The 72,089-nt window shown below is 33.7% G+C and overlaps 3 protein-coding genes across 3 annotated transcripts; all 3 read right to left on the minus strand.

Moving 5' to 3' along the window:
• Nucleotides 1-18,337: 18,337 nt before the first annotated feature.
• Nucleotides 18,338-29,007, minus strand: LOC114728486 (terpene synthase 10-like). The gene is made up of 6 exons (XM_028915403.1): nucleotides 28,941-29,007; nucleotides 19,868-20,246; nucleotides 19,424-19,642; nucleotides 19,195-19,333; nucleotides 18,851-19,096; nucleotides 18,338-18,750 (listed from the first exon to the last, which is right to left on the minus strand). Exons 2-6 carry the CDS (start codon nucleotides 20,143-20,145, stop codon nucleotides 18,460-18,462), a joined length of 1,173 nt encoding a protein of 390 aa, XP_028771236.1. The 5' UTR covers nucleotides 20,146-20,246; nucleotides 28,941-29,007; the 3' UTR covers nucleotides 18,338-18,459.
• On the minus strand, nucleotides 27,012-29,569 carry LOC114728499 (terpene synthase 10-like). Its single transcript, XM_028915416.1, has 7 exons — nucleotides 29,342-29,569; nucleotides 28,941-29,202; nucleotides 28,467-28,845; nucleotides 28,066-28,284; nucleotides 27,743-27,881; nucleotides 27,402-27,647; nucleotides 27,012-27,302 (listed from the first exon to the last, which is right to left on the minus strand). Exons 1-7 carry the CDS (start codon nucleotides 29,567-29,569, stop codon nucleotides 27,012-27,014), a joined length of 1,764 nt encoding a protein of 587 aa, XP_028771249.1.
• A 12,437-nt stretch (nucleotides 29,570-42,006) lies between these two features.
• LOC114728500 (uncharacterized) lies at nucleotides 42,007-43,062 on the minus strand. Its single transcript, XM_028915417.1, has one exon. It carries the CDS (start codon nucleotides 43,060-43,062, stop codon nucleotides 42,007-42,009), a length of 1,056 nt encoding a protein of 351 aa, XP_028771250.1.
• Nucleotides 43,063-72,089: the final 29,027 nt, after the last annotated feature.

Below are 72,089 nucleotides of genomic sequence, written 5' to 3' on the forward strand. Positions count from 1 at the left end.
AGGATAAGCCATATGGAAGGGTCCAAACTATTCCAAAAAAAATTATAAGAGACCCAAGAAACATGGTTGGAAATGCATGACTTAGCCCCATCGTCCAAAGTTCCAATAGTGCCATTTAAAAGGAAGCAAGATATTCTATATGTGGTATAGCCCATCACTATAACGTCTGCAAGGCACAAAAACTCGTTAGGGCTACATGGAAAATTCTGGTGCAACAAAAATTCCAATACCCCTTGCACTTTATGAAAAAACCAAATTAAGAGACCAGCTAATCAGAATGCGAGGGTGAGCAGCACCGTGGACAAAACTAAAAGGCACAGTAGTAGTCATTAATAAACTGAAATAAATCCCATTGGATCCTGTGGCTTCAATTGCAATAATGCTGTGTGTATTTTGATCAGACAGAGTCTTAACAACATTTGTTGCCAACTTATAACCTTCAATCAAGTCAGAAGCATGGTTACCACTATGGCCTTCAAAGTATCTTAGTGGTAACAAAAACACATACCAAAATAAATTTTAGCCACTGATGATCAACAAAATTGGGCCAAGCGGCCTTCATAAGCTGAAATTGTTGCCACCTTGACATGAGCAATAGATGGAGAAATTGGGCGGTCACGTCAATGCAAATAAACATCGAAAACCCATTAACCCTGAAGCTTGGACAAGTGTAGAAGCCACTGCAAAACACACATGGTTCTAAGATGTCCTCTTTTCATTATGTCCCAAGCAAGGATAAGCCATATGGAAGGGTCCAAACTATTCCAAAAAAAATTATAAGAGACCCAAGAAACATGGTTGGAAATGCATGACTTAGCCCCATCGTCCAAAGTTTCAATAGTGCCATTTAAAAGGAAGCAAGATATTCTATATGTGGTATAGCCCATCACTATAACGTCTGCAAGGCACAAAAACTCGTTAGGGCTACATGGAAAATTCTGGTGCAACAAAAATTCCAATACCCCTTGCACTTTATGAAAAACCAAATTAAGAGACCAGCTAATCAGAATGCGAGGGTGAGCAGCACCGTGGACAAAACTAAAAGGCACAGTAGTAGTCATTAATAAACTGAAATAAATCCCATTGGATCCTGTGGCTTCAATTGCAATAATGCTGTGTGTATTTTGATCAGACAGAGTCTTAACAACATTTGTTGCCAACTTATAACCTTCAATCAAGTCAGAAGCATGGTTACCACTATGGCCTTCAAAGTATCTTAGTGGTAACAAAAACACATACCAAAATAAAAATGCCAATGCCAAAGCATATCCTAATGAGGGAATGTACAAGATCAGGTAAGCTAGTTGGTTTGAAGTAGTAAATTTTATCTGCAAATGATCCCTTGAAAACTTTTTTAAGCTTTCCTCTAAGTTGTTGCTACAGGGCACCACCTCCAATTTTAAACACAGAAGAAAAACTTGATTTAATCGCTTGAGGATCCCTGGGTTCCTATCATGATCCTTCTTTGTCACTAGAATTGGCTTCAAACCCAATTTGAGATCTAGTTCTCCAAGTCTGATCTGGTTCTGATCCTCTTAATATCCTCTGCATCAAATACTTGGTGATCACTAAAATCATCTTGATCAACATAAATAGCTCCTATCTTTTCAACCTGCTTCCCAAAAGAATCTGCATAACAAATAGCAGAAACACCTAATACAGGAGCTCTATGTGGAACCCTCCAAGGTACTGTAGATTTAAAGGTTCTCACGTTAATTATGTAAGATGGGTCCATTCTTGTGCAGAACATAGAAGCGAACTGTTTAACCTTTTGAACAATTGACTTGAAATTCTCAAGACTATCTTCCCCCACTAAGTCAGTATGATGTCCAATAGCAACTTTGCTTGCTGCAGTATAGGCTGAGGTTCCCTGAATGATCCAAGTGGCATTAGTTGAAGGTTACCCAAAAGTACTTTTGAAACAAGTGGCAGAATAATCAATCGAAAAGCCTCATCAAGATAAACCAAATAGCCCATTTGTCTAGCATCTCTCGAATGAAACATCAATGTAATAAGCAAAACATCAATAACTCTTTGCATATCGTACTCAACAAAAATCAAAGATGAAGATAAATGAACAATGACAAGAACCCTGGAAAGAATGGAAGGGAAGATCACTAGCGAATTGGGCACAAGCATCTCTTATAATCCATTCCATATTCTACTTCCCAGCCGTGTCTTCATTAAAGAGGTTTGAGGTGCAAAGCAATAAAGCAAATGGATGAGAGACTCATCTGTCACTGAAAAGTAGGTGCCAAAACGGAAACAAAAAGGTACCCACAAAGTAACTAGTTGGTAACCCACCACTGACGCATAGTAACATATACCAAGATCGTAAACCCACATGAGTGTCAAGCCATTGATCAAAGCAGCCTACGAAAAGGTCTCGGTGAACATGGGAACCGAAAGAGCGACCTCCATCAATGGATTGTTCTCTTGCCTTCCAACTATTTCTAGATTGGGAAAGCTGATCGTACTACCAGGGTAGCTGAAGAAGACGGATTCAAGAAACTGGGATTTAACTAAAGTTACTTGGGCTCTGTTTGTTGAGGGCCCTCTCTCTAGCTTATCAATCGGGATCTTCATGGACGGTGCTGCATCAATCTTGGATTGAGCACACATCAGTTCCTTCTCTGCAAAGGTCAATGATAGCAGGGTCGGTAACGATCGGCAATGAAGCTTCTTCAATGATGGGTTTGTCTATCTCATCATCACTCTGTTCTTGCAGAAACTTGATGTCTAACTGCGAAAAGGAGTGGTGCATTGATTGTAGGGGAACTGTAGAGCTCGAACACTGAGAAGGGTGAGGCACATAAACTAATCCCATACGTTTCATCATCTGAGCAATGGTAGATTCAATCCAATCAAGACCACAAGATTCATATTGATTCCTTGCAGCAATTAGAGCCTTAAATCGGTCTAGACAGGATGCATCGTGATGATGTTCAGGTTGCTCCATAGAAGCCATAAATCTTCTTTTCTCATCAGACTCGAGGATTGCCTTAAATTTAGAATTTAGCAATTCCATTTTTGTAATAACACGATCCATACTTGCATTCATAGTATAAGCACATTTTCCCATTGTAGTGCCCCATTTCTTGATCGCAACTTCAAACTTGTCCAGTTCATCCAAGTCATCGGTCATTGCAAGGAGAGCCTCTCTCAATGAAAGCACCATTGTAATGGTCAAGACTGAAAAAACAAATAAGAATGACGAAATATATGATTCAATAGATTAAGTTCACTCACCTATATAGAAATTATACGCTCAGTACAATGGAATATGCAAATGTCAGTGAATTACAGAATTACAGAAAGGTAGCAGACAAAGAATCTTCAGGGGAAGAGAGAGAGACCATAATCATTTCCACACCCTCCATAACAAACTTTGTCCTTATTATACTCGGCTTGACCCTCCAAATCCCGTAGCAACCACGTTTTCTGACTCCTCTAGCTATGCATGTATATGAGATTTGGGCCCCATGTTAGGTCATTTCCTGGGCCCACTTTTTTTGGGATCATGACAGACAGCTCATCATTTAACACCATTTCTCTTCTCTATCTCCGTTAACGAGCCACCAGTGTAGTCATTTACCCGATTTGCCGCTAAAGAGGGAGCTGTAATCAATTAATTCCATTCACAGGTCACGACAAAGCAAATTAAAGGGTAGTGCTTAACTTCTTTTTAATCCAAGATGGTACTTCACTTTTCGCTATTAACAAATTGAAAGGGGATGACTGAAATAAATCTTTTGTTTGCTCTTTTTTATCAACCAAAAAAACATATCTAATGCAGTATGAGCTTTCATTTTTATGAACAAAACTCTATTACACGGGCCAATTCAGACGATCTGCATCCCTTATAGGCCCCTTTCCTCGTCAGACAATCTCCATTCCACATTCCATGGATGACGGTTCAGATACGATATCTAGCTACGAACCCATTTGTTGGTAAGGAGCTATCCCCATCTGCATTCACGAGCGGCGATCGTGAAGGGACAATCAGTTTGTTTGGTAAGGCGTTTTGGAGGGAGAAAAGTAGCTTATAGGTGTGATAAATCAGTTTGTAAATTTAGGAGCTATTTGTCACAGCTTTTGACTAATCTAATTTATGGTTCAAAAGCCACCTTTTTAAACACGATTGCAAAAGCATTTCAAACTTACTTATGACTTATGCAAAAATAGTTTCTTGGAATTAAAAAACATTTTTGTACTTATATTTATGTTGTTCTTATACTTAGCTCCGTATATATTGTGTATTTCCCGATCAGTTTTTAGTTTTTTATTTTTAATATTCTTTTAAGTGAAAATAATTCTTTACTTTTCTCTAAATATTCTTTGGCGGTCAGGGAAAGTGATGCACGATCTGAGCTGGGAGTTCTTTAGAATTTATCCATTTTGGATAGTCACAGGAGATCAGTGGTGTGGGTTTGTGACTAACGGAGATGGAGAAGAGAAACAATGTTAAGTGACGAGTTGTTTGATGAATCCAGGGGGCACATGTTAATTAGTGAACTTGATGGAAGGATAGGATGCACCGGATATAAGTTTTGTCCTTTGAAAATAAGTTATATTTTTTCACATATTTATTGCCTTTAATTAATTTTCCTTGAGCGAAATTTTTACAATGCTAGCAGTAAAATACAATTTAAGATATGAGTGAAAATTTTAAACTTGCAAGAAATGAAATTTAATGCCAACAGGAATCATATTCATCAAGAAATTTGATGCCAACATGAGATCCTATTCTTTTCTATCTCGCAAGAAAAACTTTAAAAGGAAACAAAAAATGGTGGAGTTTTCAAAAGACAGAGAATATAAAAAAGAGAATGTTCTAAAGAAAAACATAATTACTAAAAGTTCTAATAACAACCCAAACAACTTATAATAATAAGTTTCAGAATAGAAAATGATAATTTTTGGGACTTATTTTGTAATTATTTTTCTTTCTTAGGATGTCATTATAATTCTCCCAATATAAAATTAGAACGTCATTATAATTTTCTCAATGGATGAGGACAGACGATTGTAAAGAACAGAAATGAAAGAAGAGGCGTGAACGAGGCAGCAAGTGAGTGTGTAATGAATGGGCTCAACATAAATTGGGCTGACTGTGAACCTAAGACTAATGGACCACAAGATGCAGTAATTGGGCTTATGAGGAGTGGAATGAGGTATTTAGATGGAGGGAAATGGGGGCTTACGGCAGTGAAGATTATTGTGGTGATTCCTCTCTATCGTTCTTCTCTCTTCTCTCTGGCCATTGTCATTGTGACTATGGAGTTTCTTCTGTTCTTATTCCTTTCATGGAGCCGTTGTAGCTTGTCATTTTATCTGTAATGCTTCTGGTTCTTCTTCATCTCTTAGTTTCGTAATTGCAAGATATATATGAGTATTGTAGCCTCTGATCTATCTTGCAATTATTTCTGTTAGCCTTTTATTATAAAGAGTGATCATAACAGAGTGCTTACGTATGTCTGTTAGCAAGTCTCATTAGAAGGACATGAGGCATCCAATTACTATTTTGAGTACCTCAAGAATAGAAACATCTTAAAGGAGGATACGAAGCTTATCAGGGATTTTTGAGAATGATTTTTCTTCTCTGTTTTTACTCTTTAATTTCTTCCTATTGTTTACCATGATTGGAAATTTTAGAACGATATTATTTATAAGCTTTATCATGTGTTTCTAGATTACCTAGTTAGAGTTGGGGATACAGCCCAACTATGAAGCTACTTCAATTTTAAGTAACTTTTTATGAATTTTGATTTATGAATATGTTTTAATTTTTTTTAATTAAATCTATTTCTCTTGCTCTACATATTAATTTGTTTTATTGGTCACCGTTAAATCAAGTTTATGGGTGATTTTAGTGAACTGAGAGATGACGAGCGAACCTAAAATTAGAAAATAATTAGACACAAATTTTTACGTGGGATATTGTTTGAGAGATTTATGGTAGTTCAAAACTATTGTTTCAAGGTTTAATTAGTCTTTTGGGTGTCATGAGAATGAATTTAACTCTAAATGAAGACAAGTTAGTAATTTGGGAGAATATTAGTACACTCTGGCAATAGCTATTGCTATAATTATTTAAAAATGAACTCAAAAGGTAGAAATTAGTTACATATAGGATGAATCTAAAACCCCAACAGTTAAAAGACAATTGTGCTCTTTCAAATTAAATCGTGATCCATATAGGATGAATCTAAAACCCCAACAGTTAAAAGACAATTGTGCTCTTTCAAATTAAATCGTGATCCATATAGGATGAATCTAAAACCCCGACAGTTAAAAGACAATTGTGCTCTTTCAAATTCAATCGAGATTTCCATTTTTAAATTTTATGTATTTTCCATATATTCTCATCAAATGCTTTATTTTATCTCATTTTCTCAAATTATTAATTATATGGATTGTTAAAAACCGTAACCTTCTTATGGGAATTATCCGAGGTTGAACACTCAAATTGATCACGCTAACCCCATATATACAGGAATAATTAAGTTTTTAGCGTCATTGTTGTGGAGGTTATGGATTTACTAATTGTTTAATTTTAATTTAATTTTGATGTATACTTTTTTCTTCATTGTTATTTTATTTTAATACTTGCAATTAAGAATTTTCAGTTATGAATAATTGAAATAACGAAAATTCAATTGATTTGACTGGCTTCTAATATGCCTTGGGGGTCAATGCAAAGTAATTAACCAAGGATTGTAACAAGCCAAAACCTCAGTTGTTTTCGCTTGTCTTGAGTAGCCTTTTATTAGACCTTAGAGGGATCTATATGCCATGAAATGCAGTATGCACAAGGCATAAAATGAGTTTGGCTTTCATAAAATAATGCAATATTAATGAATGATAAAAATCTTAACTACTGTATTTTGGTCTTCTTCAAAAAAATTGATGGATGGAATGAATAACAAATGATAGGAAATCTCTCGACAATAGGAATACTTTGCAAACAAAATTCCAATTGCTATGGGGATTAATGCAATCAGATTGGGTTCAATGCAAATATTTCCTTTTAGCTCGTTCAAATAAATGGAATTGCACCATACAGACATGCTATATAACTCAGGATTGATAGATTCAAGCTTAAATATATGCTAATACATATCTCAAAGTCAACTCTGACCATAAATTCACCCAACCCGTAGATATGCATATTGGAGAATTAATAATATAGAATTCAATGTATAAAGCATATAAAGGTACTTAATTACAAAATCCAATTCAAAATCACGAACTTAGTTCAACTAAAATGGAGTCTACCAAAATGTGTACTTAATCTCAACAACATATAAATAGAAACATTAAATACATATTGGAGGCTAAACCATATAAAGGAACTAAGAAAACTTCCCAGTAAGCCTTAAATTTGAACCAAGCTTCTCAATCATCAAGAATTGGACCCTTCACACCCCCATGAAGCTGGAAGTAGGCACTCTTTGGTGCAACCCACAAGCTCCCATGAAGGATGAAGGTTGGAATAAGTGGAATGAAAGAATAGATGAACAAAATGGAAAATGGAGCTGTGGAAGTGATGGAAATTGATGGAGTGGAGAGAAATTGATGGAGTGGAGAGACGGAATTTTCTTTGAGAGGCTAGGTTCTGAGTATTTGCGGTTGAGAAGTTGGGTTTGGTGAGAAAAATAATGGGGTAGAGTCTGATTCTAGCTCAAAATGAACAGAATTTTCACACTGCAAAATCAATATGATATAGCATCAACTGCCCTGGAGATTAATCAATAATAATTAATCACCTATTTTGACAATTTTGTCCTTAATGAGCACTAGACTCATGCAAGCACACTATAACCAAAATAACTCACAAATAAATGCAATAGAACCCGTAAAACATGATATAACCCACAAACATAATATGATTTAGTATAGTAAAATAGAGATACATCAGCAATTCACTTGTAAACTTTGTAAATAGTAGTTATAAATATGCCATACTTGAGTTGCAAACCCCAACAGAACCATTATGAATGTTTTGTGCTGGCAAAAAAATTGTGAACATTTTGTAAGCGGGTCGAGAATTTGTCACTGAGTCTACTCTGATTTAATTACCCCTTGCAGGTTGATTGTTCTAAGCAAGTTTGAACCAAATTGTGAGTGATTATACTTTGGTTCAGTTGCTGATTCAGGAGAAATTTCATGAATACTTGATGATAAGGATAGGATTCATAAGATTGTAGGGTATTTGGGAGATTATAAATGTCAAGTATTTTGTAGTAAAATTATAATAATTTGACACCATTAAATCCATGTCAGCATTTTTATATTGGTTTGTCCTCGGTAACAGAGTTTTATTTAGTTTGATAGTGTTTCCATTGCATCAAGATGAGACTCAAGTCTTGGCTGGTTTTTATAGTGCTGACTGTCTTTTGGGCCTACTGATAAATTTGCATATTTTATTTGTTTCGGATGTGTGGGGCTTAGTGTTTGGTTTTCGGCCTCTGGGCTCTTGATTTGGACTTGATATCCAATACCAGTTGGTTTTACATGCATTGTTTTATCATTTTAGGGACTATGGCTACATATGACCAAAATCTTAAGGGCTAAATTTTCTATTTGGCAAAAAGATATACTTAATTTTTCCGAAACAATTATATGTTTTTTGACTTACTATTTTACTATATACTTAATGTGAAAAATTGTCATGTCAGTCTCCAAGATTACCTTTCACATATGTTATTCACTTAATTTTATTGAGTATGTGTGTGCATGTATATGTATATATGTATATACACACATATATATCAATATTTTAAAAATCAGGCCTATAGGTAAAGAGGATAGCAGTTCATGGTTCTCATGATGATCCGCAGTCAAATCGATGACATCATAATTTAATAAAAATAATTATATACGTTATATATGTAAGAAATAAATTTAAGCAAAAATCCCACAAAAAGAAGCTTGGAATTACTAAATTTGAAATAAAAAAATTCCTACGAAATGTGTTGTTATTTGCAAGTCAAGTGTTGTCAAAACCTATTAAAGTTTTGTTACCAAACTTTAAGTTAAGATTTAATAATTTCAAACTTTTTTTTATGGGATTCTCCCTAAATTTAATTATCACTACAATAATATATCAGTATATGAAGTTTTTAATATAATAACATCATATGGCTACCAATTAACTGAATCCAATCTGGATTCTTTAATCATTTGATATGTATGTGTTTATAAACTATATAAATTTTTAATTTTTTTAAAGAAAATTTTTTTTCTAGCCCATTTAACTCTAACTAATGTGGACAAATCAAATCACCCCCCCCCCCAAAACGACCTTGAACCGGATAGCTCACGCTTAAATCAAACCCTAGATGAGTGTCTTTCGATTCCCTTTACTATAAATTAATTATCAGTTCATCATACTCTTCATTTTACTCCACCTACCCCACAAAAAGAGACTCCATGGGTTCTTCCCCCTTGCTTTATCTCCCCATCATTCTCACCTACATTGCTTTCTACATCTTCGTCGCTGTAACCTCGCCGAAGTTAGAATCTTGTCATTCATACAAATTTCCTAATACTGCAAAATTTTCGGCCTGTACTGACTTGCCTGTCCTTGACTGGTCTTCTATCCACTGGAATTATAATTCTTCTTCAAACTCCATTGATATGGCTTTCATGAAGGATAACGTTAAACACAATCGCTGGATTGCCTGGGCTATTAATCCTACTTCCACAGGTAGGGTGGGCTCTAAGCTTTCGTGGCTTTTAAGAAATCTGATGGGACTATGGCCGCTTATACGTCTCCCATAACCACATATGGTACGAGGTTGGAGAAAGGAAACCTTAGCTTTGATGTCCATGCAGTTTCTGCAAGTTTTGAGTAGGGTACGATGATCATTTATGCCAAGTTTCAGCTTCCTGGGAATTCCACTGTAGTGAATCATGTTTGGCAAGAAGGCTTTGTTTTTCAAGACACTCTCCAACCTCATCCTACGTCTGGAGATAGTCTCAAATCTTTTGGTCAACTTGATTTTCTCAAAGCTTCCTATTGTTCTGCGAAAGATCCCCGCAAGATTCTACTCCGAAGAGTAAGTTTATTCACTTCGTTTTATCTTCTCTGTCTCCACACACACACATACACGCACGCATATTTAATAAAAGATACTAGAGATTTGTTTTCTTAAATATAATAACAGTAAGTATTGAATAACCACTTTTTATATAAATAAATATAATAAAAATAGAGTAATATTTTAAATTTTTTTTAATTATGTGAAGTTATTTATCTAATAAATTTTTCAAATACATATACAAAAATAAGAGATAACTTATTAAATATTTTTGAATAAAATTTATGAATGTTAATATAATTTTTTAATTATTTATTTGAATATTAAATACTTAAAGTTAAAAAATAAAAAAAGGAAGAGAGAGTAGACAATTAGGTTATGAGGGAAAATTAATACGTATATACTTTTCACATAATTAAAAATAAAAATATTAAGCATTTCATAATGCTTAAAGGAATATTCCTATTGAGCTATGATGTATATTTTGAAAATAGAAGAATGTGTCTGTAATTTTAGTAAAACAGAAGGATGTCAATGTATTGTATTCTAAAAGCTACTAACAAATGGTTCATTTGTATGCATGTATGTAAAATACTAAACGATTTCATTTAATTAGAATTAGAATTTTATAACAATAAGTTGGGATTTCTGATTATATTTATTTTATTTTTAGGTTAGTGGAATATTGAATGGTATAGCATGGGAATTCTGATGCCAGTAGGAATAATGATGGCCCGTTATTTGAGGACATTTGAAGCAACTTATAAATCAGCCTGGTTTCATTTGCACTGGGTGTGCCAGATTGTAGTTTATGTCATAGCAATAGCAGATTCTGGTGTGGCCTTCTATATGAGAACAAATCTCAATGATGAGCCCTTTGGTTTCTTTCTAGTCGGCATATGTACATTTCAAATCTTGCTTGCTTTCTTCCTCAGGCCTAAGGGAGAAGAAGAAGCAGGCCACAGCGATAAGAAAAGATTCTTCTGGAAATTTCTACATTATTCTTTTGGTTATTCAGGCCTGTTTGCTGCCATGTGTGGAGGAGGATTCCACATTCCAAAGAAGCCTTATGTTAGCTTCATAGTTTCCTTGGCTTGTGTGGCTGCCATAATAGAATTTCGAATGTATTGGATTTATACGAGGAGGCAAAATATTTTACAAACCAACTCTGCTCAGGTGCATCCAGCGATGAGTCCTCATGGCAACAACCGGATTCCTAATTAATTAATTAATTAATTAGATTATTATATTTGATTTTCTTTGTTTTTTTCCTGTAGTTGTTTTTAATTGTAGTTTGATTTTTTGACTTATAAAGAAACATACATTGATCTAATTAAATTTAGTATGTGAATTTTAATTTCCAAAATAATCCAATGATATCTATCACAATAGGTAAATCAAGGCATGTGGATTTTTTTTATATTTTATTTATAACATAGAAAAAAAATTTTATAATATGGTTAAAATCTTAAAACCTATTTGTTTTAATTTGATTGCACAAAAGTTTATCGAGCATGTAAGGTTGAGTATCTGTTAGTATTATTGTGTATTATTGTTCTGAGATAAAATGCAATTCATATTCTCACACCTCACTTCTATATTTATAGGAAAAATTACTATAAGGTCTCAAAGAAGGAATGTTTCCACTAAAAATTTATTAATAACTGAATAGCTTGTAATAATAAGTTTCAATAGAATGAATGACAAAAAAAAAAAATTACATATAAGTACACACGTTTTTCTTATAAACTACTTGTGTCCCACTTGTAATGGGTTCGAGCTTATCTGTTAAGGGTAGACCGGCGCACCTTTTTCACTCGTTGAATCTAAGCAAGTTCATACAAAATGGAAAAATGGAAAAGAAGAGGACCTTGCTCATTTATGCTTGATGGGTAATGACAAAATCAAATGATGAGGTATTTAATTTTGATTCCGATTCTGAGTTATCTTTTAATGGGTACCAAAGAGTGCCACTAACCCTCCTGGACTAAAATACAAGTGGGTACCAAAATGTCCATCTAGTGCTTGAAGAACGAACCGTTACTCATTTTAGGTCCACTTCTAAAATTAACCGAATTAATACAGTATAGTGCACAATCCGGGTCATATTCACTTTAGGGAGCCTCTAAAAAGAAATCCTAAGAACTAAGAATGCAAAAGATAAAGAATTGACTGGGAAAGAGATGGATTTTCTTTTTAACTAAATAATTGACAAAATTTAAAAGGATGCAAAATCAGTAAATAATTTTTGAATTTTTAGTCTATAAAATGGATATGAATGAAATAAACAGAGAGAATTAACAAGTGATAACAAAGGGAAGAGCAATCCTCTAGCACAATGATTAAAGTTATCATTACTTCAATTAATATGGGAGTTAGCTAAGTTCAAAAGGCTCTTAAGGCCACCCCTTAGACTCGGTTTAATTAGAATAATCAATACCAAGCCACCTTGCATATTAAATACTAACAGTTAAACTATTTCAGCACAACTAGCTAAAGAGAATCAAAGAAATATATTCAAACTCATAATTCACTAACCAAGCTACTTTGAATTACCACGAAACATTCTCAATAATCTCAATACATTAACTGCCACTGGAAAATGCAATTGGAATTAAAGATACTAACAGCCAAAGTGAGAATGCAATTCGAAGATTCAGAAGCAATATCCAAATTTCAACATAAAAAGTCATTACAGCATATCCAAACATTAATAAACTCTTACTAAGATCCAGGAATCATTAATACAATGAGAGGAATGAAAAAAGGAAAAGCTGAAACTCCCCTTTAAAGCTCCAAGTTCAAGCCATCACCACTGCTCTAAAGGATTGAAGGATTTAGCTGCTCCAAACCATCACCATAGCTCCACCAAAATTCCAATTCGGTTCAGCCATGGCAGAAAGCACAAAGGAAAATAAAAGAGACGATGATGATGATGAATGGATTCAGATTGATGGAGAAAAGTAGTTGGACGAATGGGAGTGAAGAAAACTGTCGAGCTTCCTCTAGTTCTAATTCTCCCGTGTCCGCCTCCCTCTGCTTGCTCGTGTCTGTCGCAATCTCTCTACCACCTGGAAGATTCAGCGAAGACGAAGATTGGTGGAGAATGGGGAGAATATTGGATTGTGATTGTGCCATCACTCCTCTGGTCCTCTGGTTCTGTCGCAACGTGGAGAGGAAGAAGATGCAGTGTTTTGGTGACTCCCCTCACGCCGTCCAGCTCTCTGTTTTCTGCCCCTGCTCGTCTCCCTCCCGTGTTCACTGAATGGGGATGATGAATAGTAGGTTTTGGGGAGGGAGCAAAACGTCTCTGTCTCTCTCTCTTTTTTTTTTAATTATTTTTTTATTATATATTTTTTTTTTCTTTCTTTTCTTTTCTTCATTATGTTTTTTAATTCTCCAAAAATCTGCAATCAAAAATTCAAAAATAAGGTGTATTAATAGTCTTTAAAAATCAATTAGTCATAATTAAACCAAAATATGACAATTTTGCCCCTATAAAATAATAATTCAAAATAAAACATATTAAATCAATTAACAATCAATTAATGCCAAAAGGACTAATTAAGTTAACAAAATCCATAGAAAAGATATCAAAATATATAAAAATAATTGAGTTCGTCAGTGCTTTAATTATGTAGGATGTTTCAAAAAATGGACAAATTGACCCAAGGAACAAGTGTTAGTACAAGGCACACACCCAAGAGAAGGGTGAATTGGAAGTGTACAAAAAGTACGGAATTTATATCACCAAAAAATGTGCAGAATTTAATATATATCAAACAGAATAATAAAAGAGAAGAGTTTAGAAAGTATATCACAAGGGTTGACCTGAATTTAGGAATAAGAGTTAAGAAGATAATGCACATAGTTTAGCGCAATCCATAGTGCCCTGCACCTAATTCATGGGAACCTCCTAAGATTTTCAAATCCATTAATCCCTCAAGTTTAATATGGATACTTGGGAACCTTTACAACTCTTTTATGTTTACATAGGTACTTGACAACTTTTTACAACTATTCATAGACCACTCCCCTTTACAACATGTAAGGTAACGTGACAATCAACCAGTTCCCTCAAGGACCTACTTCCTTCAATTACTCTCAAAAAATTAATGATCACTGCTAGTGAACTTCTCTCAGTGAAGTAATTTATCCAAAATAGTGAAATATATGATGAGAGAATAATAGAGCGTTAGGTGCTAGAATTTACGAATTTGAGTTTCGACACTTCTGTTTTCATCGTGAGTGGTTACTCCGTTGCAAATGTATTTCTATTTATAGATGAAATTTGGTGAGTAGTTGTTAAACACAATAAACTTGCTGATGAGGATTGTTTACTTTTGTAGAGCCGAGGTAGTGTACACCATCCACCGCAAACTTTAAGTGCATGGGTCGCAAGTAGTATAAAAGTATTATTCCCTCAGAGTTCAAAGTCAGCCAAGTTGAGAATCATAAGTGTGTTCTTGATTTGGTTAAGTAAAACCATTTTGAAAATGAAATTGTGTAAAGAAAATGCTTTGAAAACAAAGATTAAAAGCGAGCTTGGAAACTTGACTTCACAAATAAAGATCTGGAATTATTTATCATTATTGGACTTCATAAAACTTCATTAAAACTTTTCATTCAGTGTTTTAATGAAAAGTATGTTAGTCTAAGGTTTATAAAATGTTGATTAAGGAAAGCAAACCGTACGATCTTAATAAACTTTCACAATCTCTTGCTTTAGTTAAAAAGATGACAAAGTATGTTAGTCTAAGGTTCACAAAATGTTGATTAAGCTTTCTCAAGTCAAAAGCAAATCTTACGATCTTAATAAACTTTCACAATCTCTTACTTTAGTTAAAAAGATTACACTTTTAAAACCAAAACTTTTTGTGGAAATTGCTACGTCAATGGATATATCTCTATTATATCAATAACAAATGAAGAACGAACTGTTAGTGACCTTAGGTCCACTTCAAAAATAACCGAATTAGTACAATACGATACACAATTTGGGCCGTATTCACTTTAGGGAGCCTCTAAGAAGATCCTAAATAACTAAGTATTCAAAAGATAGAAAATTGACTTGGAAAGGGATTGATTTTCTTTTTAACTAACTAATTGGCAAAATTTAAAAGGATGCAAAATGGGTAAGTAATTTTTTGGATTTTTAGTTTATAAAATGGATATGGATGGAATAAACAAAGAGAATTAACAAATGATAACAAATGGAATAGTAATCCTCTAACACAATCATTTAGGCTATCATTACTTCAATTAATTTGGGAGTTAGCTAAATTCAAAAGACTTCAAGGGCCACCCTTTTAAACTTGTTTTAATTAGAATAATCAACACCAAGCCACCTTACATATTAATCACTCACAATTAAACTGTTTTAGCACAATTAGCTAAAAAAAATTAAAGAAAAGCAATTGACATTTTTAGTCCAATAATCAAGCCAACTTGAATTACCATTGAATATTCATAATAATTTCAAAACATAGTTTGACCAAGTACAATGTAAAAAAAAAATAAAGCTAATTACAGCATAATGTCAAATGCTAATTAAATATCCCAACAACTACAACCAATCTTAATACAAATATAAATCATCACAGCATATCCAAGCATTGTAAAATTCATCCTAAGACCTACGAATCACAAATACAATGAAAGAAGTAAAGATTGGAAGAGTTGAAACTATCCTTTGAAGCTCCCAGTTCAAGCCATAAACACTACTATAGAGGACTGAAGGATTTAGCTACACCTAACCATCACCACAGCTCCAACCAAGCTCCAATTCGGTTCAGACATGGAATAACGTTTAAGATGATAGTGAACAGTGGAGGATATTGAAAAAATATGGCGGATAGCAGCAAATTGCATCGAACTCTTCGCTGCCACCAGCAAGAAGATGACGATGATGATGGTCTTGAGCTGTGGCGAGTGCCGCGTAAGTGTGGGTGGTGTGCCTGCCTCTATCGTACGTCCTCTGGTCTCATTGGTTCTGTTGCGCCGAGAAGAAGGAGAAAATGAAGTCAATGGTGATGATGGATTTGAATGGAGATGGGAAATGATAGTTTGAACTGATGGGAGTGAAGGAATTGCCGAGAATAAGGGGTATGAAGAATGATCGAAGACTACTTCACTTCTCACACTGGACCCCTCTTTCTTTGTTTGGTTAGGGTAAATATGAGATAGGTTTAGGGTTAGCTAAAAGAGCGTTTGGGAACAAGTGTAGGCAACGTGGAAAGGAATTGAAATCTTTAAAGAATAGAAAATCCATGAAATTTAGGTTCTCTTAGAAACTCTTTTCCTCTCTAACACAAAGTGATTTAGCTTGCCCAAGTTCCTAATTGTCAGCTGAAAAATAATTCAACTAAATGTAAAATCATATAATTCCAAGGACACAAATATTTAGGAATTAAAAATCACATAATTATTATCAATTAACAGCAATTAAACACATAATTCCTAAAATGTCATAAGCACTCAATTAAGCCAAATAATCATGATTTAAGCCATAAAAATATCCTAAAACTCATAAAATGAATCATGAAAATACATATAAAGTAAGGATTTGTCAACAAACCACCCATTTAATAGGTAAACTTCCAATCTGGCATACTTTTACCCAAGTTCTATGATTTAATTAATTTTCTCAAGCTTAATCCAATCAAACAAAATAATTCAAAATTACCCAAAAAAAAAAAAGATTTTCAGCTATGACTTTTACCGGTAACTGCTAAAAGTATACTTTCAGCATCAACTTTTTAGAATCACCACTAAAGGTCAATTTTCAAAAGTGAGAGTTTTAGCGGCGACTCATAATGTCGCCGTTGAAAAGGACTTTTAACGGCTGCAGTTATTAGTGGCAACTCAACATGTCGCCACTGAATAAAGCACCTTTCAGTGTCAACATTTTTTCTTGCTGCTGTCTATTTTAACTTTTTATTATTATTTTAAGTTTTTTATTAAAAATATCATATTTAAACAATACTTTTTTTAATTAATATGATTTTTTATGACAAAATAAAGTATTTTTACATATCTTTGTGTTAGAGAGAGATAATGGCGGTGGCCAGCTTTGGCAATGGCAACGGCGGCCAGTTGCTACTTTCTGCCCTTCAAGCTTCTGCGATGATGATGGTTAACAATCCAGTGGCTTTAATCTTGTCTCCCGCCACCCTCATCTCCTTCCCTCGCACTTGATGCCCTCAATCTGGTGGCTCAACTTTCTAGATCTGCACAATCCAGGATTGAAAACTTGTTAAAGCCTTCGACTTTTTCGTTCAATGTCTTAAATCTTCCTGCTTTCAATTTGCATCTAACTACTTGCCGGCGAAGATGACCATCAAGTGTTTCACGAAGATTTGCATATTAAGAAGCGGATATTTTGTTCCGTTTTTGCATATTCAATTCAATAAATTCTACAGATTATGTGGTCTTAGAAGCCTTTTGCTTCTGATGCAAAAGGAAGGAATATAGAGGCGCCTTTCAACTTCTTCTTCCATTCGAATATTGGCATTTTTTGTTCCATCTTATTTTCAAATCTGGTTCTCAACTGACTGTGGTGGCTAACAGTGGAATGTGGCGGCATTAGTGGCTGGGGTTGAAGTTGGGGTGGGTTGTTGCACTGTTAGGTCCTTTAGATTGAAAAATATATCAAGGGCAGTATAGTTTTTAAGTACAAAAGGTACTCATTTTAATAAAAAATTATATCTCATTTCCCTGACATACCAAACACCCTTTTAAACCCCATTTACATATATATATATATATATATTTATATCCATACCATCTCCCTTTTCATTTCCATCAAAACTAATTCTAGCATGCCAAACGGGCCCTTAGGCTTCCTAAGGAACAAGAAGCAGGCTTCTGGAACAGAAGCTTCCTAATTAATTAAATTATCATATTTGTTTTTCTTCGTTTGATTATTTCGGTAGCTCTTTTTAATTATAGTTCTTGATCTTGTGGCTTATAAAAAATATACTTTTACCTAATTAAATTAGAATATGCGAACTTTAATTTTGAAAATAATCCAATGATATGTATGACAAGATAGGCATGTGGGTTTTTTTTAATATATTATTTAATATTTATAAGATAGCAAACCCTTTTTCAGAATCTATTTGTTTTTACTTGATTGCATAAAAGGTTATCTAGCATATAAGATTGAGTATTATTAATCTGAGATAAAATGCAATTCATATTCTCACGCCTCACCTCCATACACAGCAATTGCTATAATAATGGAGCAACTTGTAATGACAACTTCCAATGCAGTAAATGACAATAAAAAATAGAAATAGCATACTTATCTATGCTTTTTCTTATTTATATGTGTGCCCCACTTATAATGGTTTGGGTCTGTTTATCAAGGGTAGACCGGTGCACTTTTTTCACTCGGTGAATCAGAGCAAGTTCATACGATAATAGGCTGGAAAAGTAACGACATAATACTGTTCTTAGTCACAAGGTCTTGAATGCTATGGGCATCTCCATGCTGGTACATGCATAGTGACATTCTTCCAACGTTCAAAGCAACTTCAATGAAACTCTTGAAGTCTGGACAGTTGGTAGCTTCTTTATTCATCTTCTTCCATGTTTCATATATCAATGAGTTTATATGCCTTTGAGCATCAGCTTCAGAAGCCCCAGTTTCATTCATGTAGCACTCAACTGATTTAGCTATATCACCTGTTTCCTTTTCACGCTACAAAAACAGTAATACAATGTGATAAAACAATTAATATCATACTTCATGAAATTCTGAAATTGTTACTTAAATAATTGAAAGGAGATTTTCATGATACCTTAGATGTTCCAAGGTCATTGGTAAGGCGTAAAATGATTGATGAAGAATAAATAAGGTCATAATAGTCTTCTAAGCAGACTGAGTCTGAAAAGCTTGTGTTAGAAAGTACAACAAAAGCGTGAACAAGTATGACAGGTGCACCAATTGAAATCCAAGCATTTTCTAAGTACTCCTGCAGGCTTGGTTGATACCCATTACGTAACCATTTTGCCTCAACCAAGTATGATTTACAAAGATCAGCCCACTGAAAAAAAATAAGGAAAATATAGTTAACATTTGAAATAAGAAAATATAATCACTACGTACAATTAGTTAAGTTCAATGAATTGAATTAAAGCATACCACTTTCTTCAGGTGTGGAATGATGTTGCGTCCATTCCCTTTAAGGATGTCAAAAGCCACTTCATTAACAAAATTATAAAGTGCAAGGAAGCATATTTTCATGTACTCTGGAAGAGAATCGATGGCATTAATGTCCCATCTACAAAATGTTAATCAACATGTTAAGACAATTTCAAAGAGAGAAACTAAAGTATATATATGATAAAAAGATAATCATCAAAGTTCTAACCTGTCAATGACTCGTGTGAATATTTCTAATTCTTCTAATTCTCCATAGACATCATAAACATCATCGATTGTAGTTATCAGTGCATTAACTTTTGTTGCCACTGTTCTGTAATATTCAAACTGTGGTTCCTCAGCAAATGCCACTGTCCAAATGAAGTTCTCCACCATTCTATCTCTTGAAAAGCTCAATTTTTCTCCAAGTCCAATTCTTTTCCACCATCTTCACATTAAAAACCAGAGAAATTTCCTTAATAAATATTTTATTTTACAACAAAAATATACCACAACGAGAAGTATGTTGAGATGCAAAACAAAATACTTTAAATGAATTTTCCCTCTAGTATATTGAAAACCAAGGAAAAAAGAGTCGTAAGAAAACTAAAAAAATATTTAAAGATTCCGAGTTTGAAAAACCATGATTATTTTCATACATACGTATATATACCTTGATGTATGTTTCAAATCTTCATGGTATTTGGCTTGTAAAATGTTGAAATCCAGTTTTGCAAGCTTAAGCAAAGCACGGCTGATATTCTGTCTTCTTTCATAAACATCGATGAACCAACGAGCTTCCAATCTTGATATCCTCCAATGTAGAGGAAGCTCCAGGGCATGGTTAATCAAGAGCGATGTCTCATTTTCTTCCTTGTTTTGATGGACAAATTGTTTGAGATAAGTTGAGCTAAAATCTCTAGCTTCATCCAGTATCATTTCACCTTCCATTGAAAGAAATGAGGCTTCATACAATGAAAGGATCCCCTTGATGTCAACTGAAAGGCTAGAATGAAAGTTGCCCTTATCATCAAGAAATCCTTTAAACACATCTGCAGACAACCATGCAAATAAAACAATCTTCAATGGCACTAAAAAGACAAATATGTTCTTAATAAAACTTGGTAAAGTGAGGATCAAACAAGTACCTGATGACACATCATAGCCATGTTGTCTCAAGAGTCTGAATTCAAGAGCCGTGACATATAAATTGGTGTTCATGTTTAATTGGTCCTTGTTCTTGTAAATACTTTCTAAGATGTTGCTTATTTGAGGGCCAAAATGACGATCCACTCCAAGTCGTTGCAATATATCAATAAGCTCAAGCTGATCCATAGGATTTTCCAATTTCAAGAGCATTACTGTTACTTCTTCTTTCAGCCTATCACTTTCTTCTGTATATGATTTTTCCTATAAAAATTTCACATTTGCTCATTATTAACGAGTTAGAAAATTTATATTACCCATATACATATAATACCCATAAAACAAGGAAATAATATTACGAAGAGCCAAGTGAATATGAATATTATAAAATAAAATAAATCTTACCACAAAATCACTTGTTAATGACTGGATATAATCGTGGCTCCAAATTGAAGGTTGGTAGTAATTTGCCAATCGATGAGAAGCATTGTTTTGATCAGAAGTGATCATCGAAGAAGCTTTGCATTGGATTGAAGAAGGAACACTTATTGTTGAGAGTGATGGAACGATGTTGTTTTTGAAGAGAGTAGTGTTTGAAAGTATGGTGAATTGACGGAGAGCCATTAGGGTGGTTTGAGAGGGACCAAAAAGCTTATAACTCACTTAATTCTTCCTTCCTTTTGCTTTCTGCGATGTTCTGTGGTAGGGGGAGTCATTGCTCTCTATTTATATTAGGGATAAATAGTTTTTATATTTGCTACAGAAATCCTTTTAGACATGCCATAAATATGCGCACATTTATTCACTTTAACTACATACATCAACAAGTGGGTAAGTGGTAAGTATATGAAAGTGACTTATTTGGTTATTTAAGTGCAACGTTAATTAAAAGATGTATAACGTTAACAACGTTAGATTCTTTTAATATTAAATTTGGCTCGTAGTGATTGATTTGCAATACATAAAATATTAATTCCTCGTAACACCCGGATCATTATCACTACATTAAAAAATCTATAAAATTAAAATTTCTTCAGTGATTGAAAATATGCATAATAAGAAGTGCGTCTGGTGGCATATTTATTTTCATTTGATTTCATCAAAACTTTTTGCATACATCTGGAGTAAAAGAGTGTAAATGACATCTAAAGGTGTAATTTTTTGGTTTTTGAAGTTGTTATCAATGATGTTTAATGATGTTTGAAGTTGTGAAACAATAATTCTTTGATGCAAGACTTTCTATGCATTAATTTTCAACTTATATTTTTCTCCTCGTAATGAATACTGTGAATTTCATTTTTCAAAGGTTTAGTCCCTTCTAGAAATTTGTTAATAATTTCCCCTAATTTGTAACTTATTGGGCATTAATTTATAATTAATAATCTCTTTTTAAAATCTAATGACGCAAAATGATGATATTTCAATAAAAAAGTTTCTTGGTAAATCTTGTCTTGATCTGAAATCCTTATTAAAGTAATCCTTGTTTCAATGTGGGGTCTTATTAAAATGACATTTTCAATTTAGTCTTAAATGGAATCCATCCCCTCTTGAAAGTGTGACAAAAGCATACTCAAACAGTTCACCTGGAAAGTAGCTCCGCCTTATATCATATAGAAATCTAAACTAAACATAAATTACTCTCTCCAGTTTTTAATATAAAAATTAGTTTGATATTTAATTTGATTCTAAATATAAGGTTTTAATTTGCTTTATCTCTCATATCATCCATTTTTTCCCAAATTACTCCGTATAATAGTTACACATATTAAATACTTTACTAAATTATAGTTCTAACGAATTCACATGATTAATAAAGGTATTTTAGAGAAATCAACACCTATTTCTTATAAATAACTAATTTAACAAATTTTTTTATTCTATTTAAATTAGTCAATTATCTTTTATATTAAGGATTGGACATAGTATTTTGATATTTCCTACTGGATTGTTTTCCGACATATATCTAATGATTATCACTAGATAAATCAGCAAGTGGGGGTACGTGTGAAAGTGACTTATTGATTACTTAATTAAGCGCAACGTTAATGAAAAAAAATATGTATAACGTTAATAACGTTAGATTGTTTTTTATATTAAATTCTGCTCATAATGATAGATTTGCAATGCCCATAAACTTTTTGTTATAGTTAAGCTTTGATTATTTGCCTGTGTTATAGAAGTCAAAAAGTTTCTTATGCATGAAAACATTTAGGCTCCTAAAATTTTTCAGAGTAAAAAAATAGTAATTTTTATTAAATTATTCTACAAACATTGTCCTTCTTTGACCATCTATCATAACTTTTCATGTGATGATTATCCCATTCAGGTGATTAAGGGCATGCACAGTTCTGATTCAACTGTTTGTGTTCTTTTTAATTTATAAAGCACACGTTTATATGGCCACTATTTTTTTCTTAGTTTATTCTTTATGAAAAGGTGAAGTCATCAATTGCAAATTTGCAGCTGGGGGCAAAAAGGCAAGTGCAGTACTATTCATCCAACAGACACAGTTTGTTTCCTTGGTGATGCGTCGGTGCTGTTACTATATGGTCATCTTCACGGTTGCGAGTATTTTTCAAATTAATTTGGAACAGTTTAAATTTAATATTCTAATATATATATATGAAAGAAATGAAATTTAAAAATTATTTTTTAGATTTTGTATTTATTAAAATAAAAAGTCTTAATATACTCTTTCGTATAAGACCTAATTATTGAATTGACCTTAATACTAAATATAAGACCTATTTTTTATATTTATTAATTTTTTTACATTATTCTTATTGATACTCTCTCAACTATAATCAAATAAGAGAGAGAGGAACGATATTAAGGGAGATGATTATGCTGTTTTAGAAAAAACATATCATATTTATCGTAATTAATTAAATTACCTAATTTTTTAATCTTATCAAATTAGTTAAATAAGTTTTTTCTTAGACGAACTAGTTAAATGGTTTTATATTAAAGATCGTAATACATATGAATAAATTAAATAATATTAAAATCAAAGTCTAGTATTAATGGAATGGTATATGAATAAATTAAAGTAATATTAAAATCAAAGTCTAGTATTAATGGAATGGTCTATATTACTTATAAGCATATCCAACTCAGGATTTGCATACTCTTCATATTCAGTTGTGAAGATGAAATTGTTGGCATTGAATTTTTCTAAGTGTTGAAATTGTTGTTGTAAACAGTGTTAATGAAGTGGTGAAATTCTGTATTAGTGTTGTTAATAGTGGTGTAGTAAATGATTTATAGCAGGACCCTTTTACTCGAATTTTGTCAAGTGTTAACACTGTTAAAAAAAAATTGTTGTAAATAGCATTAAAGAAGTGGTGAAACTCGTTGTAAATGTTGTTAATGTCATCGAAGGTATAACGAATGCAACAAATCCATATAATTTATATATTTTCATATCATGTTTTGATCGGTTTGATGTACTTTTATAGCTTAAATAATTTATATTGTGGATGATTGAGTGTAAAGGCCATTTTGGTTTTAAAAAAAGGTGTTTAATTGTCAATATTGCCATGATGTATGGAATAAACTTTGAGAATTTCATTCTGTGTGGAGTATTGTGGAGAAAGATGCATTGGAAGCTCACATAAAAGAATGGCACTCAAGGATCAAAGGTTTGTAAAACACAGCCATGACCATTGGCAGTCAAAACGCTGCGTTTGGATGAAGGAAACAGATCAATCTTTAACAAAACGGCGTCGTTTCTATGGCTGGACGCGGATCTGAGTCGAGGAATGAAGATTGTGGAGAATAGCTGCTCTTCATCTTAATTTGCTCTCATGTGGACCTGACCTACCCGGACCCATATTCATCCGGCTCCCATCATCATCTCTCTTACTCAATTTTTCACTCCGGCTTGTTTCCTCCATGGCCGAACTTTTGTTGATGCTCAGCGCAATAGATATGGATCTGAAGGCGAGAAATGAATCGATCGCAAAGCAGTTAATAGTGTATCAAAATTGATCCCACAAAAAACTTAGTTAACTAGTGACTAGGCGGTAAAATTCCTCTTTTCATTCGAGTTGATCAAACACAATGAAATTTTGGCCTGACTGAAATAAAATTAAAATGAAATAAAGCAAAGATTTACCAAACTAGCTCAGCAAATGTCAAAAAGAACAACCTAGATTCACCGATGCCTTGCTTGCTTCTTCAACCTTGTTTTCATTTAGATTGTGTTTGGATTGACAGTAGAAAAAGTAACTTATTTTCATTCTCACTTTTATAAAAGTTAGATGGAATAATAGGGGCTTGTTTGGATTGGCGATAGGAAAAGTAACTTATTTTTAATTTGACTTTTGAAAAAGTTAGATTGGGTAAAAGTTAAATTGGGTAATGTGATTATATTTAGATTGACTTTTATAAATAAGTTACTTTGTAAAGGGAAGTTGTTTGAATTATGATTGAATAAGTAATCTTAGTTTGTAAAATTACCAAAATATGTATGACTTTTACTAAATAATAAAAAATAAAAAGATTATCAATTTACATAATATAATAATTTTAAATTATTTGTAATCTCTTGCTGATCTCATATATTTTTTTTATTTTTTATCATTTATTACGAGGACATATTTAAAAACAAAAATATATTTCTAACTTATTTATTATTTTTATCTAATTTTAACTACCTTTTCGTTATTCGCAAATTAGATATTTGAGACTTATAATAAGAACTAGAAGAAATAGTAAATTTCTGAACTTTCTCTTTCTCTGTGTTTCAAAAGCCATAGGTAATAAGTTACAAGCCACAAATAGCTAATTTCTATTTATAGCTTATTGTGGCTTTTTCACACAAAAGTCAGATTTGCTTACTGCCAATCCAAACGGCACAAAATCTTGAAACGCGCTTCTAGTTATGAAAAAGGAGCTTATACCCCGTGAATCGTTGAGCCAAACAGGCTTTGGGTAGAGTAGGTAATGTGATTTATGTCTAAATTGATTTTTATAAAAATTAGTTTGTAAAGTAGAAAAGTTATTTAGATTATCATTAGATAAGTAAGTTTAGTTTATAGAATGACCAAAATAAGCATAACTTTTATTAAAGAATAAAAATAATTAAAAATAAATTTACAAAATATAATAATTTTAAATTATTATAACTAGAAGGAGTTACATTTAATGAATAAAATATATTTAAATTAAAAATCATAGTAATGTGAAATTCTTTTAACCAAATAATATTACATAATTAATTGGATGATATACTCTACACAATTTATATAAATATAAAATAAAAAATAACATTAAAAATACTATAAATTTTTTGTTAAAAATTATTTTTATTTAAAAGAGTATTAAAAATAAATAACGAAAAATTGGTTAGGAAGTACATTGAATATGCAAAGAGAAGTATAAGGAGAACATAAATCTAAGGTAAAAATGTCTTTTGATTTTGAAAAGCAGCTTTTGCACAAGCAAAATATAGTATAAGCCATAAAAATTAGCTTGTAAATTAAAGTGACTTTTTTAGGCAAAATAACTCATACCCAAACATGATGCAAAACATAATAGGTGTGTTTGAATTAGTGGTGACAAAATTGACTTTTATTCCATCTGATTTTTACAAACGTAAGTTAAAATAAAAGTCAATTAGTGTCTAGATTGACTTTTATGAAAGTTAATTTGATAAACTGATATTTGTTTGGATCTAATTTGCCCTCTTTTACATTACTTTATCTTCTTTTAGGTCGTAGAGTTTGATTAGTGATTTTCGAGGTTAGTTATACCGATTGTATTTGGGAATTGAATGTGCAATTATTTGCATCTTGGGTGAGCTTCGTCTTTTAGGTGTGCAGACTACTGTTACTAACCAATCTAGAGGGTCTTCTGTGATGCCTTTGTAGCTTTGCATTTGACAGGCATATACTTAGGTACCTAAAAAGCATCTAGAAAATAATTAAAGAAAATGCTTAATCTAAAACAAATCAAGAGTTTCTAATTCAAACCACCAATTGCCTTGAGCCGGCAACGGTGCCAAGTTACCAAAAATTGACAGATACAGCAAGTGAATCGATCGCAAAATAGTTTTCTTAGGTTGTGTGGCTGCCATATTAGAATTTCGGCGGTTTTGGATTTACATGAAGACGAAGCATAATATTTTGCAAACCAACTCTACTCATGTGCATCCAGCGATGAGTCCTCAAGGCGACAACCAGATTCCTAATTAATTACATGATTGTATTTGTTTTTCTTCGTTTGTTTATTTCTGTAGCTCTTTTTAATTGTAGTTTTTGATTTTATGACTTACAAAAAATACACTTTTATCCGACCAAATTAGAATATGTGAACTTTAATTTTCAAAATAATCCAATGATATCTATCACAGGATAGGCATGTGGGTTTTCTGATATTTTATTTAATATTTATAAGATAGCAAACCCTGTTTCAGAATCTATTTGTTTTTATTTGACTGCATGTAAAAGGTTTATCAAGCATACAAGATTGAGTATCTGTTAGTCTATGGCTAGTCTCACAGTTTCCATCTACAACAATTACTATATATAACAATAGAGCAATTTGTAATGACAACTTCCAAATGCAATAAATGACAATAAAAATTAGAAATTCCATACTTACCCATGTTTGTTCTTATTTTTATTTGTGCCCCACTTGTAAGGGTAGGCCGGTGGATCAAAGCAAGTTCATAAAACAATAGGCTGGAAAAGTAACGACATAATACTATTCTTAGTCACAAGGTCTTGAATGCTATGGGCATCTCCATGCTGGTACATGCATAGTGACATCCTTCCAACGTTCAAAGCAACTTCAATGAAACTCTTGAAGTCTGGACAATTGGTAGCTTCTTTATTCATCTTCTTCCATGTTTCATACACCAATGAGTTTATATGCCTTTGAGCATCAGCTTCAGAAGCCCCGGTTTCCTTCATGTAGCACTCAACCGATTTAGCTATATCACCTGTGTCCTTTTCACGCTACAAAACAGTTATACAATGTGGTAAAAGAATTAATATCATACTTCATGAAATTCTGAAAGAGTTAATTAAATAATTGAAAGGAGACTTTCATGATACCTTAGATGTTCCAAGGTCATTGGTAAGGCGTAAAATGATTGATGAAGAATAAATAAGGTCATAATAGTCTTCTAAGCAAACTGAGTCTGAAGAGCTTGTGCTAGGAAGTACAACGAAAGCGTGCACAAGTATGACAGGTGCACCAATTGAAATCCAAGCATTTTCTAAGTACTCCTGCAGGCTTGGTTGATACCCATTACGTAACCATTTTGCCTCAACCAAGTATGATTTACAAAGATCAGCCCACTGAAAAAGAAGTAAGCAAAATATAATTAACATTTGAAATAAGAGAATATAATCGTTACGACTAGTGAAGTCTAATGAATTGAATCAAGGCATACCACTTTCCTCAGGTGTGGAATTATGTTGTGTCCATTCTCCTTAAGGATGTCAAAAGCCACTTCATTGATAAAATTATAAAGTGCAAGGAAGCATATTTTCATGTACTCTGGAAGAGAATCGATGGCATTGATATCCCATCTACAAAATATTGATGCACATGTTAAGACAATTACAATTTACAATGAGAGAAATTAATGTGTAAGTATCTAATAAAAAGGTACTAGCTCGGGTTTTAGATATATAAGATAGTTTGTAGTGCAATTTATACTGCAAATTAGCTCTTATATTTAGAACAGGAGGTAATAATAATCAAAGTGCTAACCTGTCAACAACTCGTGTGAATATTTCTAACTCTTCTAGGTCACCATAGACATCATAAACATCATCGATTGTAGTTATCAGTGCATTAACCTTTGTTGCAACTGTTCTATAATATTCAAAGTGTGGTTCCTCAGCAAATGCCACTGTCCACACGAAGTTTTCCACCATTCTGTCCCTTGAAAAGCTCAACTTTTCTCCAAGTCCAATCCTTTTCCACCATCTATACATTGAAAACTCATTAAAATTCCTTAATAAAGTTCTTCATTTACAATAACATAAGGAGAGATATGTTTGAGATGAAACAGAAATAAAAACCGAATTTCCCTCCAATATATCAAAAACCAAAGAATAAACCTTGATCTATGTTTGAAAAAGCATGATTATTTTCATACATATATATACCTTGATGTATTTTTCAAGTCTTCTTGGTATTTGGCTTCTAAAATGTTGAAATCCAATTTAGCAAGCTTAACCAAAGGAGGGTTCATTTTTTGCCTTCTTTCATAAACATCGCCGAACCATCGAGCTTCCAATCTTGATACCCTCCAATGTAGTGGAAGCTCTAGTGCATGGTTAACCAAGAGGGATGTCTCATTTTCTTCCTTGTTTTGATGGATAAACTCCTTGAGATAAGTTGAGCTTAAATTTCTAGCTTCATCAAGTATTATTTCACCTTCCATTGAAAGAAATGAGGCTTCATACAATGCAAGCATCCCCTTTATATCAACCGAAAGGCCAGAAGGGAAGTTGCCGTTATCATCTAGAAATCCTTTAAATACCTCTGGAGACACACATTCAAATAACACAATGTTTAATGGTATGTAAAAACAAGTATATTCTCAACACAACTTAGTAATTTGAGGATCAAACAAATACCTGATGACACATCATAGCCATGTTGTCTCAAGATTCTGAATTCAAGAGCCGTGACATATAAATTGTTGTTCCTTTTTAATGTGTCCTTTCTTTTGTAAACACTTTCTATGATGTTGCTTATTTCAAGGCCAAAATGATGATCCACTCCAAGTCTTTGCAAGATATCAATAAGCTCAAGTTGATCCATAGGATTTTCCAACTTCAAGAGCATTATTCTTACTTCTTCTTTCAGCCGATCAGTTTCTTCCGCATGTGATTTTTCCTGTAAAAAGTTCATATTTCTCATTGTTAACGAGTTATAAAATTTGCAAGACCTGTGTATGTAATAATACCCATAAAACAAGGAAATAATATTATGAAGAGCCATAAAAAATAATTGAGTATTATAAAATAAATCTTACCCCAAAAGCACTTTTTAACGACTGGATATAATCGTGGCTCCAAATTGAAGGTTGGTAGTAATTTGCAGATCGACGAGAAGTACTGTTCTGATCAGAAGTGATAATGGAAGAAGCCTTGCACTGGATTGAACAAGGAACACAAGGGCTCTTTACTGTTGATAGTGATGGAACGATCTTGTTTTTTAAGAGAGGAGTAGTGTTTGAGAAGGTGAATTGACGGAGAGCCATTGGCTTGGTTTGAGAAAAAGCAAAAAGCTTACAACTCACTTTACTACTTCCTTCTTTTTTGCTTCTTTTGATGTTCTGTGGTTATTGAAAGCCATTGCTCCCTATTTATATTAGGTACTAATCATTTTATATTTGCTACAGAAATCTTTTTAAACATGCCGTAAATATGAGCACATTTAATCACTTTAATTACATAAATCAATAAGTGGGTAAGTAAATGAAAGTGACTTATTTGGTTAATTAAATGCAACTTTAATTAAAAGATGTATAACATTAACAACGTTGGATTCATTTTCTATTGAATTTGGCTCGTATCGTAGCGATTGATTTGCAATACCTAAAATATTACTTTCTCGTACGACCCCAACCATTATCACTACACTAAAAAAAGTTCTATAAAATTAAAATTTCTTTAGTGATTCAAAATATACATAAGAAGTGGGTCTGTGGCATATTTATTTTCAGTTCATTTTATCAAAACTTTTTGCATACGTTTGGAGTAAAAAGCGTAAATGACATGTAAAGGCGTAACTTTTTGGTTTTGAAGTTGTGTTATCAATGATGTTTGATGATATTTCTAGTTGTGAAATAATTTTTCTTTGATGCAAGACTTTCTGTGCTTTAATTTTCAACTCATATTTTGCTAGTTATAATGAATATTGTGAATTTCATTTTTCAATGGTTTAGTCCCTTGTAGAAATTTGATCATAACTTTCCCTAGCTTAACTTATTCGATATTAATTTATAACTAATACTTCTCTAGTCCTATTTATAAGGCACTTCCAGCATGTTTTACACAGACCAAGAAAAACCTTAAATTTCATTAAATCTCATTTAAAATTCAATGACTTTTCAACTTTATCCCTATTTAATATACATTATACCTCATATAAACAACTATTGTTTTCAATTTGGGATCTCATTAAAATGACATTTTCTATTTAGTCGTCTTAAATGGGAGTCATCCCCTTTTGAAAGTTTTACAAAATAAAGCATATTCTATTAAACAACAGTTCAACAAAAGTAGATCCACCTCTCATCAATGATATAAATTATTGGGAGAATTACAATCAGGTCTTAAGAATAGGATTTAATTACCCTAAGTTCCATTGCCAAGTAGAGAGTAAGCAATATCAAGTTTCAGAACAAAGAATCACAACAGGTTCATACTGATCATTTATCACTGGGACTTTTCGGTAATTAATTTTGTTAAAGATATTTTGGTAATTCTCCCTAAATTATTTTGATATTTGCCGCGGAATTGTTTTCACACATGCCGTAAATAAGCGCATATATCTAATAATTGTCGCTATATGAATCAGCAAGTGGGGGGTACGGATGAAAGTGACTTGTTGATTATTTAATTAAGTGCAACGTCAATTAAAAAAAAAAAAGATGTATAACGTTAAGAACGCGAGATTGTTTTTTTATATTAAATTCTGCTCATAGTGATAGATTTGCAATGCCCATAAACTTTTTGTTATAGTTAAGCTTTGATTATTTGCCTGTGTTATAAAAGTCAAAATGTTTCTTATGCATGAAAACATTTAGGCTCCTAAAATTTTTCAGAGTAAAAAAATAGTAATTTTTATTAAATTATTCTACAAACATTGTCCTTCTTTGACCGTCTATTATAACTTTTCATGTCATGGTTATCCCATTCAGGTGATTAAGGGCATGCACAATTCTGATTCAATTATTTGTGTTCTTTTTAATTTGTAAAGCACGTTTATATGTCCGCTATTTTTTTTCTTAGTTTATTCTTTATGAAAAGTTAAAGTCATCAATTGCAAATTTGCAACTGGGGGCCAAAAGGCAAGTGCGGCACTATTCATCCAATAGACACAGTTAGTTTCCTTGTTCGTGTGTCGGTGCTGTTATTATTGCGAGTATTTTTCAAATTAATTTGGAACAGTTTAAATAATATTTTAATATACATATGTGAAAGAAATGAGACTTAAAAATTATTTTTTAGATTTTGTACTATTAAAATAAAAAAATCTTAATATGCTTTCTGATCCTTAATATAAGATCTAATTATTGAGTTGACCTTAGTCCTAAATATCAGAATTATTTCTCATATTAATCAATTTTTGCTAAATTGTCTTTATTGATATTCATTCAACCATAATCAAATAGGAGAAGGGGGAGGATATTAAGAAAAATGATTATAGTGTTTTAGGAAAAATATATCATATTTATTATAATTAACTAACTTACCTAACATTCGTAATCTAATTAAATTAGTTAAATATGTCTTACATTAAAGAATGGAGGAGTAATATATATGAATAATTTAAAGTAGTATCAAAATCAAAGTCTAGTATTAATAGAATGGTCTATGTTACTTACAAGCAATGAAAAAAAAAACCGGACCGGACCAGATGGTTCAACCGAAAAACCAGTGAACCAGCCTCCAGTCCGATCTAGTTTGAAGAAAAAACCGGCTTCAAATAAAACCGGAATGAACCGGAACGAACTGGAAAAAATCGGCAAAAACCGGGAAAACCGTTGGGTTGGTGGGTCGCCAGTTTTCTTTTTTTTTTCCCCCTACTTCTTTTTTACTCTTACCGTCTCGCCGGAGAAGACATGGATACTGTTGAGAGAAATGGTAAAAGCAGAAAAAATCATAGAAAGAAAGACCCATTTGAACGTCTCTTTTGTGCCGCTTCGAACACGTGCTCGTGGAAGAGTGGAATGAAAAGTGGAAGACAAGGAGGAAGATAAAATAGAACAAATGTGCAGAGGAGAAACAATGGTTACTGTTTACCACCTCTGTTGTTTGAAAAAGAAAGAAACGAAGAAGGAGGACCGGAGGAACGAAATTGAATGAGAAAGAGAAGAAGTTTTTCACCTTTCAAGATAGAAATTTGAATCTGCCATTCAAGGAGGAGAGAGGCATAAAATGGTCACCTCGTGATGTGTTATGGAGAAGAAAAAGTCTAAGTATTCACGTGAGAGAGAGAAAAGAAAGAGATAAAAGTATAAAATAATAAATAAATAAATAAAAGAAGATTGTATTGGGTCGGAAAAAGAGGAGAAAGAGAAAAAAATAAAAAAAATTGTATACATAAATATTTTGTAATATCCTAAAAAATTATTTTGTAATATGAGTAGCCATTCAATAAATATTATTTTTTATAACTAAAATATATATATTTTTACTTAATTTAATTATTACCGGTTTAACCCGGTCTAACCCCGATCTGACCCATTGACCTTTGACCCACTGTTTTGACCGGTTTAATACCCGGTCCGGTTTTTTGTTCCTTGCTTACAAGCGTATCCAACTCAGGATTTGCATGCTCTTCATATTGAATTGTGAAGATGAAATTGTTGGCATTGGATTTTTCTAAGTGTTGAAATTATTGTTGTAAATAGTGTTAATGAAGTGGTGAAAGTCAGTAGGTCTAGTAAACGATTTATAACAGGACCCTTTTGCTCAAATTTTGCGGGGTGTTGAAATTGTGAAAAAATTGTTGTAAATAACATTAAAAAAGTTGTGAATCTCATTGTAAATGTTGCTCATACCATCAAAAGTATAACAAATGCAACAAATCCATATAATTTATATATTTTCATATCATATTTTGATGGGTTTGAGAGCTTAAATAATTTATATTGTGGATAATTGAGTGTTAACACGGCATTTTGGCCACAAAAAAAAGGTGTATGGAATAAGCTTTGAATTAATTGATTCCCTATTTTTATATGATGATCTTATCTTTGAGAATTTCATTCTGTGTAGAGTATTGTAGAGAAAGATGCAATGGAAGCTAATGGAAAACACAGCCATGTCAATTGATAGTAAAAACGCCGCGTTTGGATGAAAGAAGCGGATCAATTTTCAGCAAAACGGCGTCGTTTCTATGGCTGGACGTCGGATCCGAAGGCGAGAAATGGAGATTGTGGAAAATTGCGGTTCTTCATCTTAACTTGCTCTCATGTGGATCTGACTTACTAGGACCCACATTCATCTGACTCCCATCATCATCTCTCTTACTCAATTTCGTACTGCAGCTTGTTTTCCCCATGGCCTAACTTTTGTTGATGCTAAGCGCAATAGATATGGGAGCTCTTCTGTGGCTAATTCCTTCGGTACTCTAAGGCAGTGAGCCTGGCTAGATCTTGGAGCCTCACATCAGGGGGGGTATTTCGCATCTAATTTACCCTCTTTTACATTACTTTATCTTCTTTAGGTCTTAGAGTTTAGATTAATGATTTTGGAGGTTGGTTATACCGATTGTATTTGGTAATTGAATGTGTAAAACTGAACCTCTGATCTGTACGTAGCATCTACAATAATTGTCGCTTCAATTCTGCACTTTCATTTGGTCTCAAACATTGTATTGGATTATTGCTACTTGGTTTACCAGTGATTCAAAGTCTCTTGGTTACTATATGATGTTAATTACAAACTGTGATCTATGTGCTTGATGATGCCTTGGTTCTTAGTAAGCTTCAGTTTCTTGCATTTTACTGGGTCAGTGGATGCATTTAGGTTGGAGTGAATTTTTTCATAGCGCAATGTATAAGGTCTCTTCTTTGCCAATCTTGGTATTATTTTTATCTTAATCAGGTAGCTTCATGGTTTTAGGTGCGCAAACTAATGTTACCTGGTCTCTAGAACATTAGCTAGCAAGCCAGTTTAGAACCAATCTAGAGGGTCTTCTGTGGTGTGTTTGTAGCTTTGCATTTGCGGGGCATATATTTAGGTACCCAAAAACCAAACGAATATCAAAAGTATCCAGAAAATAATTAAAGAAAATACTTAATATAAAACTACTCAAAGATTTCTAATTCAAACCACCAATTGCCTTGAGCCGACAACGATGCCAAACTACCAAAAATTGATAGATACCGTAAGTGAATCAGTTGCGAAGCAGTTAATAGTGTATCAAGGTTGATCCCATAGAAAACTCAGTCGACCAGTGATTAGACATTAAATTTCCTCTTTTCCTTCAAGTTGAGCAAATGAAATAAAATTAAAATTAAATAAAGCAAAGATTTACCAAATTAAATCAGCAAATGTCAAAAAGAATAACCTAGATTCACCAATGCCTTGCTAGCTTCATCAACCTTGTTTTCACTTGATTAATTAACTTAAAAATCACTTTGTTAATCTATAGTACAATTAGCTACCTACAAATATCTATTGGTCTCCTTATAACTCTCTTTCAAGTATAAAATGTCATTTCTAACACAATTACTGGAGAGGCTAACAATTCAATATCACTCATCAATAACTATATGACAACCAATTAACTAAAAATATATTGGACTTCTTGAGAGGGTTAGTTATTTTATTTTTATAGATTTTATTAAATTCTTTTCAGCATTTTCACGACTCCCAAAAAAAACCGTCCAACTTTTTAAAAACCACTCTCGCTTAATAATGGCTCATGATGGTTGTTTTTTAGCCAAATTGAATCGTCAATAATTCCGATTAAAGATTCAACCAACCCAACCGTTTAGCCTGTTTCTTTAATCATTGAGATATATATATATATATTACATTTTCAATTTTTCAAAAAAGATACTTTTTGTGGCCTATACATCGCACAATTACAAATACAATGCTAGTCCATTTAACTCTAACTACTCTTGACAAATCAAATGGAGCCCCTCAAGAAAGATAACGTTAAACACAATCGCTGGATTGCCTGGGCTATTAATCCTACTTCCACAGCCATGGTAGGTTCTCAAGTTTTCATGGCATTTAAGAAATCTGATGGCACTATGGCGACTTTATATCTCTCCCATAACCACATATGGTACGAGGTTGGAGAAAGGAAACCTTAGCTTTGACGTCCATGCCGTTTCTGCGAGTTTTGAGCAGGGTACGATGATCATTTATGCCGAGTTTCAGCTTCCTGGGAATTCCACTGTGGTGAATCGTGTTTGGCAACAGGGCTTTGTTTTTCAAGATACTCTCCAACTTCATCCTACGTCTGGAGATAGTCTCAAATCTTTTGGTCAACTTGATTTTCTCAAAGCTTCCTATTATCCTGTGAAAGATCACCCTAAGATTTTACTCCGAAAGGCAAGTTTATTCACTCCCCCTCTTCTCTATCCATATAAATACAGTAAAAATACTAAAGATTGTTTTCTTAAATATAATAAAAGTAAGTATTGATTAATCACTTTTTATATAAATAATAAATATAGTAGAGATAGTGTAATATTTTTGAAAATTGTTAATTATGTAAATTATTTGTTTAATAATTTTTTTCAAATTTATATGTAAAAAAACTAGTGCCATCAATAAGGGCCATCCCTTGAAAGGCCAAGGCCTAAAAGGGTCAGCAATTTAGAGGCCGCATACAATAAAATTCTCATATTATCAAAAGCAATTCGTTAGACATGCGAACTCAAGGCTAGTTCACGAGCTTTGGTGTCATTTTTAAACAAGCGATTGGTCAAATTGGTAAGGGGTTTGGCTAGCTTAACTAGTGGTCTCATGTTCAAGCTTGGGTATGTTGGGAGAGCTTCCTATTCTAATACAGGAGTTGAACTTGTAAACAATATTGCTTAGAAATTCATAGCTTTCAAAAATCTTGACTAGTGATTCATAATCAAACCCTGTCCATAACTTACAGTAAATAGAGACTTGAAATAATTTTATGCTAATAGGTCCAAACTGCATTAGTAAGCATTTATATAGGCTCACTTACTAATAATATACTTAAATATAACTGCAATGTCAGCCGATGGCACTTGCCTACGCCCGACAATGTGTACACCTCCCTATGAGGTATACAAAACTACACACACACACACAACAAGTAATGATTACTTGCCAAAATATCATATATAAAGACATAGATAAATGAACTATCAAAAGCTACTACTATTTCTTAAATATAGGAAACAACAAGCATCCTTGTCCTTTTCTATTGCCCACCTTCTTCACTTATCACTTCCTTGCCCTTTAGAGCTACTAGCCTTAATTGTATGACATGGAAAGGAGGGTGAGATTCTAGAGAATCTTCATAGTACTAATTTCCATCAAATAGATGTGTAGGTCACATAAAGTATGCAAAACAAGCTAATATGGAATATAGCCTTGCAAACTAATGCAGTTAAGTATTTATGCGCAATAATAGATAGACAGGCTGAATATATAATAAGCAAATAATTGGCAAATACTGCCCCATATCTATCAGCTACATGTGATCATGGCTAAATAATACATGTAAGAAATTAAAGATTATATATTATCATGATTTAAAACAGCAATACGACACAAACAAACACAACAATCATACACAAGTATAAGATAGGAAAGAGCTACTGCATGAGTCTCCTGCTCCCAAATCAAGCTTGATTTCCTTCTTTTTACACTGTGTCCTTGGTGGACTTATACAAATGTTAAAACCTATCATATATGTAAGGGTAGGTTACCACTTGATCTAACTATAGTCCATGAAATTGAATAACTTCCCTTAATTCCCAATTTTCTTTAATCTCTACTATTACTCAATGATTGATCATCTTTGACAAAAATATTAACTTAACTATTACATTTAAGGACAATTGATATGTCCTATTCACCATGCCAGCCTCACTTTTATCAAGTGATTGGTCGTCGTGGAAAATAAAAAGTAAATAAATATAATACAATGTCCACAAATCACTTTACAATTATTAACTACTTGCTTTCAATACATGCATACATGTATATGTTTACGAGGAAGGTGGGCAAGAGGAAGGTGGGCAAGAGGAGAGAAAATGAGCTCTTCCCCCCATTTGGTTAAAAATTTTAGAGGGGAGGGGAGGGGAACAAAAATCCCCCCCTCCCTCACCTTCTCCCATCTTGGCTCCCCTCCAAGTTGGGTTTTTGTAGAAGGGAGCCAAAATCTTAGATCATTTTATCTTCTTATTTTTTTTTAATATTTCATTAATACCCATAAAAAATAAAAAAAATATTGTTATAAAACCAAATTCAAATAAAAAATAAATTATTATAAATAAAAATATATTATGATGAAATTTATATAAAATAAAAATATTATTACAATAAAAATTATATTATTAAAAATTAATTTATTTTTATAAAAATATTATTTTATTAACTTAATTAAGGATAAAATGGTAAATTGATCATTCTATCCCTCCCCTCCCTCTCTTAAACCAAATAAGGGATCATTAAATATCCATCTTTCTCCTTCTCTTTAATCAAACAAAACAAGGCAAGGTTAAACCCTTTCCCACCCTCCCCATCCCTGCCCTCAAACCAAACAAGGTGTTAATCTTGTGGTTCTAGAATTATTTTCAGATTTGAGAACTGTGCTCAAATAATGATTCTAGTATCCTCAAGTCAGATAGCACCATAGAAAGACCTTTAGTCACTCATCATTAACCTCAAGCTTATTCTCTAGAATATAGAGAGATTAAAACAAAGTTTATTCCATCCTTAAATTTCCAGATTTAACTCCCAAATTCAGTTTTATTCCCAACCGATTTTACCATCATTCTTTAATCTTTTCTTCCTCCCTTATCTGTTCATTAAATCTGGAAATTCCAGATTTATTTACTTCTATGAAACCATATACATACAAAATAGATAGTGGCAAATTAAGGTCAATCCGACAGAAACTCAGTTAAGAGTGATTAGGCAATAAAAATCCTCTTTTTGTTTAAGTTGAGTAAATCAAAATTAAGTGAAATTGGGTGAAAAGAAATTAAAATAAACAAAACAAAACTTTATCAAATTAATTTAATCAAATATTAAAAGGCCAACCTAAAATCACTAATCCCTTACTAGCTTCTTAGACATTGTTTTACTGAATTGATTAGCTTTAATGTCAATTTTGTTAATCTAGGATCAATTAGCTACAAGTGCCCATCGGTCTACTTATAACCCTCTCTTAAATTAATCATGTAATCTCTCACACAATTACCTAGGAGGTTAAACAATTCAGTCTCACTCATCAACAATTATACAGGGCAATAAGGTATATTTTTATCACAATCACAAATCAGATTATCATCCAATCCCATATTACTTAATCTACGAGTTCAACTAAAATCCCCTTTGTCAAAAAAAAACTTTTAATTCTTAAATTCACAATTAATGGTAGCCCGTCATCAAATGGACAGATAAAGAACAAGATTAAGTAACCAAAATTTATCATTAAGCATCCTCAATTCAGTAAAAACAAAGTTCAATCCACTGACAAGTTCATAGTTCCTCTAGGCTGTAAGACACACTAGCCACACATGACTTCGAGCAAAACCATCTCAGCAACAATAAAATTCAGATTCAAAATTCATAATCGAAATTAAAGGAGAAAGAAAACAGAACACTGCTAGTTATCTCCTCTCCTCAAGCCTTCGCCTGAACTCGTCCTCTCAAGCTCATTGCTGTCGCCATTTTCCTGCAGAACCAGTCGACCACCAGCAGAGAAGATGATCCGAACAGTGTCGAAAACACAGCCTCACTACACCAGTTCGGCTCCTTTCTTTCAACCCAGAACCAGCTTTTCTCTCCCTTGAACCAGAACCAGCTACCTCTGTTCGAACCAGCACGGCGCCTTTCAGATGAAGAAGATGATCCACCAGCTCTTCCTTGCTTGTCTCCGTCGAGCTCCAGGAAAAGAACGGTATACTCCCCTTCTTCCACAACAGTTCGGCAGCCTTCAAGATGAACCAGCCTCCTCAGTTTTCGGCGCCTCCGTCTCCAAATCAGAACCCTTCCCCCCTCTCAGTCCAAACGGTGCGTTGCTTGCTTCTTCCCCAATCAGCACGTGCTAACTGATGCAAGAGGAGAGAAGGAAAAGAAAATAAAATAAAACCAATAAAAAGGAAAAACTGAAAAATAAAATAAAAGAGAAGAAAATAAATTCTAAGAAAAAGGAATAAGATAAAATAAAATCAACTAAATGTTAAACTTAGTATTAATTATTTTTATTTATTTCAAATTAAGATATTTATAATAAAATCCCCAAAATAATGCTTAAAATCAAATCTTCCAATTAACTCTTAGAAATCTTCTAAAATGCATTAATAACTCTCCAAAAAATAACTCAAAATATTCTTTAAATATATTAAAAATGAAGAGTTATCAAATTCCCCACACTTGCCTCAAATCTTGTCCTCAAGATTTTTTTTTAATTTATAAAACAAGCAAATAAAAACCAAAGGAACAAAACTTTAACGCAAATATCACCAAATTGAAAACAATTCAAACCTTCAGGAATTAAGTCTTTAAAGAACTCTTTTCCATCTTCCAAAAATACAAGTAGCAAGACAATTAACTTGGTAAAGATAAATTACAATAGGAACTCCCTTACTAGTCAAGTGCTTACACTCATCTCTCATAACAATTAAGGGCTTGTGTTTTATTCAATTCCATTTACTGCAACTCATCTACTATAGGCTTGTTTATCGTCTCAATCTCCACTATATTATCCAATTGCAAACACAAATCAAAAGGACTTCTCAAGAGTTGTACTCCCTCCGTTCCTTATTATAAGAGACATTTGATGCTTATGGTATGTTCCTATATATAAGAGACACTTACAAGTTGTCTCTATTTTTTTGTGTTGGTTTACTATTTTACCCATATTTATTATCTCCAACTCACACTCTCTCTCCCTCCCACTTCTCTTTCTTTTAATAATTTAATTATTCTCTCTCATGCTCTCTCTCCTTATTAATGAGGGCATTTTTGAAAAAAATTTTATACTTTTTACACATTAATTGTTCTTAACTAATTTTAACTGTTTTTTTGATCAACGTATTTCGATTATTTGTCTATTATAATAAGGAACGGAGGGAGTAATAAATAAGGTAGAATAATAAAATGAAAAATGACAAATGGAGAAAAATTTTAGTAAGTGCTAAGCTTTTCAATAAAAACACAAGAAGAACGAAGGAATTTTAAGAAGCCAAACCCATATACTCTTTTTCATTTTCTTTTTCTTTTTTCCTGTTTTCATACTTTTTTTATATTTTTTTTTTGCTGATTTTTTTTTACCTATCATATTTTTCCTTTCTTCCTTCTTTTCATGTTCCTTTTTCCATCTATGCCCCTTTTTTCACTCTTTTCTTTCTTTTCTTTTTTTTGGTTTTTTTTCCCTTCTTTTCAATCATTCCTTCATAACATCTCTTTTTTTTTTCTCTTTATTTTGATTTGATTGTCTATTTCTCCTTTCTTTTCCTATTTACACAAAATCACAAAGCACTGACCAATTTTTCTTTTTCCCATTCCTTCACTCTTTTTTCTAAAAAGTCTCACATAGCATTTCCTAAAGTGATGAAATTGAGAAAAAATTGCATTTTCTCAAACAAAGGGCTATATAATCCATGCAATTTTCTTTGAAGAAAAAGTTAGGCTCAAATGGGTTAATCAAAGGATTAATACAAATGGGATGGACATTTAGCTAAAGTGGCTATGAAAATGAATGCCTAAATCATTTTTATGCATGCAAAAAGAATTTTAAGCCTCAAAAGAGATTCAAGACAAGTTCTAGAGATAAGATCACAATAAATGTACTCCGTCTTAAAAGAAATTAAAATTTAGGCTCAAATCCTCACAGGTTATTGATTTCCTAAAGTTATTTACCAAAACCAAGTTCTTTGCCAATTTACTAACACTCTTGGAAGATAGAACCAAATTCTCATCAAACCCAATCTTTTCAAGTTCAAATCAAAACCAACTTAAGCAATATTCACAATCAAAACCCAAACTTTCAAGGAAAACAAAAAAAATTTTGTGTTCAAAATTTTCCTGAAATTTTTTTTAACTATTCACAAAAGCAAAGAAATTTTCAAATATTTACCCCAAAACTAAAAACTTGAGGACAAGTTTGTGCAACATCAATAGTTTTGCCTCACCCCCACACTTAAATGACACATTGTCCTCAATGTGTAAAAACACATCAAACAGTGAAAGAAGTGAGGAGAAAAATGAAACTGTCACTCCCTTAAAAGATGGGAACAAAATCAAAGCAGTGGACGAAAGACAGCAATCCACTGAAAATCATGACAGTTTCAACCATATCCAAGTGCAAGGAAAATCATAAATTCCAAGAGTTCTAAAAATAAGCAAAACAGACAAGTGCAACCAGTAGAAAAAATAATCAACATCAAACATCAATCAAATGCAAATCCACATTATAACCAGCACTCAGTTCGCAGTAGTAGACAATCAATCATAAATCAAGCTAATCAGGTAAAAGTGGAAGGAGACTCCCTCTTTTGTTCTTGATGTGCACTCTTTGAATTGCTGTTGATCTTTGTGGCTCAAATGAATCACATCATCATGGGGATACTAAAGTCCTACAAAATAAAAGCAAACATCAAAACAACTCAAGCAAAGAAACAAAACAAAAAAGTAACTACTAAACCCTTGGGTTGCCCCCTAAAAGCGCTAAGTTTATAGTCTTCAGCCAGACTATTTCAGCAAATCAAGGAGGTTGAGATAAGTAATGCTAATGTCTCTCTAGAGATGATATAGAGGTAGTCCAAGAGCTCTTAGTTTGAGCAAAGTAAGCATCCTCCACAGTCTTTTTCTCAACTCTAGTCGCTTGAAAGGGCTCTTTACTAGTGAATGAATCTGATTCAACTTGATTGAGTTTATCTATCACAGCAACCTTTGCACACTGTTTCTTTTCTTTAGAATCCTTCATTGCTTTATCCGTGTTGAATTTAATTTGCTCATCACCAAGCCGTAGAATCACTTCTCCTTTCTCAACATCCACCAAAGCTCTAGCTGTAGCAAAAAATGTTCGCCCTACAATCAGTGGAATCTCTTTATCCTCTTCAATGTCTAGCACAATGAAATCAGCAGGATAGATAAAAGAATCAACTTTCACCAAGACATCCTTGATAATACCATACGGATAAGAGAGACTTCTGTCAGCTAGTTGGAGGGTAACAGTGGTAGGATTGACTTCCCCTAATTGCAACTTCTTGAAAACAGACAAAGACATCAAATTTACAGTAGACTCCAAATCACACAAAGCACGGCATTCAAACTTATCACCCATCAAACATGGTATAGTGAAGGAACTAGGATCCTTACACTTGAAAGGAACATTAGGCTTAATGACACTGGTGATCTCTTTGGTCAATGCTATAGTTGCGAACTCAGTGAAGTGCTTCTTCTTACTCAACATCTCCTTCAGAAAGTTACCATATTTAGGCATATGTTCCAAAGCCTCAATGAATGGAATATTAATATGCAACTGCTTGAAAATCTCCAAGAATTTCTTATAGAGATCATCAACTGCCTTCTTCTGAAATCGTTGAGGGAATGGTAAAGGCGACACCCAATTTAGATGCCCATTAGTTGCCTTTTTCTTTGCTTCACTCTTTCTTGTAGATTCATTTCCAACTTTCTCCTTATTGACTTTGATAGTGTCCTCTTTCATAAACTCTTCATCATCCTCTACCATAACTTCAGGAGTTACTTGAACACTAGAATCTGCAGACTTCTTTGATGCTTGTGGAATCTCAAGTAATACCTTACTGATTCGAAGAGTCATAGCTTTACATTCCCTTATTTTTTTCTCCATGAGGGTTAGGAACAATATCACTTAGCAACCCTCTCTATTACAATGCATTCACTGCATTTGCAATTTGCCCTACTTGAACTTCAAGATTCTTAATAGAGGAATCTAACTTGGCATTAATGTTAGCTTGATCTTGAGTGTTCTTCAGTTGCAAACTCATGAGCTTACTCATCATCACCTCTAGATCAGGCTTAGACTCTTAAATAGGAATAGATTCCTTTTTCTAAGTGATGAAAACCAGGAGGGATCAATTGCTTTGCACTAGAAATAGATGCTTGATTAAGTGTTGCCCCATGTTTCCAAGAGAGATTTGAATTGTTGCGCCATCCTGGATTTTGTGTTTGAATATGCATTATTCTAGTTGTTCCCATAGTAGTTTCCAGCATAATTCACCGTCTCTACTTGTGGAGAAATGAGGCATTGACTAGTGGTATGACTACCCCCACAATAATCACAAGAAGTATATAAAGCGTTAACTCCCATAGGTCCATCATTAAGGTGCTTAACTTGAGCTTCTAGATGATCAAACCTCTTGTTGATTGCACCTAACATTGCCACCAACTATGAAGAAGTATCTTCAGTAACTTTCTTAGTGAACTTCACTGATCTTCTGTCACTATTGCTCTGATCGGCTGCCAAATCATCTAAACAACCCCAAACATAATTCACGGGTTGTTTTGTAATTCCACTGTTAGTGACCACTCTCAGATTTAGACTCAGGAATTAATCGGCTACTAAAGATCTGAAGCAAAACCCATTTCTCTTGATTATGCCCCGGGCATTGCTTAACCAATAGTTTGAACCTTTCCCAAGCTTCGTACAAGTGCTCACCAAATTGTTGGCAAAAGTTTGTGAGATTGGCCCTTGCATCCACCATCTTGTTGTGTGGAAAGAACCTTGCTCTAAACTTCTCTTCTAGATCATCCCATGACTTCACACTTCTTCCTCCAAATTGTTAAGCCAAGCTTTAGCTTTCCCTTGTGGAGAGTAAGGAAAAAGCCTTAGACAAATGACGTCTTTACAAACTCCATTCTGCTTGAACGAGTCACAAACATCCAAAAACTGAATCAGGTACCAATTAGGATCCTGATTACTGTTTCCCTTAAATTGACCGTTCAATTCAATCATCTTGAGCATTGCTTGCTTAATCTCAAAGTTGTTTGCTTGAAATTTAGGAACTTTGATTTCAGATTAATAACCTCTAGATTGCCTTCCCAGAAAGTCATTGACATCCAAACGATTGTTGTCATCCTTAGCCATATCTTCTTTCACAATATTAGCACCCTCCTTCTCTTGATTTTTAGGAGATGTTTTGGCTAAGATTTCCTTAAGACTTCTTGTCTTCAATGGTGTCTTTGAAGCTTTGGATTTGCAGGGCATATAATTAGTACCTAAAAAACAAAACAAATCTCAAAAGTATCTATCCAAATAACCACAAACAAAAAGAAACTAAGAAAGAAATGATTAAAGAAAACACTCAATCGAAAACTACTAAAAGATTTATAATTCTAACCACCAATTGCCTTGAGTTCCTTGGCAACAGCGCCAAAAAAAAACTTGATGCTACCAAATATTAAGATGCACCCGCAAGTGTACGGGCCATAAAAATAGATAGTGGCAAATCAAGATCGATCCCACAGAGAACTCAGTTAACAATGATCAGGCAAGAAAAATCCTCTTTTTGTTTAAGTTGAGGAAATCAAAATTGAGTGAAATTGGGCGAAAAAAAAATTAAAATAAACAAAACAAAACTTTATCAAATTAATTTAATCAAATATTAAAAGGCCAACCTAAAATCACTAATCCCTTACTAGCTTCTTAGACATTATTTTACTGAATTGATTAGCTTTAATGTCAATTTTGTTAATCTAGGTTCAACTAGTTACAAGTGCCTATCGGTCCACTTATAACCCTCTCTTAAATTAATCACGTAATCTCTCACACAATTACCGAGGAGGTTAAACAATTCGGTCTCACTCATCAACAATTATACCGGGCAATTAGGTATATTTCTATCCTAATCACAAATCAGATTATCATCCAATTCCATATTACTTAATCTAAGAGCTTAACTAAAATCCCCTTTGTCAAAAAAAAAACTTTTAATTCTTAAATTCATAATTAATGGTGGCCAGTCATCAAATGGATAGATAAAGAACAAGATTAGGTAACCAAAATTTATCATTAAGCATCCTCAATTCAGTAAAAACAAAGTTCAATCCACTAACAAGTTCATAGTTCCTCTAGGCTGTAGGACACACTAGCCACACATGACTTCGAACAAAACCATCTCAGCAACAATGAAATTCAGATTCAAAATTCATAATCGAAATTAAAAGAGAAAGAAAACAGAACACTGCTGGTGATCTCCTCTCCTCAAGCCTTCGCCTGAACTCGTCCTCTCAAGCTCATTGCTGTCGTCATTTTCCTGCAGAACCAGTCGACCACCAGCAGAGAAGATGATCCGAACAGTGTCGAAAACACAGCCTCACTACACCAGTTCGGCTCCTTTCTTTCAACCCAGAACCAGCTTTACTCTCCCTTGAACCAGAACCAGCTACCTCTGTTCGAACAAGCACGGCGCCTTTCAGATGAAGAAGATGATCCACCCAGCTCTTCCTTGCTTGTCTCCGTCGAGCTCCAGGAAAAGAACGGTATACTCCCCTTCTTCCACAACAGTTCGGCAGCCTTCAAGATGAACCAGCCTCCTCAGTTTCGGCGCCTCCGTCTCCAAATCAGAACCCTTCCCCCCTCTCAGTCCAAACGGTGCGTTGCTTGCTTCTCGCCCAATCAGCACGTGCTAACTGATGCAAGAGAGGAGAAAGAAAATAAAATAAAATAAAACCAATAAAAAGGAAAAACTGAAAAATAAAATAAAAGAGAAGGAAATAAACTCTAAGAAATAGGAATAAGATAAAATAAAATCAACTAAATGTTAAACTTAATATTAATTATTTTTATTTATTTCAAATTAAGATATTTATAATAAAATCCCCAAAATAATGCTTAAAATCAAATCCTCCAATTAACTCTTAGAAATCTTCTAAAATGCATTAATAACTCTCCAAAAAATCACTTGAAATATTTTTTAAATATATTAAAAACGGAGAGTTATCACAGATTTATTTACTTCTATGAAACCATATACACACTTAGCATAGACATGCACGATCACACAATCATTAGTAACTAAATATTTTGATCCCATAAAGTAGGACCTCCCAAATATCCATTCGTATATCATTACATCCTTTAGTTCAATCATTTAATCTCTAAAAGTTCCCATTATATTCAATCCATAACTAAAATTTTAAAACATTAAACATCTAAACATCTACTCCCTTTAAACTATTAATTTAACATTCTTCGAAGAACCTTTCTTAATAAATTCTAAAACTCCGCTTTATTCTCATTTCCTCTCAATCTTCCACATATATCTTGAGAAAATCACGCTTTACTCTTCTTAATCACGTGATCCCAAAACTATTCGAGCACACACACCTATTTTATACCTTAATTGATCATTCAAAAGCAATTTATGACATTACCTTAGCAAATTCCCTACTTCACCAAAAACTATACCTTTGTGACCCTTCGGCATTCTCACTTATTGTTCTCCTAAACATCCTTTTATTTATCATAACGGCTCCTATAAACATAACCTGCAGGAATTCACAGATTCTATTAATTCTTTCATCTTTTCTATTAGCTTATTATCCCTCTTTAATGTTTCTTAATAGACTAACTTTTAACCTTCCTAACTCTCCAGCATTTTAGACAATAAAATAACCTAGCAAGCATAAACTAACCCAAGCATCGTCATCAACAAGCAAACACATACATAGATACATCTTTCATAGTACCGCCTGACAACCAACTCAACACCATCCTCCCCTGTTTCAGCCACCACAAATCAGAATTTAACTTGAAAATGACAAGCCCCAGCTTCAATAATCACTACCCAGCAGAAATCAATAACACGTAGCGCACATTTCTTCTGATTCTTTACTTTCTTTCACTACCAGAAACCTCATCGTTCCTTAACTCTCAAACCACGCAGATAATGCAGGAAAGAAGAGAAGGAGAGTAATCAGGGGACTCATCTTAACCCAAAAACACCCTTGCGTGTAACTTCACCACCTCCGATCACCTCTCCGGCCAAGCTCCTTCTCCGTTTTCTCTCGCTCTTTCTCTCTCGTGTTTCAGCTGCTACTGGTCGAGAATGAGGCAGAAGGGGGAGGCATCTGATGTTACTAAGGGCGTGGTGCGGGGGTGTGATGGAGTGAAAAGTCCATCTTGCCCGTGCTTCTTTCCTTTCTCCCAATTTTATCCCTTTTCCTATTATTCTGAAATTATAAAATAAATCCAAATATTAATGCATAATATTTTATATGAATTTTATTCTTCCATTAGCTTCTTTGGCCCATGAAATAACTTCTCTAAAAATTTCGGATCAAAAATAAACTCCTAACTTTTTTTTAAATTTTCTAAGAAAATAGCGCTAAATTCCACAAATTAATCCTTAAATCATTTTAAAGATTTTATATCTGAATTAGATTTTTTTTTGTCTCATAAATTAATTATCCTAAAATTTTTACTCAGATATAAACCTCTAACTATTTTTCGTTGAATTTTCTAAGAAAATAGACCATTTTTCTCTGAAAATTAACTTTAAAATTATTCAAGCCATTTCTGGAGAATAAAATTTTTTTATAAAACTTCTAAATGCTCAAAATTAATATTTCATAATTTTTTTAATTTTATTTAGACATTAAATAATTTTAATAAATTGTCTTTTCTACTCTTTCTAAGTGAGAAAATTCGGGATGTTATGCCAACAATGAGAACAGATGCTCCTGGAACTTTCAACATTATATATATATGTTTGCTGGTAAAAAAAAAACATTATACTACTCCAGTATTAAATATAAAACCCCTTTTGTAGTGTAATTTATATTATAAAAAAATGTCTTATATTTAGGACTAGAGGAATATATGTGTTTGGTTATTTAGCAACATTTGATGCCATGAGTGGAGGAGTTTTCCTCATTAATGTTCTGCTAATTAATTAATTACATTTCTCAGTATACGTCTTCTAGTTTTCTTTTGTTTAATTCTGGGCAATGGATTTCTGGGCAGATTTGGGAGAAAATCGGAGAGAAACTCTCAGCAAATTTTTCAGAATGCACACACTAACATCTCTTTTATTCTACCAAAGGACCAACTATCTTTTTTTTGACCAGATAAAAGGTAACTTCATTAAAGAACAACAAAGATAAATACAAAGCCCAACAAGTACAACTGCACAAAAGTCAGCCCAAACACAAAGGGAAACCAAACAAGCCCTAGACAAAACCTAACCCTAACAAAGAAGAGAGGGCAGCCGCCGCCGTTACCAAGAACTTCAGTCACCATCGACCATTCACTAGAAGCTGTAGGGATAGAAGTGCCAACACCAACACCAACACCAAAGCCATTATAAGGGGTGGGGGTTCGAAGAACCATCCCAAAGGACCCATCCCTCTTCTTGGCAAACCAACCCAACTGGTTGAACAACCTCCATGAGAAAACATCATAGGAGTAAAAGCACCCACAGCCACCAGAAAAATAGACGAAGGATGAGAAGGTGTTCTCGCCGACAGTTGCTGAGCGAACAAAATTGACGGAACAAAGACGTGCCCTTCGAATTCGCATCCACGAACAAACCACAATGATCCTCTGAAAGATGAAGCCATCAATGTGTAGGACCGTAGTCATCCAATCCCAGCCCCCAAAAATACAAAACGAAGTCGCCATGAGAGGTCTGCCGTCAATGAAGCCCTCAGATCTTAAAATAGCCGCTAAAACCAGACACACCACCGTTAAAAGCCTAAAAAGACATACAAAGAAACTAAGGATGACACAGAAAACGGTCATCTCCTCCCCCAGTCGGAGCCGGGGGAGGAGATACCGTGGAAGAAAGCTCGTCCGCTTGACGAGGGAAGAAAACTCTCACCACCCTTGCAATTTCGAGAGAGGGAGAGAGAAAGGAGCAGCCAACTATCAAACCATGAATTTTAAATAGATAGCTTGATGACTCTGAAGGACACACCAGTGCACTTTCTTCAACAGACTCTAATAACACCATATCAACAACCCAAACTTATTATGCTTATTTTAAGTGAAAAGGACCCGATGAATCAAAGCAAGTTCATACAATAGGCTGGAAAAGTAATGACATAATAGTATCCTCAGTCCCAAGATCTTCAATGCTACGGGCATCTCCATGCTGGTACATGCATAGTGACATCCTTCCAATGTTCAAAACAACTTCGATGAAACTCTTGAAGTCTGGAGAATCGATAGCTGATTTATTCATCTTCTTCCAAGTTTCATATATCAACCAATTTATATGCCTTTGAGCATCACCTTCCGAAGCCCCAGTTTCATTCATGTACCACTCAACTGATTTAGGTACATCACCGTTCCTTTTCACGCTGCAAAAACAATAACACAATGTGATGAAAAAAATTAGTTTCATATTTAATTATTTTTTTTGCAAGCATCCAACATTTTTTTTTCTTAAAAGGGATATTTTCATGATACCTTAGATGTTCTCAGGTCATTGGCAAGGCGTAAAATGATTGATGATGAATGAATAAGGTCATAATAGTCTCCTAAGCCCACTGAATCTAACAGGATTGAATTAGAAAGAACAACAAAAGCATGAACAAGTATGATAGGTGCACCAATTGAAATCCTCGCATTTTCTAAGTACTCATTCAAGCTTGGTATTCAAGCTTGGTTGATAGCCACCACAGTACCATTTTGCCTCAACCAAATATGATTTGCAAAGATCAGCCCACTAAAAAATAAAATAAGAAAATATAATTAACCCTCGAAATAAGAAAATATAATCACTACAACTTTTTAAGCTTAATGAACTGAATCAGAGCAAGCATATCACTTTCTTAAGGTGTGGAATGATGTTGTGTCCATTCCCTTTGAGGATGTCAAAAGCCACTTCGTTGACAAAATTAAAAATTGCAAGAAAGCGTATTTTCATGTACTCTGGAAGAGAATCAATGGCATTTATATCCCATCTACAAAATTTTGATCAACATGTCAAGACAATTATAGTTTACAAGGAGAGAAATTATAGTATACTATCTCTAGTCTTAATTATAAGACCTCGTTTATAAACTATAAAAAAAGGTCTTAAAATTAAGACCGGAGGTAATATATAATAAGAAGGCAATAATCAAAGTGCTAACCTGTCAACGACTTGTGTGAATATTTCTAACTCTTCTAGTTCTCCATGGACATCATAAACATCATCGATTGTAGTTATCAATGCATTAACCTGTGTAGCAACTGTTCTATAATATCCAAACTGTGGTTCCTCAGCAAATGCCACTGTCCACATGAAGTTTTCTACTATTCTGTCCCTTGAAAAGCTCAATTTTTCTCCAAATCCAATTCTTTTCCACCACCTTTACATTTAAAACCCATGTAAAATCATAACAAGAGTTTCAATTTACAATAAAGCTACAGCACAATGAGAAATATGTCTGAGATGCAACACAAATAACTTCAATTCCCTCCAATATTATTGAAAAACAAAGAAAAAGTCGTACGATAACTAAAAAAATTAGGAAAAGTAAAGTTCATCTTTAAAATAGCATGACTATTTTTCATACACATTTATAGACACACATGTATACCATGATGTATGTTTCAAATCTTCTTGATATTTTGCTTGTAAAATGTTGAAATCCAATTTAGCAAGATTAACAAAATCAGGGCTCATATTCTGTCTTCTTTCATAAACATTGATAAACCATCGAGCTTCCGATCTCGATATCCTACAATGTAGTGGAAAATTTTAGGGCATGATTAACTAAGAGTGATGTCTCATTGTCTTCCTTGTTTTGATAGACTAACTCTTTGAGATGAGCTGAGGAAAAATCTCTAGCTTCATCCAGGATCATGTCACCTTCAGTTGAAAGAAATAAAGCTTCATGCAATGAAGGCATCCCCTTCCTATCAACCGAAAGGCTAGAATGAAAGTTGCCTTTATCATCAAGAAATCCTTTAAATACCTCTGGAGACACCCAAGCAAATAAAAGTAACGTTTTAATGGTATATAAAGACAAGTATATTCTTACCAAAACTTAATGAACTGAGGATCAAATAAATACCGGGTGACACATCATAGCCATGTTGTCTCAAGAGTCTAAAGTCAAGAGCCATGGCATATAAATTATTGTTCCTCTTTAATTGGTCCTTATTCTTGTAGATTTTTTCTATGATGTTTCTTATTTCAAGGCCAAAATGATGATCCACTCCAAATCTTTGCAAGATATCAATAAGGTCAAGTTGATCCATAGCATTTTCCAATTTCAAGAGCATTACTCTTACTTCATCTTTCAACCGATCTCTTTCTTCCACATGTGATTTTTCCTGTAAAATTTTTCACATTTGCTCATTGTTAACGACTTATAAATGTTCACACACGCAATACCCATAAAACAAGGAAATAATATTACGAAGAGCCAAGAAAATATGAATATTATAAAATAAATCTTACCACAAAGTCACTCATTAATGACTGGATATAGTCGTGGTTCCAAATTGAGGGTTGGTAATAATTTGTATATAGACGAGATGTATTGTTTTGATTGTATTGTTTTGATCAGACGCAATAACCAAAGAAACCTTGCATTGGATTGCAGAAGGAACACAAGAGGTCTTCATTGTTGAAAGTGATGGAACGATTTTGTTTTTGAAGAGGGTAGTGTTCGAAAGTAAGATGAATTGAGGGAGAGCCATTATTGGCTTGATTTGTGAGAGAGAGAACAAAAAGCTTATGAAATCAGTTAATTCTTCTTTCGTTTTTGCTTCTTGTGATGTTCTGTGGAAGCCATTGCTCTTTCTTTATATTAGGTCTATGATTTTTACGTTTACTACAGTTAAAAAGGGCACATCTGATGATTACCACTGCATAAATCAACAAGTGGGTAAGTATCCATTACAGAAAGAAAGTGACATATATTGCGTTGGCAAGGGGAAAAAACAGAAAGAAAATGACTTGTATATTGCGTTGGCAAGGAAAAAACAGAAAGAAAGTGACTTATTGAAACGTTAATTAACACGTTCACTTACTATATTTGGCAACTAAAATTACTTTAGTGATCCAAAATATGCATAAGAAATGATCCGTATTTTGAGAATCTGACCGAATATTAAACTAGAAAGGTCTAACAAGTCGTTAAAATTTAGTATACAGGCTCATACCATATCTTCTAATATGTCTGTCAATCGTACAATACAACTTTTGCCTTTAAGTACTTTAGCATCACCACTCATATTCTTTTCACTACTTAGGTCCATTCTCTCTTGATAATACTAGAATGGTATACTTATCTTCCTGAGATTTTGTTATCTTTATCAGGTGTTTTGGTATATTCTATCATTCTTCTCTTTACTTTATCTTTACTTTTAGAGTCTATCTCCTTATTCTTTCATTCCCATTTCATGTTTAGCTTGCCTAAATACACACTATTCAAAACTTATAGCTCTCAGTTCCTTCTACTCTTATTTTTGTACTATCCTCCTTAGACTAGAATAGAATTGAACTATCAACCTAACCAACCATAATGGTATCTGTGAATAAGTCAAGAGTACTCTCTCAGTACTAGTTAACCATCCTGGGGACGCTTCCACATCTTAACTCATCCCTAGTCATCTCGTGTTTATGCCCTAAGAGTTATCGCTCTCACGGCTTAACATGTCATCTCGTTCTCATACCTTGAGAGGTATCATAGTCTCAGCTTAGCATGTCATCTCATTCTCATACCTTGAGAGGCATCACCCTCTCGACCTAGCATCTTCCCTTTAGGCGTGGTCTATTGTAACCCTAGGAGCTATTATGCCCCATCATAAGCCTCTTCTAGATTTCTCAATCTTGGATTTACGTTCTGCCCTGGCTATGATCCATCATACGTCTAATTCATACTCATATTTTAGACCAGTAGATTTGATTAAAGAGTAAGTCACCCATCCCCAATTGATAACCTGACTGATCATTCCCCATGACTGCTCATAGATACTAGTATTGCCTTTTTAGGCCTTATTCAATCCTTCTTGTTACTTCAAAATCACTCGCTACCAAACACCTAAAGGCTTTTAACTCCTTATTCTCTTTATATCATTGCTCATGTTACTATGCCTCTTTAGTTCCTTGGGCCAATTGTTCATCTCCATGGCTTTTAACTTTCCTTGTACTAATACCAATCTGCCTTATTTTTGGACTCTATGGTCCTCACTATCAATCCTCCTTGAATGCCCTAATAAACTCGAGGGACATTCTATCCCTTGTGTTGCTATTATATTACTATTCCATCATTCTTGATCAGTTTCTCTCTCCTTGGGGTGAGGTCAACTTAGCACGTCCAGCCTTAGCTGCTTTTGGTGGGAGACAACTGTCAACCCATCATTTATATAGTCATTGATGGAGGATATATCACTATCAACTCCATCCTGACTATTTTCTCGTATTTTTTTTCCTTCAGAAAATAGCTTGCTCCTGGTAGAGCAATGCTAACTCTGAATCACAGGACCATCCCTAATTCCAGAGAGGTACTTTTATGGTCAAGACTTTCTCTTATAGTCAATCTCCATTAGGATATATACCTACTTCACTTGCCATATTTCTATTAAAAGGATTCTTTCCCACTAGACTTAATTGGTCACTTAGGCAGTGGCAATCATCTGTGGGATTTTCAATCCTAGGTTTCTTATTAATTTAGAGGTTCTAATCATATTTCTCACAAATGCCTTAAAGTTGAAGGATTTCATCCAATTCTAAACACTATTAAACATTAAGGCATCATTGGAAGCATCTTTATTTTCCTATTCTGATTACCAGTAAAATTATTATCTATAACATTCTTATCTATTTCTTATTTCCTCTATCCTCTCTTACTCCCTGACCAGTCACTTACATGAGGGTGCATTGGTCTTCATATCATCCAGTAGGCATAATCTTTCGGATGTCTCTATTATATAATATCTAGGTTAGGTATCCATTTCATCGGTGGCCTCCTTGTTTTGACTCTAGCTAAAAGACCTTTATTGGCTCATTTTATAATCAGGGTTTCTTATGTTCAAGCCATCACTTTTATTCATAATCCTTAGTCTCATCTATTTGAGCTACAGCCCAGATCAAATCATTATCTAAGATACTTAGTTCTATTTTTCCTTAATAAGTCTTGTTAAAACAAAACAGTTTGACTATTGCCTTAGATAGATTATGAGAAAGTGATTCATGAAACCATCGAGTCTTTCAATTTGCCTCTTTATCTTGTGATGACCTGTGTCCTTATAACAACATACTTATGTCGTCTTGCTTACCTTGTGCTTACATCATCACATCATACATTCTTAATCTAACATTACACATGTCATTCCTCTATTAAAATAGTTAATAATATTTATTTCGGAGTAGCTCAACCGACTTCTCTCTACCGGTCTATAACTATGAGAATCTATCTCTGGTTACCAATATTGTCTATCCTTCACAGGGAGATTCTCTAACTTTTCTCAGGTTAAAAGTCAATTTCTAAATAGTTTACTTAGGCTTTAAATTCTATCAAAGCCAACCTCAAACTTCATATGGGCATCCATAAAACATAATTCCAACATCGATTTCCTATCTATCAAACTCATATATCATGCAATATAAAGCATAGCTTAAGCACACATTGACAAGAATAACATACTAGGAGAACTTAAATTATACAAAGATACATCAACACTCAGTTCTTACTGCCCAATACTAGGTAATATGAATAAATAGCTCATATTTAATTTAGATACCATTACTTGATTCATACCCCGAGTTAGATGAGGCAGTTCTTCTTAAATCTTATTTTGTGGAAGGGCAGAAGTTCTCCCCCCATCATGAAGTATCAAGGCATCTGTTTTTGGATGACAGTGCCTTACATAGCACCCAATTTCATCACATTTGTAGCTGATATCTAATCCTGCTAGACAAGGCTTGCTCCAATGCTGTTTCCCACATAGGTTATATCCTTTTACCCTTCTTTGTAAATTGAATCTTGTTCGTTTATGGCTTCTTCTAGTCTACTTGTTCATTCGAACTCTTTCTTTTGAGAAATACTTTCTAGTTTGAAATTTCTATTTCCAAGGGTGTCTTCCATCATAACTTCATGGTTTTGGCCACTTTCTATCACTCTACAGACTTCTACTATCATATTAAATTCCATTAGTTGCATAAGGGCTATGTGTTCCTTGAGACTAGGCTTGGGACCTTTAATCAGCCTTTCTATATTCTACCTTACAAGTTGTTGTAAGTAAGTGGAATAATGTGACACATACGTGTGTTTAGTCACATAGCCTTCAAAGAACTCATCTTCAGCCTATTTCAGAGTAAGGAACTCTATTTCCTTCTTATCTCTCTCAGCTTAGGGAACATATTCTGTGAAAAATTATTCCAAGAATACTTCCCAAGTAATTTTATAAGCATAAGAGCACATTAGTATTGCATGCAATGAGTAATTATTTACTATTAAGATTCTCCCAAATCTCACCTTCCATTAATTGACCTTAATAGATGTTAATGAGCAAGAAAGAGGATGCATGAAGTGGAAGCAAAAAAAAGAGGAAAAGAATTAAGAAAATGTATTGTATTATATTATGCAATGTGTATGCCATATGACATGAATATGCTACTAATATTATGTTATGTTGAATTATGATGATGATATGTAAGATTAAATATGATGATGTGTGGAAATGGTTAGTACATTGATGAAATAGTGATATGCATAAAAAGAATTAATTATGAATTATTAATACAAGTAAGAGGGAATAAGTTATCTCTACATGAGCCACAAATTTGTGATTGAGTGAAAATAAGGCAAACAATTAAATATGCCCGTGAAATTTGGTATGATTAAATTATAGATATTGAGCTTTAAAATAAGTAGTTAAAATAGATGTGTGTGCTAAAAGTTATGACTTCTTAAAATTAGGGTAGGGAAACTAGAAAGTACAATTTTTACTAAGTAAACAGTAAACTTCACACAATTAAATATATGAATTAAAAAAAAAATTTAAGTCCAAATTTATATTTTTTCTTATAGAGAATTGAAAGAGCTTCAAATAAAATTTTGAACCACCTCAATATGATTTTTTAAAAAATTAGTTATGAATTTTTAAATTTGGATTAAAAATCTAAAATTTCCTAGTGAATAATAACCCGAGTAATTAAATGCAAATTTTCAATCTACAGGCTTGTGTCGTGAACCACTTTAACTGTAACACTTCTGAACATAAACAAAAAGGGGTTTAAGGAAGCACGTTTCACTTTGATATTAGAGCAAAGGTTTTAACAAATGTTTAAATAGAACAAAGGTTCTGGTAAAGGTTTTGTCAAAGGTATAAACAGAGCACTAGTTCAAATATGTTTTCCAAATATGTTTAAGTTATGGAAAAGATTGATTGATGTTAGATTAATAATTAAGAGAAGGAAAAGAGAAGTAATCAAGTGGTTTTGTGATGAAATTGGAAAAAATTCAACTTCCCCTAATTTTATGAGAATTTACAAGATGTGACAAGGCCCAAGCATGTGTTGGCATGTGTAGCAAGGTGCTTAGCTTGTAAGGTTTTGCAAGTTTAGACAAGACCCGAGCAAGTGGTGGCATATGTGGGCAAAGTACTTTTACGCTTTTAGCAAGCTTGAACAAGGTTTGCCCATGTATTGGCGTGTATGGGCAAGATGCTTGTATAGTTTGACAAGCTTAAACATAGTCGGGGCAAGTATTAGCATGTGTGGGCAAGGCATTGATATGGTTTGGCAAGTTTAGGCAAGGTCTGCAAAAGTGCTCACTTGTATGGGTATGGTACTTACATGATTTGGCTGGTTTTTATAAGGTTCGTGCATGTGTTGGCAAGTTAGGCAAGGTACTTAGCTTGAATAAGGTTAGAGCAAGTATTAGTATACATGTGCATTGTGCTTGTATGATTTCGCAAGCATAGACAAAGTCTGGGCAAGTGTTGGCATGTGTTGGTGAGATTCTTGTATCTATTGGTGAGCATGAACAAGGTCTAGGCAAGTGTTAGTAAGTGTGGACAAAGTGTTTGGCAAGTTTGGACAAGATTTGTGCAAGAATGCTTGTGTGTGTAATGTGTTCGCACAGTTTGCAAGTTTTTAAAAGGTTTTTGAAAGGTCCGGGCATGTGTTGGCAATGTGCTTAGCTTGTATGGTTTGGCAACTTGAATAAGATCTAGGCAAATGCTTGCTTGTGTAGGCACTGTGTTTATAGGGTTTTGCAAGTTTTTAAAAGGCCTGGGCATGTGTTGGCACATGTGGGCAAAATTTAGCATGTGCTTATTTTGATGGATAAAATGTCAATTTTTTTTCCAAACGCAAGTTGAAGGGCTTTAATGATGATAAACACCAAATGTACTAGTTCACAATTAGAGCTCATGCTATGCTGCTTCTCCCTAGAGGAAATTTTAGGTGCATCCATAGCACCACATCATCTATGCATTGGCACAACATATGAGATGTCTCTATCCTACATGTCAACTTAACCATCCTACATGTCAACTTCTCTGGTACCTTTTAAAATCCCAATTTTCTCTCTCCAACTTTCCAAATTTATTACCTCTCTCAGACTTTTTTTTTCCCCATGATCAATAGTCACATCCTCCTTCTCTCTCTCCCTTTCTCACAAGTTGCTCATAACTCACAATTCACAAGTCCCACACACATGTGCACATCTCTTTTCTCTCACATCTGCACATTGACCCCAGCTGATCACGTTTTCCCCCTTTCCTTCTTTCCCTTCCCGATCTCATGCCCTTCTTATACAATGCATCTGCATTTTTTTTTTTTGGAAAAATGGCCCAAAAAAAAGGACTATAGAGCCATGACACTAATAGTAACAATTTTGTGAATGGGTTTATATGTAATTTTTCTATTTCAGCAATCTTTTTTAACGATTTTCCCTTTTTTTCATTTGGATATTTACTAATGGAATTTCAAATTTATATTATTTTCATTTATAAATTTATAAATTTTTATTTAATTTTAAATTTAATTTGAATTAAAATTAATATTAAATTTAAATAATAATGATTAATAATTTAAAATCTGACATTTTTGGTCTTCAAAATAGTATTTTTAGTCCCTAAAACCAAATCACTTCAAAGTTCAAACACTAAAATTAAAATAAAATGAAATTTTAAGAACTTAAATAGCATTAATCCTTTTTCCAAATTAAATGATTATATTAAAAAAGAGATAATATCATAAGTTATTTGTAAATTTTAAATGGGCTAATGTGCTACCAACACTGCATCTAGTTATCTCAACATTAAAGTATTTCTTTTGTCTTGATGCTAGATGTAACAAAAAATATTTTTGGGTACTAGACACACAAAAAAGAAATATTTTAAAGTGGTGGATACACCTTAAACTATTGCTAGATCAGTATTGAATATACCACAAAATACTTCATAACACAGAATGCAACTTCATTCGTATTAAATAAATAGTATGAGAGGGGTGAGGAAAGATCATAAAATCATTTAATTTAGATATTTTTAATAGGAAGATGCGCATGTCTTTATGGGACTTCAGAGTTGTGAGGAAGGGAAGAGAGATAGGAAGAGAGAAAAGGACAAATTTGTAAGGGAAAATTACACACAAGTAGAGCTGTTCATGAGACGGGACGGGACCGAGATCCAAGCAAGCTTGTCCTAGTCCCATCCCAATGAGTAAGGAGGGGGTAGGAAATTTGTCCCATATCCCATCCTCTCTAGTGTTGTCCTAGTCTTAGCAGGGACGAGACACAGCCGGGACTGGACCAAGGACATCCTATTTTGGTTTTTCTTTTAATATTTTTTGTTTTGTGGTTGGACCTATTAAAATGAATTTTGGTTGCTTTTCTCCTTCTATTTTTAGTTCTTTAGGCTTAGCCCTTTTAAAAGCATCTTTTTTTTCTTTTTTATTTCATTGGACTTAGTTCTCTTAAAAAAAATTCCAAATATATAATAATCAATAACACAATAACTCTAAAATTCATTTTCACCATTCCAAATATCACAAGTAACTATAAAAACTCTAAATAAATAATAACCATTCAATTACATGTGTCTTGAAAGCTACAAATATAAATACTTTGTATTACACATGCCTTAAATATTTTGTATTCTTAACATTTAATGATTATAATTTGATAAAAAAAAAACACATTACTACTGGTATAGAGACGGTGAAACATCCTACATTTAATCCCTTAGAGTACGCGTTTGAAAGCGTTATAGTCTAAGCGATACACAAAACAAGCCCGTAGCTTGAAAATGTACAATTGGTTCTTGAGTTACTATTCACTGTTTAAATTCTATATTTGTGGTCCAACTTTAAAAATTCGTATCTCTTAGTATACACATCCAAATCGTTTTAAAGTTTGGGATGTGCACAATATGTTTGTCAAATTTCATGGCTTAACTCATACATTTGATAGGTCAAACTGAAGCTAGAAATTGACTGCTCCAGGACCTACCTTTTATCCATCAAACAATTCTTACTCTAATTCTTCTTTCATTCGAGCATGCAACAACTAGCTTTATGGATTCCCATTCATTCATATACTTTGAGTTGCATGCCATTACATTATACATCAAATATTACATCACATTTCATGCTTGATACATCCATAACTAATTACACAATTAGCGATGTCAATCATTACATTGAATTGCATGTAAATTCTTGACTTTCTTTACTTCCATATTCTTGCCCTTCTTCTTGCATGCCTTCTCTTTATCATTTAACCTACTATAGTTGGTCAAGGGAGGGTGAGATTTAGGAGAATCTCAGTAGAAAACAATAATTACTCAAACATACATGGCAAGCTTGGCATTTATAACATACTTGTAATTTAACATTTTTATAATATAGTGACATGTTTGGAAATCATCATGCATTAACCATAAAACACATAGGCCTATGACATATTTTAAACATATTCACAGTCACAATGCATGAGTTCATAAAACCATATAAACATAGAATATGTCATAAACGCAAGCAAATAACAAGCACATAAGAGTAGGGTAATGTTTGCTACTTTGTCCCATAAGCTTTCTCTTGTTCTTCAACTTGCTCCCTAAACTTCCTAACCATCTAGGTTGCTTGCTCAACCACATCCAAACCTTCTCTTGAATGCCTCAAGGTCCTAATCACATCCACAAGGGTCACATTACTTATTAGGACCAAGAACTGCACAATATGGAAGACTTATGTCCTTAAACTTAATCCCTTTTTCATTAATTTATAATGTAGTGTTCTAGCTTTGTAAAAATTATTCCCTTAGACCAATCCTATACAATTTTGCCCAAAGAATCCAAATATGAGCTTAGATTCATCAAAATCAAATTCTTTTCCCTGGTTCTAGGCCAAAACTAAAATCTGCCACTTAATTTTCAATTTTGATTCCAATGCTTCCAACTTCATTCTTTCATCTTATCCCTACATATTTTTCCATTTTAAACATATTGGAAGCATCAAAATCATCAGAATCACATCCTAGGCACAAGAGCCAGGTCTGACTGAAACATTTCCTCAAGTTACACGATCATGAAATTCAACCAATTTCAGTATAAAACCACTTGATTCGTGTTCCTTTCAAGCTGTTGAACATTATACTAACATTAATTTTATCTTCCCCTAATCTTAAGAATTTAGTGCAGCACCTCCTCCAAGGGTTCAAAGCTCCCAAAAATCATTAAAATCTATAACCAAGCTCAACAACAATAAGGGTAGTGAAAACTACATCAAAAACTATAAACATACCTTGTTTTAAAGCTTGATCTCGCATATGACCGCTTGGCCTTTCTTTCTCCCTCTTATTTCTCTCTCTAGAAACCATTTTTCCAGAGCTTCCCCAAGGTTTCCATGTCTTAGGATGAAATGAGAGGGAGGGAGCGGTATTTATAGAAAACAAGACTGAATCTGGACTATTGATCTTAAAAATATGTGGCTTGATCCAGACCGTCCATTTTCTCTTTTAATCTTGTGGTGAAAAATGTATCATGACAGCATGCTTACATCATCTTGATGACATCATGCTTACATCATCAATCCATATGCTTTTGATCTAATTGTATACATGTCTTGCATCCAACCGTACACATGTTTTGCATCCGGCCATGCATGTAATACCTTCTTTTTCAATCTAACTGTACACTTGTCTCTTCCATTTTCTTTTATCATTAAGGCATTAAAATAGAGAGAAAATGAATATAAAATTCGTGCAGAGTACTATCCTTAAGCATTCCTTTACCTATCTTGCCATTCTACACCGTATAAAGTACTTTTTCAGGTCCTGACTTTTCCAGGATCATTGGGATATGTTCTGGCACCATTTTCTCACTTCAAATAAATCCACATAGCATTATATAATATGCCCAAAGATGGAGTGATGCTCTTTCCTTGTTCTTCCATTAAAATAATTTATCATATTTACTTCAGAGTGAACTTGATCGAATTCTTTCTACCCGTCTAAGACTCCGAGAATCTGTCTCTAGGTACCAATACTATTGATTCATAACAGGAAATTCCTCTAATTTGTCTTAAGTCAAAAGTCAACTTCTGGACACTTGACTTTGACTTTTCCCAGATAGTATGTAAATAGGCTTTAAATTCCATTAAAGCCAATCTCTTCGCTTTCTAGGGATGGAATTATTTTTAAAACCTGTGATAATTCCTCAAGTATTTTCTCCCATTTCCTTCCAATTATCTGAGGCCTCCCCCTATGCCTTAAATAATTCATTTTCAATAGTATCCAAAATCGGTCAAAACCCTGGAAATTCTACAAATTCCTTCTAAGGGCATTTTCATTATTTTTAGCTTTATACAGGCCTCTGAACCTCATTCCTATTTTTTTAAAAATTTTTTTCTGAGGTACTCAGGACTTAACCTACCATTTCCTATTTTCTGGGATTTTCGAGCATAATTTCCATTTTGCCCTTATCAGTCCGAAACTTTGTAAAATTACAATTTTGCCCCTAGTTTGGCTTAACCTCAAAATTCACCTCATTGAGGCCTCTAACATAACTATTGGTCTACATTCATCTCTATTTCTCATTCCTAGGGCCCCGAGACTTCATCTGAGTTCCTAACTTTCTCTTTTCTTAATCCTAGAAAACTTTCTCTTTGTGATTTAGTCTTTGAGAATCCTCCTGTCCTTCCAGGGAATCTCTAGGACCTTTGCCAAAAAGGAATATGATAGTCTACCCATTTTAGGATAATTCTAGTACTTTTAGGTCTAAAAGTCAGGATGTTACAAACGAGATGACCCTGCTTTATAATGACCGTTATTCCAAAACCAAATGAAATCAAATCAAATAATTTAACTGAAGGATTACCCATGATGGAAAAGAGAAAACCTTAAAATGATAAAACTACTATCATGGTTAGAAAAAAAAGAATAAACTTATATTATGAGCAATATCAATTATTAACTTGGGCCTTAGACTTTCAAAGTCTAGAAATAACGGTCAACCATCAGCCCAATGAAGTCTCATACTTTCAAATATGCAACTTATAAATCCTTTCAAAATAAGCTAGGAAGCTTCATTAATCAAAAGACAACATTTATAAAAGAGTGTCACATGCCAATCTTAGAGGCATCCAGCCTTCTAATAGCACTCCCAATAATTAGTAAATCAAAAGTATTGGTTCACAAAATTAGAGTGAATGAGCCCTACATGGAATATAAAATAAATCAGCACATAAAATAACAGGAGGGAGGCTATACAAATTATAACAGTATGCCAAGCCTCTGGAGCTTTTCCTGAAAGACCAACACCAGTACTATCACCTAAAATATTAGAAACTATGGGGTGAGACAAAAGTCATAGTAACTAATTTTTCAACTCATCATACCTACTAACTTGTGCTCGTGAGGTGTCAGGTGGAACAATTATCAAATCTCAAAAAATATAGATATCAATAGATTTATAAAAATGTATGTAAGGATAATCTCAATCATACAAACCCTCATTATGGGGGATAAAACACAAGCCACGTTAGTCTATCCCTTATTGCGGGGGTTTAATCAGATGTATAGATTTATCCCTCACTATGGGACATGAATTAAAAGCCACAAGGGCATATTCTTCACTATAGGGGATAAAAGAAGCCAACCAATATGCATCAATAGTTGCCTTACCCCATGATAGAATAACTCAAAATTCAAATAACAATAAAATATAATGAGAAATGTGTCAATCTTTTCTCAACATAATCCATGGAATATAAATCATATGTTAAATATTTCTTTCAAACTTCTCAATCACAATTCCAAAATATCCTACAAGACAATTTTCGTAGCTCCAAAAATACAACATATATCATTAAATTTCAAGTAACATATCATTGTTTAAAATAGCAAAAATACTCACAAATAACACATTAGCAAATATAACAAGTAGAAAATAGTTATCTCTCACCAAAACAATAAAAAAGATTACTACAAGGTCAACCCCCTACTCAAACTAATAACTAGTCTGCACAATTAATATAAATACATATTGACATAAGCTATTTAATTAATTAACTATGCTTATAAATGTTTGTTGAGGTTTCTAAATTTCCAAAACTCTCAAAGCCCAAAATCAAATATTTTAGTACTAACTTATAATTTTTTAATAACTAAATTACTCATTTACATCCTCCAATTATTTACTTTAATAAACAAACTTTTTCCAAAATTATAAGATCTGAAATTATTATATTTTAAATTCTAAAACCTCATTTCAAATTTAAACCTTCAAACTAAACCATTAAAAATTTCATAGTACCTGAAAAATATATATAAATAAATAATTTGCTCAGATTTTTTATAGTACAAATATCATATTTCTATCAAATAAGGAGCTCTAAGATAATTATTTTTTAAAAATATCTAGTTATTCAATATTTTGATCTACTAAAATAGCTCGAATCAACAAAAATTCTTGCTCCTAATCTTAGACCAAAAAATTTTCTCTACGCAGCACAAAATTATTATCATCTGAGTAAATGAAACAATTTTTATGAAGAGAGTTTAATAAAAAAAATTATTTCACTGACTAAAAAAACTTAAGATGAAGAAGAAGAAAGAAGAAGACAAGACAGCTAAAGAGATTAGGACAAACTACTTTAATGGGCCCAAGGCCCAAACTTGCATATTTACCACTTTTCTTTTCTTTTTTTTTTTTAGTAAATCATTTCAATTCTAATTATCTCTCTCTCTTTTTTATACCCAATATTTATATTATCTTATAATCTCTTTTATTTTTATAAATCATCTTTTAGGTAAAACTCTCTTTACTCAATTAATTATAAAATAAAATTATATTTTTATTAAATAATTATTCTTTCTAAATATTTAAATCTTATGAATAAAAAAATTAGGATGTTACATGTCTCGTGTCGTGTCCTATCTAGGTCTCTTTTTTTGTCCTGTTCTAGTTTGTCTCATCATGAAAAAAATTTTGGAACGAGTTTGTCCTATCCCAATATGACCAGGACCGGGACAAGCCCCTACATACAAGTCCCAAAGAGTAGAATTTATTCATCCAAGATTCCTAAGAATGGCTAAATGATTAGATTGTAGCTAAGTCCCCAGCAACCTAAGGGCATAACATATGAAGAATTTAAAGCAATGATAGCATCAATGGTAGAAAAAGAAAGTAATGAAATGGTTATGAAATTCACAAATGAGTGTACATTTATGGATCTTGTAGAAAAAATTGAGATAGAAATTCACAACCGAGAAGAGATAGGCATGCGTAATTTATATTTATTTGTTTTGATTTTGAAGTAATATTATTTGTTGTCAATTATTTGACTTAAGTTGTCATTTAAGTGGTCAAAAGTTGTCATTCACAACCCTATGTCTTATCCGGATATGCTACTGGAAGACTTATTCAAAGGTTCAAATGCATCTTATATGTCTCCACCCAATGTGTTGAGTAAAGACACACTATCATTGTTAGCGAACACATTCTAACTTGTCAATAGCATCACATTAAGTTGTTAATCTATACCGTTGAACTTGTTAATGGCTGTCTATAGTAAAAATATGCTATTATCCTATTGGCTTTAATTAAAATTATTAGTGGCCTTTAACAACTTTCCATTTTAGCATTTAAGTTCTTATATGATACTATTTGGTTATAATTTGATTTTGTGTGAAGGTTATGTAATTTTATGAAGCCAATTGTCAATGGACATTTCCTAATTTGTTAACAGATTTCTATTAGGTTGTTAATGGCGCCTATAAAATGTTGACCAACAACATTAAACTATAAAATATTGTCAAATAATTGCATGGTAGAAACGTCTAGCATATATGGTATTTTGTAGTTTAAACAATGATTGCACCCTAATTTTAATTATTTGACAACATAATGACAGCTCACCAATCACAAGTTTTCAATTAATCTTGAAATTAAAATAATAACGATTTTATCAAATTAAAATAATAATATTTTATTAAATGTGGACATTTTAGAATAATAATGAATTCTCTAAGATTTGTAAAATGAAGAGAACGAAGACTTCATAAAAGTTTAAAAAAAAATGTAAGTGAGATGATATGATAGGTATATATCATAATTTTCTTTGCTAATGTGATTGACAACAACAGTGTGTATTAACAATTCAGCGGCAATCTATTGACAAGTTAAAGAGTTTCTATACATAACCTCCATATAAAATCAAATTATAACCAAATAATAGCATATAATAAATTAAATGCTAAAATGGGAAGCTATGGAAAGCCACTAATAACTTTAAGTAATAGAATTATAGCAGACTTTTGTTGCAAACAACTATTAACAAGTTCAATGGCATGACGTGGACAAGTTAGGCAGTGTTCACTAATAATTATAAATAACATAACTTCCACATAAGATCAAACTATAACTAAGTAATATCATATAATAACTCTAACACTGAAATTGAAGAAAGGATGCAAGTCTGAAAGTATAAGTAATGATGGCTTTACATTTTTAGACAGCCACTAATAATCACGGCATGTGATAACAAGTCTATGGCAATGTATTGACAAGTACAGCAAAATAAAAATATGATATTATATCAGATTAATTTCACATTTCGTTTACCACTTTATATATATCTACAATATAGCTAAACCAATTTCACAAAAATACAGGTTGCACGTCTATGTAATGAGCCCTTAACTTGAGGTGTGTGTAATGATATTTACATAAAAATACTATCACATATATTTATAAAATACATAAAGCAGCCATCAACAAAACTCAATTTGGATTAAAATTCTTGTAAATAGTAAAGCTTTTTATTTTGAAATTGAGATTCAATCCCCAATATAGAGGTAAGCATGTCATAAACACTTGTCTCCTCAACCTTCAATATTTTCATTAACATCACATTTGACCATCACATAACAAAAATTTTTCATATTCTTTCATTTTCAATTGAGCATAAAATACGGCATCATTTTATACCCTCAATGATCATTTTCTACCAAAAAACAATTAAGAGCCCATGTGTTAAAATGATATGGTTGAAGACCAACATTATGCTTGGTTCAAATAAGCCAAATATTACCAATGATGAGGCCTACAATATGAATTAAAGAGATAGCCTGCTCCTTCTTTGCCACTCTTCCCTCCCTGCAGCAAAAACAAAAATGCAGCAGCAAAAAAGAAGAAGAAGGGAGATGTCTCTATTTTGGGCAAAATAGATTTTTTTTACAATTATGAACAATTTAACTAAATTGTTCGTAGGATCTTTCTATAATTTTCCCAATTTCGGAGAGAGAAAATTGGAATTAAAAAAACTGGCCAGCTGATACACTACAAGAAATTGTAAAAGTAGCAGCGGAACCTTTCTAGCGGTTAAAGAAAACCGCTAGAAATTTCAGATATTTCTAGCGGTTCCTACAAAAACCGCTGCAAAATACAGACGGTTTGACCATTAAACGCACATTTCTAGCGGTTACCCCCTAACCGCTAGAAAATTAGAGCTAGAAAACTCCCCGGGCTTTGGCGGGAACTTGGCGCCAAATTTGTAGCGTTTACTTTCTAGCGGTTCAGGCTAATAAACCGCTAGACACTGAAAAATTCTAGCGGTTGATGCATGAAGCGCTAGAAATTTTTTCATTCCCGAGGAGTTTAGAAATTTCTAGCGGTTCACGGCCGAACCGCTAGAGATTTCTAGCGGTTCGGCCGCGAACCGCTAGAAAGTCTGGCGGTTCAGGCCCGAACCGCCAGACTTTCTAGCGGTTCGCGGCCGAACCGCTAGAAATCTCTAGCGGTTCGGCCGTGAACCGCTAGAAATTCCCAACGGTCATATGACCGTTGGGAATTTCTAGCGGTTAGGCACAAAACCGCTAGAAATTTCTAGCGGTTAGGCACAAAACCGCTAGAAATTTCTAGCGGTTAGGCACAAAACCGCTAGAAATTTCTAGCGGTTAGGCACAAAACCGCTAGAAATTTCTAGCGGTTTTGTGCCTAACCGCTAGAAAGTTTCGGTCTATATATCCCCCCCCACACTCTCACTTCTTCAATCGTTCTGGAAGCGAAGCTCTGCTGAATTTTCTTCACAAACATATTTGAGTTCTGATTCAGTTGCAGATCCTTATTTTCAGGTAAAATAGTAATTTATTGATAAATAATTTTTATTTTATGTTTTATTTTATTAATTTTATTATGTTATAGCTTATAAATTAATTTTTTTTATTTCATTTATAAATAATTACTATTTGTTGTTATTAGGATGCCTCGTCGACATGGGAAAGACCCAGTTGATCCTGAGAGAGCTGGACCCAGTGAGGTTCATCATGATGCTGATGAGCCATTTCCCAGCATTCATGACTACGATCTGAGCGAGGAGGATATCCTCAGTTTTATGGAGCAGGATGGTATTGAGCGGACTGAGGAGGCTCATTTTACTGGGGATGAGCAACCCCATGCTGATGCTGCTGACGAGGAGGAGGAGGAGGAGGAGCAGCAGGATCAGGGGAATGAGTATCCCCAGGCTGCACAGCGTCCTGCTCCGAGACGTCAGGCTGGTTATGAGGTGGAATTTGTCGGTAAGTATTTATTTTAACTTTTTAAAGTTTTGATCAGTATTTAATTTATATAGAAATTATATTAATTTATTGATATATAATTTATTTCTTAATTAAATTTTGTAGACACTGAGGGGAACAGGTCCTATCGGAGGCTGACAGCCAGAGAGCTGTCTATGATGACGGGCGGACGAGTGGTTGTGCCGCTCAATGAGTTGGGCCAACCGACGAAGAAAGGTGGCCAGTTGTACAACAAGTACGTGCGCCTCCTTGGTCAGCAGTGGACGCTGTTCCCCATCTACGTGCAGGACTGGAAGAAGATCACCTCAGACAAGAAGCAGCAAGGCTGGGAAATAATGAAGGTAATATAAAATTGTTATTTATAATTTTTTTTAATTTAAATAAATGATTATATATTTTGTTTTCAAATAATTTAATTGTTTGATTATAATTTTTTATTTATTTAATTTGTTTGTTATTTATAATATTTTTAAAAGTAGTTAAATGAATATATATTTTTAATTTAAATTATTTAAAAGTAGTTAAATGAAAATAATTTGTTATTGATTTCATTAATTTATTACTTATAATAATTTTAAATTTAGTTGAGTAAAAATATTTTTTTATTTAAATTACTTAATTGTTTAATTATTATTAAACTTTGATTAATTTATATTTTATTTATAATATTGTTAAATTAGTTAAAAACTAATTATTTGTTTTTAATTATTGAAATTGCTTAATTATTTGTTTATAATTTGTTATTTAGTTAATTTATTATTTTAATCATAGAGTAAATTTATTCTGGGGGAGGAGTTGAGGGCTGACACGATCAAGAGGCTGGGGATGGCATGGAAGAACAGGAGGGCCGACCTGTGGAGGGAGAAGAAAGGTGACGGGACGAGGCCCCTCCAGGAGATACTGGCAGATGTACCTGGTGGAGTCCCGGACCAAGACTGGTCTACTTACGTCTATTTTAGGATGACGGCTGACCAGATGGTATGATAATATTGTATTAATTATAATTTCTTTATTTTTTATCCGACTTGACTCATTTAATTTAATTTTTTTACATTTTGCTTCAGGCTCTTTCTAGGAGAAATGCTAGGAGCGTCAGGCATCAGACGATACGTCATAGGGCTGGATCCAGGAGCTTTGCGATCACTTATGACGAGATTGTGAGTACTTGAAATAAATTTATTAAATATGTAGATGTATTTAATTTGTAACTAATTATTTCTTTGATTTCATTTACAGATAGAAAAGACGCAGCAGGAGCGGGGATACACGCCCACTTATGGCGAGATGTGGCCGATGGTGTATAGACCCCGAGACGGGCGTGCGTCGGATGAGGTTGAGGAGATAGCGGTAAGTAATAAATTAAATATTAATATAATATCACAGTGTAGATATCATTATATTATAATTAACTTCTTTATATTAATTTTGGTAGGCACGGATGACTCAGGTCGATTCCGAGTTGCGTGAGTCTCAGGGGTCTGCCTTGGATCCCACCGCCTCACTTTTAGCGGGTCTTGGCCGGCCGCAGCACCCTGGTCGAGTTAGCGGGCTTGGACTTGGACCTACACCGACTAGGCTGCCCCGCTCAAGTGGCGCTGGCCCTTCATATACTGCTGGGAGCTCTCATGCGAGTGCGAAGCGGCCGGGTTCCTCATCTTCAGAGGAATTGCGAGAGGAGCTCAGACAAGAGTTCGAGGCCAGGATCGTGGAGCGTGATCGTCAGTTCCAGGAGCGTGATCGTCAGCTCCAGACGCAGCTTGACCAGCTCTTGGCAGCTGCTACGGCTCTGCGTCATGTGGTGGTCAGTATAGCTCCAAACATCTCGGTTCCTGACATCCCGACCTACACATGCCACCAGTCCCGCCCCTACCCCCCCCATCCGCCAGTCCAGTCCCAGCAGGTTGAGCGGCCTGCCCACCGTCAGCCGGAGGATTCAGCAGAGGATGATCCCGATGATGCTGCTTCTGCCCCCCACCCATGATTTGCTTTCATTGTATCGGATTTTATTAGAATCTTAATTTTACGGTTTTATATATTATTTAGATATTTATCTAAATTTTATATTTATTTGTTTCCTTTATTGATTTATTTCTATATTTTATTTATGTCAAGTACTAATTAATATTGAAATATTTATTTATTTATTACAACATCAACATTACAATTTATTAAACACGTTAAACATATTAATTACTCGAAATAATTCTATAATCATTTATTAATTTAATAAATATTTTTTAAAACTGTAGAATTTTCTAGCGGTTCTGGTGAACCGCTAGAAAATTAGAATTTTCTAGCGGTTCACCAGAACCGCTAGAAAATTCTCAAATTTGACCGAATTTTCTAGCGGTTATAAAACCGCTAGAAAATTCAAAACAGATGGAGAGAAAATTCCCGTTAAACCGCTAGAAATTTCTATCGGTTTGTAACCGATATTTAGAATTTCTAGCGGTTAATAACCGCTGGAAATTGAAATTTTCCGTTAAAAACCGCTACAAATTTGTAGCGGTTTTGTAACCGCTACAAAAAATGACCGTTCCTCCACCCTCCTTTATAAGCTGAAGCACTTCAACTGAATTTCATTTTAACTTCTCTTTGAGCTCTGTGGCATATTTTCACGAAATTTGAGCATTATTAGTCATGGATAGGTCGTGGATCAACTTGCACCGGTCGACTCCGCAATACTTGGCTGGTCTAAACTATTTCTTGGATTTTGCTTTCGCCAATGCTGCCGTAAATGGTAAGATTCAGTGTCCCTGTCCTAAATGTAATTTCAAAAAGTGGCATCCCAAAGATATTGTTAGGGAACATTTAATCTTTAAGCCTTTTCCGCGAGAGTACGTATTTTGGCAACTACATGGGGAACGGCTAGATATGGGTGCTGAGTCAGTGCCAGTAGTTTCACGGATGGGAGTTCGAGTGGATGAGGCCGATGCCGTGAATGATGCTGTGCGTGATGCTTTTGGTGTTCACGAAAGCTCGAATCCCAACGAAGATGAAGTAGAGGGACCTCAACCGGAGTTTCTAAGAAACGAAACTGCTCGGGAATTTTTTGACCTCATGACCGAAGCTGACAAGCCTCTTTATTCTGGGTGTACAAAGTATTCGAAGTTGTCATTCTTGGTGAGGCTGTATCACATCAAATGCTTGTGCGGTATGACTGACAAGGCGATGTCTATGTTGCTGGAGTTACTGGGAGATGCTTTCCCCCAAGCTGAATTCCCTCCGTCTTTTTACGAAGCAAAAAAGATTATTAACAAGCTTGGCTTGAACTATAAGAAGATAGATGCATGCCCAAACGACTGTATGCTATACTGGGGAGATGATGCCAACAAAGAGATTTGTACGAGATGCAAGACGTCACGCTATAAGTCGGTACGAAAGGGCAAGAAGCAAAAGAAGAAACCGGCCAAAATTCTCAGGTACAAATTATTACAGCGTGTTACTTGTTCCGTCTCTAAAAATATTCGGTATTTTAAATTTTTAATATATTATTTTCTTAGATACTTTCCTTTGAAACCACGGTTGCAAAGAATGTATATGTCATCAAAAATGGCTCAGCACATGAGGTGGCACGCGACTGAGGAAAACCTAGATGGTAGGTTAAGGCACCCACGAGACTCGGAGGCGTGGAAAGCGTTTGATGCGAAATTTCCAGACTTTGCCAATGATCCTAGAAATGTACGTCTTGCATTGGCAACCGATGGTTTTAATCCCTTCGGAAACATGAGCACAAGTTACAGTATCTGGCCGGTGGTGTTAATTCCATACAATCTACCACCTTGGATGTGCATGAAGCAGAGCTCCTTTTTGCTTTCCATGATCATTCTGGCAAGAAAGCACCAGGAAATGATA

This window comes from Neltuma alba, unplaced genomic scaffold (assembly GCF_004799145.2).
Source record: "Neltuma alba isolate B1F8T4 unplaced genomic scaffold, ASM479914v2 tig00012536_pilon, whole genome shotgun sequence".
NCBI lineage: Eukaryota > Viridiplantae > Streptophyta > Magnoliopsida > Fabales > Fabaceae > Neltuma > Neltuma alba.

What these genes read in the sequence shown, in the direction of transcription:
- LOC114728486 (XM_028915403.1), bottom strand. Translation starts at nt 20,145, where the DNA reads ATGGAAGGTGAAATGATACTGGATGAAGCTAGAGATTTTAGCTCAACT. An exon ending in GATTTGAAACATACATCAAG is followed by an intron (nt 19,643 to 19,867) that starts GTATATATACGT and finishes TTTAATGTGAAG; the next exon opens with ATGGTGGAAAAGAATTGGAC. An exon ending in ATGACCTTGGAACATCTAAG is followed by an intron (nt 18,751 to 18,850) that starts GTATCATGAAAA and finishes CTGTTTTTGTAG; the next exon opens with CGTGAAAAGGAAACAGGTGA.
- LOC114728499 (XM_028915416.1), bottom strand. Translation starts at nt 29,569, where the DNA reads ATGGCTCTCCGTCAATTCACCTTCTCAAACACTACTCCTCTCTTAAAA. An exon ending in GACTTGAAAAATACATCAAG is followed by an intron (nt 28,285 to 28,466) that starts GTATATATATGT and finishes TTCAATGTATAG; the next exon opens with ATGGTGGAAAAGGATTGGAC. An exon ending in ATGACCTTGGAACATCTAAG is followed by an intron (nt 27,303 to 27,401) that starts GTATCATGAAAG and finishes ACTGTTTTGTAG; the next exon opens with CGTGAAAAGGACACAGGTGA.
- LOC114728500 (XM_028915417.1), bottom strand. Translation starts at nt 43,062, where the DNA reads ATGACTCTTCGAATCAGTAAGGTATTACTTGAGATTCCACAAGCATCA.